The 72,089-nt window shown below is 41.3% G+C and overlaps 1 protein-coding gene and 1 long non-coding RNA gene across 5 annotated transcripts; one reads left to right on the top strand and one right to left on the bottom strand.

Annotated features, from left to right (window-relative positions):
- Positions 1-17,805: 17,805 nt before the first annotated feature.
- On the bottom strand, positions 17,806-46,873 carry LOC111969138 (kinesin-like protein KIF18A). Of its 4 annotated transcripts, none has more exons than XM_024141287.2 (18): positions 46,726-46,873; positions 45,523-45,855; positions 45,043-45,200; positions 44,764-44,868; positions 44,509-44,619; positions 44,187-44,384; positions 41,560-41,736; positions 41,247-41,321; positions 41,028-41,137; positions 40,024-40,186; positions 39,704-39,868; positions 37,429-37,550; positions 34,404-34,672; positions 31,757-31,816; positions 22,013-22,418; positions 20,091-20,180; positions 19,872-19,972; positions 17,806-19,289 (listed from the first exon to the last, which is right to left on the bottom strand). In XM_024141287.2, exons 2-18 carry the CDS (start codon positions 45,830-45,832, stop codon positions 19,153-19,155), a joined length of 2,757 nt encoding a protein of 918 aa, XP_023997055.1. In that variant the 5' UTR covers positions 45,833-45,855; positions 46,726-46,873; the 3' UTR covers positions 17,806-19,152. The 4 variants fall into 4 exon arrangements, with proteins under 4 accessions (XP_023997055.1, XP_023997056.1, XP_023997053.1 ...); XM_024141288.2 differs by having other exon boundaries at positions 19,872-19,966; positions 41,560-41,739; positions 46,726-46,872; XM_024141285.2 differs by having other exon boundaries at positions 41,560-41,739; positions 46,726-46,871.
- A 51-nt stretch (positions 46,874-46,924) lies between these two features.
- Positions 46,925-49,379, top strand: LOC139025298 (uncharacterized). The gene is made up of 2 exons (XR_011476857.1): positions 46,925-47,018; positions 47,536-49,379. It is a non-coding gene; the product is annotated as an uncharacterized lncRNA (long non-coding RNA).
- Positions 49,380-72,089: the final 22,710 nt, after the last annotated feature.

Raw genomic sequence — 72,089 nt, forward strand, 5'->3', positions numbered from 1 at the left:
AGTAGCCATGCCTATTCTAACATTAACAATTCAAAATATAAAATTTGAAAAATAGCCAAATTCCCACTTGAACCAACAAATGAATTATACAGAGCAGATACTAGTGATGCGATTGCTTCGAGTCCAAATGCAGCTAGCTTCATTGGCCCATGAGATGTGTATCTATATATGAGGTACGTCGTACATTATTTATTTTGATTAATAACACACTACTTCCGGTCCTTCTATCGATTCAGTAATTACTTTTCCTTTAAGCCCATTTCAGTTAGCACCATAATTACCATTAATTATATTCTTACACTATTGCACAAGACCTGTCCACAATCGTGATACCTTGCCAGGCACTACGTAAAACCAAAGTTGTTCCCTCCAGGCCCTACCTGTATCATTCCCTATGTCAATTTATTATCTATGTAAATACACATAAGAGTCCATAGTACTATACAACTATTCCCCGCGGCACTCAGTAGATCTTTCTCCTACCATCCCCGCTTTCCATAAGTGTATTTGTATAAGTGTATTTTATTCTATTATCCTATTTTATTTAAACACCCAATTAACTACTACATTCAATATACTACCTGAATAGGAAATAAGCACACATATAGTCCCGTATCTACCTACGGTGTGGAAAGAACTTGGTCAATTCTTGGTATGCACTGCTAAGCCATCCTGCCCAATAGAGTGACATTAGTACTCTAAACACATCCACCTCCGATTAATTTCACCATCAACACTTCTTACAAAATACCAACAAAAGTAAATGAAATCAATTCTCTACCTACCACTTTGACCCACAACATGGCCCAAAATGTATCTATGGACCCATTCAGTAATAGCTGACCGCATCGTGTCTTAAGCCAAGTCAATAGCCTCCATGCCTATGAAACTCTTGCCTGGCCCAAACCATTAAGCCCGTCCCTCATAGACCCAAGAACATCTAACTAACTCAGTCCTCCAAGTGCGACAAACTAGACACCCATATGGGAACCTGACACTTATTGCGATTAGAGAATTGAAATCGGAAAAGAGCCACCGATTAGTTCAGAATCAAACCTCTCCATCCTCACTTCTCGTGTAGTCCAAACAATGATCTAATATTCTGTATTACCCTAAAAACCAAACCATTCCTGCTCATACGCTACCTCCAGCATTCATAATGTCATCAAACTCTTAACACACTTTCTCACACTCTCCAATTCTTACTGGGCAGTAAAGACCGTTTAAGCTGACGATAAGTTGTAAGCATTATACGTGACTTTTAGTCTGTCCACAAATGCTATCCAAAAACCCTTAGTTTCTTAAATATGCTTTTTAACACCAAACGTATTCCCCTCACTTGATCGGTCCACTCCGGCATTCTGAATCACTAACTGCAGCTTTGGTTAATTGTTGCAGTATTCCAACTCGCTGTAGTAACTGACGTGTATATTGTATGCATCATTACACGCTTACTTGTTCAACAGCATAGAACAACGAGCCTGCACGTCTTATTCCCAACACTTATGCGAGTAAGAAAGAATGCAAACCCAATAACTTCTTTCATTATCCTAGACCCTGAAAGCCCGTGATACCCACCCTGATTATGTTGCAGCTTCCAATTAAGTCTAGACAGAACCACCTCCAGAGACTAGCCTCTTCATATACAATAAAACTCTTTACCCATCAACAAATAGTACAACGCCAGGGCTATCAAAGCCAATTCATACCATATGAGTTTTTGGTCCCTGCCGGGCCTTGTGCTATACAGAATCTACAACCACATTACTCCTACAGTGCATACCAAGACCCAGCAGAAGATCTAACAAACACTCCATAAATACTTTTTAGCACTCAATAGCTCTTCTTCTCAAAAACCAATCAGCTGTGTCATTGTGTATATATTGCCATAGTCTTAAGCTTATGTCCTTCCCCTATAAAGCTGCTGAAACTGTGCCCAATTTACAGAAAATAACAGTATCGGTCAAAAACATTTATTTTCAAAAGTTACTCTCTAAAGAAGATTGGTAAACAAGAGCTACTTGGGATCTACTATTTCAACCAGCTGAAATGACACCCTATTACATTGCCCAGCTGGCTCCGGTTTTAATTCTGCTCTACCTCCCACTATGCGAGACTGCTTGTATACAAATTATCTATAAAAAAGCTTATCTTCTGACTAGCAATAATATCTCCGTTACTCATATTTCTCGTAGTTATACTCTTAGTCCTAATGTCAGACCCCAGTTCGAACCCGTCTCTTATTGTCGTAGACACCATCATTTTTCAATTTATCATTATACCTGAGTAGTAGAGCATTGTGCGCATTCATGCTAAATTGTAATCTTGCCCCAATTGGTGAAATTGTTGTGTTACCATGAATGGAGAACATCCTAAAATGAAACAATTGTCAACTTCATTCTTTAACCTCACAACAAAGTGGGAAAAAATGTCTAGAAAGTGTATAAATTGAGGAAGTGATAGAAACTTTTGACTACGCATCTCATAATAAGCGTTTGAAAAACCAACCTATTTACCCAATAATCTACTAATAACTAACCTCAAGTTCTCAAACGATGAAAATAACTTAAAAAAGCTGATTAAAAATTGTTCCTTATATATTTATTTCCTACAAGTATATACTATTATTTTTAGACGTAATTATAAGCAATACAAAGCACAACCAATGGTATGTACATTGTGACTTCTCCATTGTTTCGATTTTGTCACCTTCCCTATCCAAATGCGTTCACCCACTCCTGAAACAAGGGTATTGAGCCTGGCGCGATAGCTCAATAACTAAGGTTTGTAAACCCTCCCCCCCACTCTATCTCCCTCCCTAACCTTTCCCTCTACCTATCCTTCTCTTTGTCCTCTATGACCTCCCATATCCAGTTGGCTGGATCTGTCCCAATGCTATGCCCTCGAAACACTATCCATCCATGTGTTGTTAGTGGGGTGTGTTAACTGGGTGGTCTTAATAAAGGTCCAGATGCTATTGACTGAGCTGAGGGGATGATCTCCAACAGCATCATAGGACAAACAGAGTTCAACGATCTCTCTCCACACACAAATGAACCGCTCCAAACCGAGTTGATCTACCTCCTGCACAGAAAACAGCATCGCAATTACAAGTTAGGTCATCATAGAGTTCATTGAAATAGCTATTCAATATGAGCTTGTTAAACATTTGTCACAAGAAGTCAAACATAGACATTTTCTATACATATAGAGAATCTAAACACACATTTCATTACAATATACATGTCGTAAAATCTAGTTGCGCGCTAGGAAGCCAGACTTATGGATTATCAGATAGCTCTTAAGTATGATAGAGTACTTACCCCAGGAATGTGCAAACTACAGCAGGGAAACGAACTTTCTCCATTCATTCGCATTAAATTAGAACCACACGGCCACGATCCACAAAGTTTACTAGAGGATCCAGTATAAAGATACAACAACCAATTAGTATTTCTACCTTCTTATTTATCTAACATGGTCAACAGAGAAACATGTACCACCACCCTTGTACCGTTTTACCAATCAAACCCCAATCATAAAAAACCCAAATAGCCCATACCATTACAGAGTCTAAAAAACAAAATACCACCGCCAAAACACATAACACGTCCTTTCCGGAAAACCGTGATTCACACCCCTTGACTTTTCCCATTATAGCGTATAAGCGTGACCCCCTTCTTAACTTTTACGATACATCCAATCATCTCTATTCCAATTCTCACCACAATCCAATTTTTCAGGACACAAAGCACACAATAACCCATACTGAGCCCAAACCCAAATAACAATTATGTAAACTCATGTATTCTCAAGCCAAAAAAACCGGAAATCAATATTCACCCCTTCTTAACTCCACACTATGTTCAAATCACCCTTATGACCACCTTACTTACATCTAAGAGTTTCTCGATCGTGTGCACTTTTGTGTGCGACTCCAACCAAGCTTGCACCACCTGCCCATTCTGGATTCTACTGTACTCTTACCTGCTACCAAATCGACTCCAATACTTATATGATTCAAATCACGTAGCCATTTCACGAAGTCCTTTCTCGCGCACAGCCATTTTCCAATGCTCCCCACACATAATTACTGACCGTAGTTTCAAAGACGCCACACACCCATTTTATCTACACGGACTTGTTTTCTCAACCATCCACCATTCCATAGAGACCTTGTATTGCACCCCACATGTAAGCCCTCAGACCAGGGTGTCTTTTGCCTTGGCTTAGGCTTATCTTTGGAAATAAAACTTTACTCTCACACACTTGCGAACCACCCCAGGCCATCAAAGAGCTTGTCCCTTCAGAGAGCATCTCTCAATAACTTTGCTACACAGCTGTTCATCTAGTCTCTCTCAGATTGCCCCCGTTTACCTGCCAGATTTAGCGACAGCTAACGTATTCAGCCAAAATTCCAACTCTCTACCTCAGACCAAGAATCTTGTCTAGGGCTGAGAGTCCTGTAGGTGCCTTTTGGGCCCAACTCCAAGGCTTCATAATCCTTTTACGAGGAGTAGCTCTGTCTGCCACTCTAAACACAAAGGGCCGAATTGTGGAATGCTGGAAATGGTTTCCTTCTGGAAGGTGCCCCATCTCACAGAAGAACTCTGAGCTGTCAGACTGACATTGAGTTCTTGTCACTCTCTGAGCCAAGCCCTCCCCCGATGCTCAGTTTGCTGGGCGCTCTAGCAGAGTCTTGTAGTACCAATCGTTTCCATTTAAATGATGGAGGTCACTTTTCTTGAACCAATGCCCTGCAAAATGGTTGTTCCCTTCCCCAGACTCTCCTCGACACAATCCTGTCTCTTAGCTTAACGGACAATTCCTTCACCTCACGCTTGGTTTTGCTCTACACACTTCAACTGACCTTATATTCTTAGACAAGTGGTGTTTCTTCCCAAATCCATGTCCCAATCGATGAATACCACAGGTATCAATCAAGTTGAAATCAGCTCCAAGATGATCACCAAACAGGGGATGCACCAGCTCAATTTCAAGTCCTCCATAGCAAACCTCGAAATACCAATCTTACGAAATCTCTGAGTCCAGTACTTGATTACATATTATTTAAAATATTCACATTCCAAAAACTATAGTGTGCAGCTAGTCAGTATGTGTAGAAGGTTGAGAAGCTCGAAGTCCTCTTTTTTGTTAACCGACAAATAATGGTAGCCAAATAATATGCTCTTGAAAAACTCAAATCCCACCTGGTAAAAGCCAACTCGCATATCGCGTAAATCGACATCAAAGCGCGATCCACAATGCGTCAAATCCCATCTTATAAAATCCGGCTCGGCGCACCGAATAGAATAGCCACCGACAATTCGCCTGAGTATTTTCCAACAAATACCAGTGAGAGTTTATCTAATTCATCAACAAATATACAATAACCACACACCAATTTGCATATGGTTCCCTACTTCTCCAAATAGTCCTATATTCCAGAGGTCCTGTAATATTTTATCCATCAGTCACCACTTATAACATCGATAACATACATCAAAGAACACTAAAAAATCACCACTGTAGAGTATTGTTATCTAAGTCCATGACACATAGATTATTTATTGCAGCATAAGTATTTGACACCCTAACTCCAAACACATCAATTCACATTCTCTAAACTATATCAACAGACTGTGTCTAGTTATGTCATTTAAGAAACTCTCCTTTTCACCTCTGCACCAGTCAATGATAACTTACTTGTGTTAACCTCCTCGATTTAGTTACCCTGAATTATAAACTTATCTTCTTCTCTACAGAACAACACTACAAAATGAACATACTTTTATATCGATCGAAACTGATATAACAACAGGAATTTTACATTACTTTACTATTTTAAAGAATACATACTGTAGAACTGTTAACATGTAATTATGCTGTTAGAGCCAGTGTTTTGCCATTGGTAATGCCCATTTCCCCACCTAAAGTATGAGCCATGTCACTCAAAGTATTATGACACAAGACCTATGAATAAATTTACAAAGCTGATATGACCATGTTTGTGAGGAAATGACTCCATTATTTATGCAGGCTTTAATTGATTTCACTTGCTATAAACCATGACTGATATGTTGTTTCCCACTAGAACATGAGGGAGTTTCTAGGGATCTTACTTGGAGGGCATTTTGACGAAATAACCATGCCCCATGGTTGCCTGTTCACAGAAACTAATTTAACACCATTCTTCTTTCTCAAGGGCCTCTTGGAATGAAAGGATTTTTAATGTGCTTTAAAAAAAGTCTTTAAGCAAATGGTATGAGTCATCGTTAAGGTCATTTGCCTATCGCTGTAAATGAGTGTGGGTGTCTCACTAACTTGCAGATATAAGCTGGATATTGTTTTTATTATTTGAGAGCTATATTTGTCCAAACAAGAAGGGAAAATGAAACTTAGAAGAATATTTTCACCCCCCTCCTCCCTCTGCAGTAACACCTTGTAAATTAAGTTAAATGTCAACCATTACAAATGTCTGCTTCTCCTGATGAAGACATGAGCTACCCAGATGTCTACGTAACAAAGTAACTCCAACTGACATCTTCTCCCTTCACAATTCTAAGTATTCTACCATTCTAAGTATTCTACAATTCTAAGTACACATAAAAAGCCTTGCCAATGCAAGGACAAAAAGTAATGGATAAAAGATTCTTCTCTTGTTGTTTTGTCAAACATAAGGACCTTTTCACACCAATAATACTAGTGCAGCCATGATTTAATAAGGCTGCCATGGCAACACAATAGGTAACTCTACCTTCATCACCCAACATCTACAAGACTTAAAGAGATAGTTCACTCAAATTTGTAATTGCATGAAGCATTTTCTTACCCTAGAAATTGTCTTTAGGAGGGATGAGACCATAAGTTTCAATAACGAAAGTCCAAGATGGCTAACATTAGCTTCATTACTAAAATCGTACAGATAGGCTACCTCAATCCAACTTCTATAATGACAAATTATCACTCCTTAGATTTGTGTCTCTACTAATGGGAATGTTAGGAACAGTTGCTTTTTTCAATGTGTGATAGGTCTCAATAAACAGGAAAGTATAAAAGGAAGTATAACACTAAGGGCATAATTGGAGCACAGAAGAACATGCTGTGTATGTCATGGAATGATTGATAGGACTGGAAGCGTTGTTCTCGGATCAGCTTTATCTACTCCAATCATGACCTTAACACGAAGAGTTAATACACAGTGTTGGCACTGCGCCATGTCTTTGAGAGAAACCTTTGGCCTGTGCTGGCCAACATCAAGGTTAACCTGTTTTGATAGACTATGTTCATGCACAACAGCAGTTCATCTTTACAAATGTGCATGCTTTACGAATAAATGTTGATTAAATATAAATACATATTGCTCTGTTACAATACAATTTACTTATATCAGCCTATTTGGTTCCTTTTGGATATCTAGGTTCTTGGTAACACTTCATATTAAGTTACACTTATTCTTGTGTAGTAAAGCAGTAATTAATAGCAACAACATTGTATTACCATGTTGTTACATGTTCATTTAGTAAATGCTGTGCAATTGGATAGAGAAGGCCAGGTGTTTTGTTTTTACACTATTTGAATAAGGAAAGGTTGAAGGTTGGGGTTGAGAAACCGGGCTCTGAACAGTAACCAGTTCGTAATCTCTGCGTCAAACACCCCTTGAGGTAGAAACCATACAATATACTGTGTTTGTGGCCCATCTACCATCGTTACAGCTTCAAATTCTGTTTTCCTTTCACAAAGAGCCTTTTTACCAGGTGAATTAGTTTATTTTCCAATAAAAATGGCTGAATATAGACATCAGCTACATAGCCTTCAGTCTATTTTGTCTAGCATGTCTTCTTGAAGACCCCTTACTCAAAACCTAATCGCTTATCAATCTGAAAATCATACTCAGAAGGCACGATTCAGATGGAGAACAACACAGTGGCAAAGCCGGGGTAAAGCTGTAGTGCTGAAATGCAAGGCTACATGCACAATACAACACATTCCCCTGAGGGTGAGTCATCACAAGCTCTATACATTTTGGGTGTGTTTTGGCTGAGTTCTTGAGTAGAGGTAGCAGGGCTGAGCACACAGCTGAGCCATCACAGCTATATAGTGATTTTATATCACTTTATTTCATAACAGCAGACATTACCTGGTAAAGAGATTATTTGTAACCCCCCCTACCACCTATGCACACTCCACTATCGCCATCACACAGTGCTAATCAGTACATTGATGAAGGAATTCCATTATTCAATCGCTGTTTATTAAACATACCAATTCTCAAAAGTGTATGCTCTCATTATGACAAAACACTGGCTTGGTTAAACAGACACAAAAAAACAAGTGTCCCTTGTTTAGTGGTTTTACACATCGCAACAACTTGCTTTTCTATCAACAGTGGACTAATGAAAAAAATATAGAATTTTGAGTGGATTATTCCTTTAAGCAATGGTCCAGGACCAGGATATATGGGCAAAACATTGAATATATGCATTAGGAATATCGTTCTTATAACCATTCTAACAAACCAACCAATCAGTCAATATATTCTATTTGAATACTGGTATAGTCAATCTCCTAGCTAGACACCCTGCTAAGATCTCTCTGCAAATTAACCACCAATAAATCAAGGCAGGTACCTGATGATACCAAATAGGAGTTTCAAATCAAAATCAAAATTAAATGAATTCAATCTAATGAAATTGATCCATTCTAATGAAATCATGCACCACAATATAAATATATAGAGTAGAAATTGACATCAACTGTCACGCCCTGACCTTAAAGATCCTTTTTATGTCTCTATTTTGGTTTGGTCAGGGCGTGAGTTGGGGTGGGTATTCTATGTTCTATGTTGTGTATTTCTTTGTGTTTGGCCGGGTGTGGTTCTCATTCAGAGACAGCTGTCTATCGTTGTCTCTGATTGAGAACCATATTTAGGTAGCCCTTTTTTCCACCTGTCTTTGTGGGAAGTTGACTTTTGTTTAGGGCACATAGCCTTTAGCCTCACGGTTTGTTTTTGTAGTGTTTGTTGTTTTGTTCGGCGTCATTTTTCAAATAAAGAGAAAATGTACGCTCACCACGCGGCACCTTGGTCCTCTCTTTTCAACAGCCGTGACATCAACTAACAAGCTAATGTACAGCTGTCTATACATTTGTGGAATATCGTATATGACCTATCAGAACAATAATGTTACTGATAGCTACAGGAAACTGCAAAAATAATGGAAACACTTCACTTGAGTAAATGAGGGATAGTATATTGAAAGCAGGTGCTTTAACCTGGCCAAGGCTTTCGACTCTGTCAATCACCGCATTCTTATCGGTAGACTCAACAGCCTTGGTTTCTCAAATGACTGCCTCGCCTGGTTCACCAACTACTTCTCAGACAGAGTTCGGTGTGTCAAATCGGAGGGCCTGTTGTCCAGACTTCTGGCAGTCTCTATGGGGGTGCCACAGGGTTAAATTGTCGGGCCGACTCTTTTCTCTGTATACATCAATTAAGTCGCTCTTGCTGCTGGTGATTCTCTGATCCACCTCTAGGCAGACAACACCATTTTGTATACTTCTGGCCCTTCTTTGGACACTGTGTTAACTAACCTTCAGACGAGCTTCAATGCCATACAACACTCCTTCCGTGGCCTCCAACTGCTCTTAAATGCAAGTAAAACTAAATGCATGCTCTTCAACCGATTGCTGACCGCACCTGCCCGCCCGTCTAGCATCACTACTCTGGACGGTTCTGACTTAGAATATGTGGACAACTACAAATACCTAGGTGTCTGGTTAGACTGTAAACTCTCCTTCCAGACTCAAATTAAGTATTGCCAATCCAAAATTAAATCTAGAATCGGCTTCCTATTTCACAACAAAGCATCCTTCACTCATGCTGCCAAACATACCCTCGTAAAACTGACTATCATACTGATCCTTGACTTCGGTTATGTCATTTACAAAATAGCCTCCAACAATCTACTCAGCAAATTGGATGCAGTCTATCACAGTGCCATCCGTTTTGTCACCAAAGCCCCATATACTACCCACCACTGCGACCTGTATGCTCTCGTTGGCTGGTCCTCGCTTCATATTCGTTGCCAAACCCACTGGCTCCAGGTCATCTATAAGTCTTTGCTAGGTAAAGCCCCACCGTACCTCAGCTCACTGGTCACCATAGCAGCACCCAACTGTAGCACGCGCTCCAGCAGGCATATTTCACTGGTCACCCCCAAAGCCAATTCCTCCTTTGGCTGCCTTTCCTTACAGTTCTCTGCTGCCAATGACTGGAACGAACTGCAAAAATCACTGAAGCTGGAGATTCATATTTCCCTCACTAACTTTAAGCATCAGCTGTCAGAGCAGCTTACAGATCATTGCACCCCATCTGTAAATAGTCCACCCAACTAACTCATCCCCATATTGTTATTTTTTTATTTTTGCTCCTTTGTACCTCAGTATCTCTACTTGCACATTCATCTTCTGCACATCTAGTGTTTAATTGCTAAATTGTAATTATTTCGCCACTATGGCCTATTTATTGCCTTACCTCCCTAATCTTACTTCATTTGCACACACTGTATATAGAATGGTCTATTGTGTTATTATTAACTGTACATTTGTTTATTCCATGTGTAACTCTGTGTTGTTGTTTGTGTCGCACTGCTTTGCTTTACCTTGGCCAGGTCGCAGTGGTAAATGAGAACTTGTTCTCAACTGGCCTACCAGGTTAAATAAAGGTGAAACATATATATATTTAAAAACACAGGTGTGGTTCCTGAGTTAATTAAGCAATTAACATTAAGCAATGCTTAGGGTCATGTATAAAAATGCTGGGCAGGCCATTATTTTAGCTACCATGACTATGCCCCAATAGGATGGCAATCCCTCCATCCACAGGGCATGAGTGGTCACTGAATGGTTTGATTAGCATGAAAATGATGTAAACCATATGCCATGTCCATCTCAGTCACCAGATCTATACCCAATTGAACACTTATGGGAGATTCTGGAGCGACGCCTGAGACAGTGTTTTCCACCACCATCAACAAAACACAAAATTATGGAATTTCTTGTCAAAGAATGGTATCGCATCCCTCCAATAGAGTTCTGGACACTTGTAGAATCCATGCCAAGGTGCATTGAAGCTGTTCTGGCTCATGGTGGCCCAACGCCCTATAGTACACTTTATGTTGGTATTTACTTTATCTTGGCAGTTACCTGTATAGCTTACTTTAGATCACTCACCTTGTTTGATAAAGTAGATCTAAGTTCATCCACATGTACTGTACTTATGAGGCCAGTTGAAAATTAGACACTAACATCTCCATTGAGGTTATCTAGTTTGACAGGAAACCATGGAAAGATTTGATTCATACAATTTGGTGAAACAAGATCCTGTGGTGCTATTCTACCTGTGCAATCCAAGCATAAAGGAATCTGTGCAGCAAAGCTTACCTTATTCTGTAGCTAAAGTAGGTGTCACTTGTCAGGCAACTGCCTATGGACTGCAGTATCTCCTAGCGCAGGCCCAGATCCAGAAAATAATATATCAGAACCCCAAATCAAAGTAATGCCAGAGTTCTGTCCTGTTCTGTTGGTAGGGAGTGGGTCCCAGCAACCATCTTTTACTGCCCTGCTTTACATTTCAAATCCAGGTTGCATGACAGAAATTTCCATAAACCCTTTTTAAATATTTAAATTAAGCAACATGGGACAGAGACCAAAGGTACCCTTTATAAAAAGCCAGTTTCACTGGATTGATAATGATAATTAAAACATGGTAATAAAACATCATCATACTGTATTACTCACCTCCAACTTACTTCCTCCAACGTTTGACTTCGGGTTACACCTGCAGCTTCCGCATCATCCTTTCAAATGCATTTCTTTATGTCATACAGTTTCCAATGTTGCAAAAATGCAACATTGAGCTTCAATGGTAGCAACAATGTGATCAGAAATTATATTAAAATCACATCAAAATGGATTAAAAGCATTTACATGTGATGAAAAATATTGTCTAATGGTATATATATTTAAAATGAATGTACCTACCTGGGGCGGCAGGTAGCCTAGTGGTTAGCGCATTGGGCCGGAAACCGAAAGAATCGCTGGATTGAATCCCCGAGTTGAAAAGGTAAAAAAAATTGTTCTGCCCCTGAACAAGGCAGTTAACTCACTGTTCCCCAGTAGGCTGTCATTGTAAATAAGAATTTGTTCTTAACCGACTTGCCTAGTTAAATAAAGGTTACCGTAACCATTTGGAATGAATGCCTAACCTTAAGAATTTTGAGTTAATGCCTGAACTCAACCCTAACCTTAAAAATGTGGAGTTAATCCTTAAACAAACTTGTCGTTTGGAACAACTTTGACATTTGACGTTTGAGGAACATGGATGAATATCTAATTCTGACGTGAGAGCTGGTAGCAGCATACAATGTTTTCTAAATTGCATCCTGCAATCATGTCAAACACTGTATAGTGCATCTCCTTAGAACCAGATGTATCTTTTAATAATATTTGTTCAGTGTCAGTATGATTACTGTAGCATCAGTAGCCTCTGGAAAATTTGAAAACTGTCCACTCATCTAACACCACACTGGCCACCACACAATACACAGGCATATGTTGTAGGCCATCCATGCAAGTACATGACATGAAATATGTTTTCCTGTCTTTTCTAAGATGTAGTGATTATGTACAAAAAATGAAAATCTAGAAACAAACATTCTGAGTCAGAGCTAGAGGTAGTTTTGTAAGTGTTGCAAAAAGGCAAAATTGGGTTTAAAGGCTTGACACACTGATAGATACACTCTTAGAAAAAAGGTGTTATCTAGAGTTTAAAGGGGTTATTCGGCTGATCCATAAGAGAACCCTTTGAAGAACCCTTTTTGGTTTCAGGTAGAACCCTTTTGGGTTCCATGTAGAACCCTCTGTGGAAAGGGTTCTACATGGAACCCAAAAGGGTTCTACCAAAAGGGCTCTACCTGGAATTAAAAAAGGGTTCTACATGGAACCAAAATGAGTTCTCCTATGGGGACAGCTGAAGAACCCTTTTGGAACCCTTTTTTCTAAGAGTGTAGGGCCACAATCATATTTTGATAGACAAGTTTCCTTTCCATATTCTGCAAATATGGACAACCAAATACTTCAAGAGTAACTTTGATGCCGTCTCTACACATCAAAATAACAAAACTGTATATACAATTTAAGATAGAAAGGACAATCAGATATTACTTCTCCATACACAGAAAACTCACAAAATAGTTTGTACTTTCAAAAATATAAACATTCGGATTGTTCAAGTTGATCAATTTAGCTATTTCAGACACCTTTTTTAAATGAACCTTCATTTAACTAGGCAAGTAAGTTAAGAACAAATTCTTATTTACAATGACGGCCTACCCCGGCCAAACCCAGACGACACTGGGCCAATTCTGCACCGCCCTATGGGACTCCCAATCACAGCCAGATGTGATGCAGCCTGGATTCAAACCAAGGACTGCAGTGACACCTCTTGCACTGAGATGCAGTGCCTTAGACAGCTGCGCCACTCGGGAGGGTTAAGGTAAGGGTTAAGGTTTGGGAGGTAAGGGTTAAGGTTTGGGACAGGCTTAAAACAAAAAAATAAAGAACTACTTTCTATTTCTGGATTCAAACTTGCAACCTTTGGAATCAGAGGCAGTTGCTTACACCCATCCACCATCCCAGTCCCCAATGCCCTAGCAAAATCAAAACCTTCTTGAAGGTAACAGCGCTCCCTGTTGCCCCTAGTGTCCGGTTTCCACGTCATCTCCCGACATCCTCAGAGATGGATGGACGTCGAATACTGACTTGTATCACGGGTGACCTGGCTGGTATTTGTACAATGTTGGGTCTCACAGGGTTAATGAGCAACAGAGCCCAAATGCCAACTCAGTAGGCTATAGAGGAGCCAGAGTTAAGTGCAGGCAATTGAATTTCAAATGTGAACAGTTCCAATCTCTCTACAGTTGAAGAGATTTACAAAAACCCTGCATCACAGTTGTGTGGGGTTGTTGAGATCGTAAGGGAGGATGGTAGGCCCCCTACTTGGCAGGGATGGCTCAAAGCTGTTTGCTTGGTGCTGATGCTGGGATAGAGCTAATGCCAGCAGAGAGGATCCAGTGTAAAACATTTATTTAGGCTCAGGAGAAAATAAGTTTACTGATAAAAAATCCTGGATTAAAATAGATTTTAAGCTTGCAAGAGAAAAGCTTGATACTATTTTGTCTGTTTTCCATCCCTGATTATCAAGGACAGAATTCATTCCTACCTTCACAATCACTTTAGAAAAATAGCATTGTTAATTTCTATACTGCCGATAGAATGCTATTCTGCAGAGTGGTTTACAGCAGCTGGAAAGGTAACCAAAGTCTTAATGTATTTAAGTGTATGCAAGCAAAGAGTAATTTAGTATTATGTAGTAAAATATATGACTAGATTATGTTTCCAAAAGGTGCATTGAAGAACTTGACTTCAATTTGTCTGTAGGTGAATTTGTGTTCTGTTGACATGCTCTTGTTTTGTGGTTTATAATGATTGTCATTACTGTGATATTACTTGTGTAAGAAGATTTTTTAACACTTGTACTGGACCCTCCTGAGGATGAAGTGGTGAATCTCAAATGGTTTTCTCCACCTTTCTTTTTTGGTAATATTTTTGGGTGATGTCTCTCATACACATAGTATGTCACCTTGTCTGATCTCTACATTTAATATATCTTTTTTTTTTTGGACATGGGTTGAGAAACAGACTTACAGAAACACAGCCACCTACAAAGATAAACCGAACCAAGACACTCCACAGAGAAAAGTGTAATTAAGTAAAAGTAAAAGCTGAAAAACTACTGGAGAAAGAAGGGGGGTGACTGAAACAATAAAAAGCAACTCTCCACTCAAGAAGAACTCTTAAGACTTAATTTTCTCTAATTAGTCAGGAGACAAAAGGATCACAGCTGTGACGCACTGCCTCGTGGGAGACGGCAGCATTGTAGGAGGGGAGTGCGTATGTTTGTGTGGGAGTCTGTGCTTGTTTTCCTACTTACCAGTCATGGAAATAGCAAGCTGCAATCTGTCTTAAACTTCAGCATCTACCGCCCAAACCATGTTCTCTCTCGCACTCAGCTTTATCAATAGTAGCCTCCCTTAAAAGCCCAGCCAAACTCCCCTCAGCTGGAACATCATACAAATATACAAGACGCAACCTGACAATAAAGAACATAGGATCTAGGAAAGTATGGGAATAAATGTTTCATTTTGTCATATTGATGTTTTTTAATAGCACAACTATAACTATAGCAGTTAGCAGTATTAATTTGATAATAGTAGGCCTGCCCCATTATTCTGCAGTAGAAAATCTGGCCATTGATAAAGTACTATAACAAATTTACCTCTCAATTAAGGAAGGCATTTTCCAATGGGTTGGCAGTATACACTGAGTATACCAAATATTAGGAACACCTTCTGCTCTCAGAACAGCCTCAATTCGTTGGGGCATGGACTACAAGGTTCCACAGGGATGCCGGCCCATGTTGACTCCAAGGCTTTCCACAGTTATGTCAAGTTGGCTTGATGTCCTTTGGCTAGAGGACCATTCTTGATGCACACGGGAAACTGTTGATCTTAAAAAACCCAGCAGCGACGCAGTTCTTGACACAAACCCGTGCGCCTGGCACCTACTACCATACCACAGGAGGTTGGTGGCACCTTAATTGGGGAGAACAGGCTCGTGGTAATGACTGGAGCGGAATCAGTGGAATGTAATCAAATACATCAAACACATTTCTATATTCACCCTTTGAATGGCACACATACACAACTAATGTCTCAATTGTCTCAAGGCTTAGAAATCCTTCTTTAATCTGACTCCTCCCCTTCATCTACAGTGATTGAAGTGAATATAACAGGTGACATCAATAAGGGATCATAGCTTTCACCTGGTCAGTTTATTTCATGGAAAGAGCAGGTGTTCATAATGTTTCGTAAACTCAGTATAGGCTTTGGGTATTTATCTTATTAAATTAAAAGTGGTCTGACTTAAAGGGACATTGCGCAGTGACATTATGAAAGGATTTTAAAAATGTAATTTAAGTATAAGAAAACAGACTTAATAACTTCAAATTCTTTGATGCATTTAAACAGATGTCATCTTCAAAAGTCACAACACATAACATGTATTGTCTCTCTGGGAGGTAAGATAAGACAATGATACCAACATGATCCTAGATTCTACCTGCAGTTGCTAAGCAACATCCACCTACAATCTCTCAATCTGTCCCATTGGTCAGTGGGTAAAACGCAGTAGTCACCTCATTGGCTCAGAGGAAGTTAATAAACTTTAGTCAAGACCTGCCTCTCTTGGAGAAAAAAACACAATGAAGAGTTTCTTGTGAATGAGAGGTGTCAGTACTTGCGCAGTAGAGTGCTGATATTTGCATTGAGCAGCACGGTGCACAGACCTTTCAGGGGTGCTCAAAATTAAACGTTTTAAAATAACAACTTTATAATATAATATTCATAATCTTCCAACTCATTATATATGGCTGGCTGGCTAGTGTGGATATTTGAGTGGTGGTTAGCTAGTCCAGAATACCTGTGTTGCTGCTGCCCTGACACACATGTGCAACTTCCGACTGAAGAAGGGATGGAGTTGAGTCGGAGGGTCGTTGATTCAGGCTCTCTTCTTTGTCTTTTTGCCTCCGTGCTGCGCGTATCAGCAAACCAGACCGAAATTGATGATGTAAATCCAGTGTTATCGTGTGTTAATTAAATGTTATGCTGCTGTGGTAGCTTGCTACACACACTTGACCGGTGACCGCATCTCAAGCAATGCACGTTTGGATACCGGCCGTGCGCAATCTCCATACAGGGCAGACTGGAAAACAGGCGCAACCCGGGCGCGCCGAACCCTGTACAGGTCAAACCTACAGGCTAACTTGACATAATGACTTATGTCATTGGGTCAGTGGGTTCAGAACAGCTATACCAAAAAAATATGTATACAGTGCCTTCAGAAAGGACTCTCATCCCTTGACTTTTTCCAAAACACATGTTATAATCACAGCTGCTTTGTACAATATTTGCCCATTGTTCTTAACAAAATTATTCAAACTCTGTCAAGTTGGTTGTTGACAATTGCTAGACAGACATTTTCAAGCCTTGCCATACATTTTTAAGCTAATTTAAGTCAAAACTAACTAGGCCACTCAGGAATATTCAATATTGTCTTGGTAAGCAACTCCTGTATATTTGGACTTCTGTTTAAGGTAATTGTCCTACTGAAAGCTTAATTCGTCTCCCAGTGTCTGTTGGAAATCAAACTGAACCAAGTTTTACTCAAAGATGTTGCCTGTGCTTAGCTCTATTCTATTTCTTATATTTGAAAAAACTCCCGTCCTTGCCGAAGACAAGCATACCCATAACATGATGCAGCCACCATTATGACTGAACATATGAAGTGGTTCTACTTCTATTCAGGACAAGTTAAATAATTTGCAGTATTATTTTATGGGCTTATTGCAAACAGACTGCATGTTTTGGAATATTTATATTCTGTTCATTCTAATTTATGTTAGTATTGTGGGGTAACTACAATGTTGTTGATCCATCCTCAGTCATCTCCTATCACATCCATTAAACTCTAACTGTTTTAAAATCACCATTGGCCTCATGGTGAAATCCCTCAGCTGTTTCCTTCCTTTCGGGCATCTGACTTAGGAAGGGTACCTGTATCTTTGTAGTGACTGGGTGCATTGATACACCATCCAAAGCGTAATTAATAACTGCACCATGCTCAAACGGATATTCATGTCAGTTTTATTTTTTTACCCATCTACCAATAGGTGCCCTTCTTTGCAAACCATTGTAAAACCTCCCTGATTTTTGTGGTTGAATCTGTGCTTGAAATTCACTGCTCAACTGAGGGATCGTACAGATAACTGCATGTGTGGGGTACAGAGATGGGGTAGTCATTAAAAAAATTCTAAAAACAATTATTGCAGAGTGAGTCCATGCAACTTATTAAGCACATTTTTACTCGTGAACTTATTTAGTTTTGCCATAACAATACATGAGCTTTTCATTAATTACATTTGTAAACATTTCCTTTTTGACATTATGGGGTATTGTGTGTAGACCAGTGACAGAAAATCTAAATTTATGCATAAAATTCAGGCTGTAACAAAACCAAATATTGGAAAAAGTCAAGGTGTGTGAATACTTCCTGAAGACACTGTATACCACCACCCAAAAGGGCACTCAGCATTTTGGAGGGCATGTGCTCAGCACAGTTAGACTCCCCATCTGTGCACCTGGTATTAACTTCCTGGCTAAAAATAAAGATCACATTGGATGCTGTGCAACTGAAAGACTGAATTTAAAGTGATGAGTTGGCTTTCCAGACATAATGTAGGTCAGATGTTTTCTTTGAAGCTGGTATCAAAGTGCATGTACAACACCTATTGTTAGAGCTGGTCGAAAACAAATGTATTTACTTAAGAGCGGCAACTAGATGGGGCTCAATACAGCTCTCAGTGAGTTGGAATTCTTAACACTGTTCAACATTCTGACCTAATATTTTATGAGCCCTACATTTCTGTTTATGATGTGTAGCCTGATATTGAACAGTGAAAAAAGTTCCACAGGTGAATGAGTTTCCCTATACAGATGGGTTACAAACGGAATGAACAAACATCACAAGTCTCCATGTCAACAGCATTCACATGACTTGACAGTAAAACTGCATGTCTGATAACTCAATCTACCCCTTCTGTTCAATATTACATTGAAAGCAAATGTATGTACACCTAACAGGGAAAAGCCCAGAAATGAACCATTCGAGAAAAAATTATTGGACGAGTTGAATTATTCATGTCAAAAACCAACCACATACATTACTAGTTAACTAAACATTTTATTACTAAATAACAATAGCAAATTATCTGTACAACAAATGTTAATGTAGGAAATAAAAATGTAAAAACATGAATTCTAAAACCAAAAATAAAACTAAGAACAAGTTCAGAATCATACACAATTCAAGCAAAAACTATCCAAGAAATCCATAGGACTTAATTTCTCTCTCCATAACTAAACACGATTCCCTAATTTCTACATGACATCAGCAACATCTGGTCAAAAGCAGGCCTTACATCCTCTTTGTCACACTCTTGAATTTCTGGGAGGTTTTATAGAATATGGACTTTTTCCTCTGAACATCCATGAGGTGAAGATTCCCCTCAGAAACACTCCTCATAACTCTTCTGGGCTCGTTCTCCTCTGACCCTAAGGAGAAACACAATGCTTAGATAGAGCCCCCATCTGTATGGAGAGCTTCAAATTGAATGTTTTTCCTTTGCAGTGTGAAAAATCTCATTATTTAAAATAAAATAGGTTATTTATAGATTACTGAACATACATAACGCGAACAATAAAACAAATTACTGTCTAATACACATCACACCAAAAGTATGCAATCGGATGAGAAACCAAATTCTGCAGTTTTGTCCAAAAGCCAAACAAAATCCTTAAAATTAAAATAATAAGTGCCATAAGTAACAGGCAGACAAGCTCCTTCATTGTAGATTAAAAACAGCTTGGTTTTCTAAAAGCAAGTGTCCTTCATAACAGGCATATAAAAAAAAAAAGAGCATATTCTGGCCTGGCCCTGCCCTGAACTTTGTGTTGCAGCTGACAGATGTAGGCATAAGCTCTGAGTGTAAGCACCACTAACTGAAATGAACATGGGGATTTTAGAGGGGGAAATAGCCACACATTTCATATATTTTTATAAATAGCGAATAAAAGCAAGCTACATTCTTTCCCTGGGTCACTTCAGGGGAGAAATACTGGTATTGTTGCACTCACCAGCAAAACGACGCACTCTTAGTGGTCTGCTTGCTACTACTGCGGGGTCCTGCTTTATGCGCTTGGGTGCTGAAAGGATTTCCTGCTCTCTGCTGCTGCTGCTACAGGGGGAAATGGAAACAAGAGATGAAATGTGTTAATATCTGAGCAGCACAACACTTCCTTCCCTGATCCTTCACTAAGAAAAATTTATTTTGAGTACATCACAACCACACTTACCAATTAATTTTGCGTTTGCCCTGCACAGCCGAAGTCATGGCCATGTAGGTCTTGCCATGTCGGATGTCCAACAGAGACGATATCTCTAGTCTGCGGGAAACAACAAGTCAGGCAATTTCCTTCTCAATATTTGAACAGTCTCTGACGTGTGACCAAATCAAATAAACAGACTGGAATGAGTACAGCACTCTGTTACGTTAGACATTTCTGAGCTCTCTCACTGCCACTTGCTCGTACCTAAAACTTAAGAGACAAGGCAGCTCAACGTTTAGAAATAAGTACTTGGAGGGGCTCGAACCCGAATACAATTTCTGCCAGTCTGTCACCTGGGACAAAATGTGTAAAATAAAAATGTGAATCGTTGCAATAATAAGAAAGGCAAAAAAAACAACAACATATACTGAGAATGTCTTAACTTCTCTTGGGTAGGGGACAGCATTCGGAATTTTGGACGAAAAGCATTCCCAAATTAAAACTGCCAGCTACTCATCCCCAGAAGATAAGATATGCATATTATTAGTAGATTTGGATAGAAATCACTCTGAAGTTTCTAAAACTGTTTGAATCATGTCTGAGTATAACAGAACTTATTTAGCTTATTCAGATTTTTTTTGTTTTGAGGTCACTCTCTTTTCAATGAGTTTTCATTGGGAAACCAGATTTCTAAGGGACCTTCTTGCAGTTCCTACCGCTTCCACTGGATGTYAACAGTCTTTAGAAATTGGTTGAGGTTATTCCTTTGTGTAATGAAGAAGTACGGCCATCTTGAAGGAGGGTCACTCGAAGTGTCCTGTTTGTTAGAAGCGCATGACCAGAAAGCTAGCTACAGTTGGCTTTAATCCTGTATTGAACACAGATCATCCCGTCTTCAATTTGATCGATTATTTACGTAAAAAAATACCTAAAGTTGTATTACAAAAGTAGTTTGAAATTTTTTGGCAAAGTTTACAGGTAACCTTTGAGATATTTTGTAGTCACATTTCACAATTTGGAACCGGTGTTTTTCTGGATCAAATGCGCCAAATAAATGGACATTTTGGATATATATCGACAGAATTAATTGAACAAAAGGACCATTTGTGATGTTTATGGGACATATTGGAGTGCCAACAACAGAAGTTCGTCAAAGGTAAGGCATGAATTATATTTTTATTTCTGCGTTGTGTCGCGCCTGCAGGGTTGAAATGTTTGTTTACAATAGTGCTATACTCAGATAATAGCATCGTTTGCTTTCGCCGAAAAGCCTATGAATTCTGACATGTTGGCTGGATTCACAACCAGTGTAGCTTTAATTTGGTATCTTTCATGTGTGATTTAATGAAAGTTAGATTTTTATAGTAATTCATTTGAATTTGGTGCTCTGTATTTTCTCTCTCTTTTTGCCAAGTGAGACAGTAGCGTCCCGCCTAAACTCAGATTTTTGGATATAAAGATGAACTTTACCGAACAAAACATACATGTATTGTGTAACATGAAGTCCTATGAGTGTCATCTGATGAAGATCATCAAAGGTTAGTGATTAATTTTATCTCTATGCTTTTTGTTACTCGTCTCTTTGGCTGGAAAAATGTCTGTCTTTTTCTGTGACTTGGCTCTAACCTAACATAATCGTTTGGTGTGCTTTCGTCGTAAAACCTTTTTGAAATCAGACACTGTGGCTGGATTTACAACAAGTGTATCTTTAAAATGGTGTAAAATACTTGTATGTTTGAGGAATTTAAATTATGGGATTTCTGTCGTTTTGAATTTGGCGCCCTGCAGTTTCACTGGCTGTTGTTGAGGTGGGACGCTACCGTCCCACATACCCTAGTGAGGTTAATCTATGAATGTATGCACTGTTTTACATTGTTCAGCAGCTAATATTAAACTGGACTGTTGAAATGACGGAGTATGATGACCATCTTCGACAATACCACACCAACCTTTGGGGGGGTTTGCTCATGTCATTGGTTCGGGGAGCCTGCTGTTGGCTTGGACTCAAGTGGCACGAAGACTCCGCTTGATGATTGGGGCCACATTGGTAAAGGACGATGGTAGCGTTGGCAAGAGCTGCTTCATTGTCTTCATCTTCAATGTCAAATGTCATGTTGGGGTCATTGACTGCAGAGTGCTGGAGAGGCAGGAGTGAAGGCCTGTTGAGTGTACCACTGGCCTCTGGAGTGTAGAGCAGTGGAAACATCCCCTCCTGTCTCAACACATCCTGAAGGACCATGGGAACCTGCGCTGAGGCGGAGACAACACTCCCAGGATTTGGTGGAGACACTGCCAGCTTCCTCCTGGTAGGTTTCTTGGGAATGGGTTCCATCACTGTCACCTGGGCTGCTGGGCCTAGAAAACAACATCAATATGATTTCTTTTTTTATGAAGAAGCCTCAATACAGTCCAATCCATGCACTGTGAATTGACAATTAGAGGATTTTTCAATTTAGGCCTATCTCTACAAATAACTTATTGAATTGAGAGAGGTCAAATGGAATTGACCTCAAACCTGACTTCTATAAAAATAAAAATAAATTCTGTAAAGTAATTTAGAAACATCCTCCACCAAGCACTTACATGGAAGTGTATACACCTTGAATGTATTCACTGTGTTAAGACCTTTGGAATGTTGCGGATATAAAACGTAAAGAGATCCATATTTTACTTGACAAACAGTCACATCTGTTCTACACACATTTATATGGGAGCGTTCTATAAACTTGCTTCTCCCTGAACAGGGTCCAGGGTTCATCCTGTTCAGCCAGAACACTTTTTCTGTTAGTGGTTGGTGAGGCCTTGCTACTTGGTTTACTAGTTTGAGCTCAAGTGCAAGATAAGAATGCATTAATCAGTCTAAATCACAGTAGGCTGTCAGCTTCAGCATGTGGGTATTCACTAACAACATGCCAGTAGTTTGTCATAGCAATGTCATACATGGCCCAGGGATTAAAGTTACTTACATTTTTTTTTATTATTATTTTTTTAATCCCATGACTGAAACGTTTTGGCTCGAGGTCCACATCGGGATTTCAAAATTCAACAGAGGGCAGCACAGATTTTTTTAATGACCGATTTGTTTATCTAAATCGATTTAGTCATGAAAAATAGCAGTTATTTGAAAATAGATACAGTTGAAATCGGAAGATTACATACACTTAGGTTGGAGTCATTAAAACTTGTTTTTCAACCACTCCACAAACTTCAACCACTCCACAACTCACCCCCTCTGGACTTGCCTCAGACAAGAGAGCTAGTTTTATTTCCAGCTCTGTATTACAAAGCACTACAATTGTTCCATATGCCTACCCAAACCTCTGTGACCTGTGTATCCACTATACACAGGCCCCATTACTTATGAATGCATTTATTGGGTCGATACATTGTTAGCTGCCCCCCACGACTGTTAAAATAAACACAAAACCGCTAGGGGGATCCATGGTGGCATGAGCATAACTGCAACAAGAAATAAATAAATAGAGGTACATACAGTTGAAGTTGGGAATTTACATACATTTAGGTTGGAGTCATTAAAACTCATTTTTCAACCACTCCACAAATTTCTTGTTAACAAACTATAGTTTTGGCAAGTCGGTTAGGACATCTACTTTGTGCATGACACAAGTAATTTTTCCAACAATTGTTTACAGACAGATTATTTCACTGTCACAATTCCAGTGGGTCAGAAGTTTACATACACTATGTTGACTGTGCCTTTAAACAGCTTGGGAAATTCCAGAAAATGATGTCATGGCTTTAGAAGCTTCTGGTAGGCTAATTGACATMATTTGAGTCAATTGGAGGTGTACCTGTGGATGTTTTTCAAGGCCTACCTTCAAACTCAGTGCCTCTTTGCTTGACATCATGGGAAAATCAAAAGAAATCAGCCAAGACCTCAGGAAAAAAATTGTAGACCTCCACAAGTCTGGTTCATCCTTGGGAGCAATTTCCAAACGCCTGAAGGTACCACGTTCATCTGTACAAACAACAGTACGCAAGTATAAACACCATAGGACCACGCAGCCATCATACCGCTCAGGAAGGAGTCGTGTTCTGTCTCCTAGAGATGAACGTACTTTGTTGCGAAAAGTGCAAATCAATCCCAGAACAACAGCAAAGGACCTTGTGAAGCTGATGGAGGAAACAGGTACAAAAGTATCTATATCCACAGTAAAACGAGTCCTATATCGACATAACCTGAAAGGATGCTCAGCAAGGAAGAAGCCACTGCTCCAAAACCGCCATACCACAGTTTGCAACTGCACATGGGGACAAAGATCATACTTTTTGGAGAAATGTCCTCTGGTCTGATGAAACAAAAATAGAACTGTTTGGCCATAATGACCATCGTTATGTTTGGAGGAAAAAAGGGGAGGCTTGCAAGCCCGAAGAACACCATCCCAACCGTGAAGCACGGGGCAGCATCATGTTGTGGGGGTGCTTTGCTGCACGAGGGACTGGTGCACTTCACAAAATAGATGGCATCATGAGGGAGGAAGATTAGGTGGATATATTGAAGCAACATCTCAAGACATCCGTCAGAAAGTTAAAGCTTGGTCGCAAATGAGTCTTCCAAATGGACAATGACCAGGGCATACTTCCAAAGTTGTGGCAAAATGGCTTAACTTCTTATGGCTAGGGGCAGTATTGAGTAGCTTGGATGAATAAGGTGCCCAGAGTAAACTGCCTGCTACTCAGGCCCAGAAGCTAAGAGATGCATAGTATTAGTAGATTTGGATAGAAAACACTCTGAAGTTTCTAAAACTGTTTGAATGATGTCTGTGAGTATAACAGAACTCATATGGCGGGCAAAAACATGAGAAAAAATCCAACCAGGAAGTGGGAAATCTGAGGTTTGTAGGTTTTCAAGTCTTTGCCTATCCAATATACAGTGTCTATGTGGTCATATTGCACTTCCTAAGGCTTCCACTAGATGTCAACAGTCTTTAGAACCTTGTTTCAGGCTTCTACTGTGAAGGGGGGGGGGCGAATAAGAGCTGATTGACTAAGAGGTCTGGCAGAATGCCATGAGCTCAGTCAGGCGTGTGCCCATGAGGTAGCTGCGTTCCCTTTCATTTCTGAAGACAAAGGAATTCCCCGATTGAAACATTATTGAAGATTTATGATAAAAACATCCTAAAGATTGATTCTATACATCGTTTGACATGTTTCTACGAACTGTAATGGAACTTTTTGACTTTTCGTCTGGCCTGCGCCTCGTGAATTTGGATTTGTGAACTAAACGTGCAAACAAAAAGGAGGTATTTGGACATAAATGATGGACTTTATCGAACAAAACTAACATTTATTGTGGAACTGGGATTCCTGGGAGTGCATTCTGATGAAGATCATCAAAGGTAAGTGAATATTTATAATGCTATTTCTGACTTCTGTTGACTCCACAACATGGCGGGTATCTGTATGGCTTGTTTTGGTCTGAGCGCTGTACTCAGATTATTGCATGGTGTGCTTTTTCCGTAAAGCTTTTTTGAAATCTGACAGCGGTTGCATTAAAGAGAAGTGCATCTATAATTCCATGCATAACACTTGTATCTTTTATCAATGTTTATTATGAGTATTTCTGCCACTGATGTGGCTCTCTGCAAAAATCACTGGATGTTTTGGAAGCAAAACATTACTGAACATAACGCGCCAATGTAAACTGAGATTTTTGGATATAAATATGAACTTTATCGAACAAAACACACATGTATTGTGTAACATGAAGTCCTATGAGTGTCATCTGATGAAGATCAAAGGTTAGTGATAAATCTTTATCTGTATTTCTGCTTTTTGTGACTCCTTTGGCTGGAAAAATGGCTGTGTTTTTCTGTGACTAGGTGCTGACCTAACATAATCGCATGGCATGCTTTTGTCGTGAAGCCTTTTTGAAATCGGACACTGTGGTGGGATTAACAACAAGTTTATCTTTAAAATGGTGTATAATACTTGTATGTTCGAGGAATTTTATTATGAAATTTGTTTGAATTTGGCGCACTGCACTTTCACTGGCTGTTGTTAAGTCGGTCCCTTTAACGGGATTTCAGCCTTAAGAAGTTTTTAAGGACAACAAAGTCATGGTATTGAAGTGGCCATCACAAAGCCCTGACCTCAATCCTATAGAAAACGTGGGCAGAACTGAAAAAGCGTGTGCGAGCAAGGAGGCCTACAAACCTGACTCAGTTACACCAGCTCTGTCAGGAGAAATGGGCCAAAATTCACCCAACTTATTGTGGGAAGCTTGTGGAAGGCTACCCGAAACATTTGACCCAAGTTAAACAATTTAAAGGAAATGCTACCAAATACCAATTGAGTGTATGTAAACTTCTGACCCACTGGGAATGTGATGAAAGAAATAAAGCTGAAATAAATCATTCGCTCTACTATTATTTTGACATTTCACATTCTTAAAATAAAGTGGTGATCCTAACTGACCAAAACCAGGGAATTTTTACTACGATTAAATGTCAGGAATTGTGAAAAACTGAGTTTAAATTTATTTGGCGAAGGTGTGTGTAAACTTCCAACTTCAACTATATGTCCATTACAATTTCTACATACATTCTATCTAGTCTTAGACATTCGTGTGCTCTGGAGTGTTATTTTATATCCCAAATAATCACCCTCCTGAGAACTTTGACCCCTGCATGGCCTTACCATCTGTGTTAGAGCACCATAATCATATTTTAAGAAAATCAATCACATCTGAATAGATCTTAGTTGGCACCGGTATAAAAATAAGACAGAGTATCACTACCATTGAAAGATGAAGGAATAACCTTTCTGTAAAATACTGAAAGGAGAAGTCCATGTCTGCAGTAGGCCTAATATGGATTCTCATCTTTTGGCAGTTGGAGAAGTGTAGAGGTAGCCAAAGAAAATGAACCTGGTGACCTTTACACAGTGCAGACATTAATCAGAGGTGTAAGGGAGTAAGGGCCGGGACACATTCATGCCCACAAATTGAGTTTCACCAGTCCCGACAAGCCCAGCTACTGTGACATGGAAGATGGCTAAGTAGGGGAAAGAAGAAAATKAATCAAATCGAGTAAGGCAAAAGAAAAATATAATTTGATGTTTCAAAGAAACCAAGACTTAAAGGCCCAGTGCAGTCAAAAACACAATTTTCAGGGCCTCCCGGGTGGCGCAGTGGTCTAGGGCACTGCATCGCAGCGCTAGCTGCGCCACCAGAGTCTCTAGGTTCGCGCTCTGTCGCAGCCGGCCGCGACCGGGAGGTCCGTGGGGCGACGCACAATTGGCCCAGCGTCGTCCGGGTTAGGGAGGGTTTGGCCGGTAGGGATATCCTTGTCTCATCGCGCTCCAGCGACTCCTATGGCGGGCCGGGCGCAGTGCGCGCTAACCAAGGGGGCCAGGTGCACGGTGTTTCCTCCGACACATTGGTGCGGCTGGCTTCCGGGTTGGAGGCGCGCTGTGTTAAGAAGCAGTGYGGCTTGGTTGGGTTGTGCTTCGGAGGACGCATGGCTTTCGACCTTCGTCTCTCCCGAGCCCGTACGGGAGTTGTAGCGATGAGACAAGATAGTAATTACTAACAATTGGATACCAAGAAAATTGGGGAGAAAAGGGGGCAAAATCTTTATTTATAAAAAATAAAAAAATAAACGATTTTCAGCGTGTACTTCGCCTGGCCCGCCACAGGAGTCGCTAGTGCGCGATGGGACAAGGACTTCCCTGCCGACCAAACCCTCCCCTAACCCGGACAACGCTGGGCCAATTGTGCGCCGCCCCATGAGTCTCCTGGTCGTGGCCGGCTGCGACAGAGCCTGGACCCAAACCCATAATCTCTAGTGGCACAGCTAGCACTGCTATGTAGTGCCTTAGACCACTGCCACTTCAAATATCTTTTATCTTGCCTATTCACCACCAATGGCACACATACACAAGCCATGTCTCAATTGTCTCATAAATCCTTCTTTAACCGGTCTCCTCCCATTCATCTACAGTGATTGAAGTGGATTCAATAAGGGACTATATCTTTCACCTGGTCAGTGTTCATACAGTTTTGTAAACTCAGTGTATATTTCCACACTATGAGGTTGGAATAACTGTTTAATGAGCTGTTTGAAAAGACTGAAATTGAAATCTGTTTTGGTGGGATGGAGTTTTCGCCTGCCCTGTGACATTGCCAGGCGGTAAACTAGTTAATAGACCAATAAGAGAGTTCCAAACCATTCTGCCAATAACAGCTAGTTTTCCGTTTTCCCCTCCCCACTCAGTCCATTCCCAGACAGTCTTAGAACAATTCTTGCTTGAGAAATTGCTCTTCGCTAAGAAGCTATTTTTGCTTCTTTTTGACAATTTTTATGGAATACAATCACGGTAAGATTACTTAATTGTTATCCAGAAATGAATTGATATGGAGATAAAATCTGCTGCATTGGACCTTTAACCAATCAAGCAAACATAACAAGGCCACATAAAATCCTTATGGAACACAAAGCAAGTAATGAGGGAAAACAACTTATGGCCGACAAAGCAGGAGTGGACATATCCTATGATTAGTCCTAAGTTATTTCATGGTATAAGTGGTTCACAATCACTAGCCATAATGGATGACTCACACGCTTAGCAACCTGTCGTATAAAGGATACAGCTACACTGAATGGATCACCATATTAGTCATCAGTGAGGATGAGTCATACACACTACATACATACTGTTAATTATTGGTCATTTGATCAAGACTAACTTATATACAACTAACTTTACATACAACTGATTAAATGGGAATAATTGATATAGGCTACACAATTAATTTGTAATATACACCAAAGTCGTTTTAATATATATGCGTCTTCCATTAACCGGCCTAAATGTTATGAATAGAACTTTGGGATTTAATGATGTAATAAGAGCTTAAACGTAATAACATGAATAAATATGTCTTACGAGAATAGGTAGACTATGATAAAACCTGGCTGAGATTGAGGATTATGTCACCAAAAGAATGTAAGCAGGGTTGTTCGAGGTTAATGGCTGGTGTGTAAGAGTAAAGTGGAGAGCACGTTGCATCAGAGCACAAGGAGGCAGACTCACTTGTTGCAGTGAGACACTGCGGCTRCATCATTTACATGCTGCTGACCACAGCCCTGTGACGCCGCTTCATACCTAATACATTTTACTGAGGATGAGGCAATTCCCAGAAATGTGARCTGTGTGGTRGTGGATTTGACATATCAATTTGCCTACCCACCCCCGCACAGACAAAATAGAACAACCAACTAAATTGTTTAAAGTAGAAGCTTTTAAGTGACAATGCTCACATTTTTTAACAACATACTTGTGTATCATAAAACGGAGGGGGGATATGGAAGATTAATGGACCTATTTATTCATGTGAAGAGCAGAATGCAATATTTAGGAAATTTGAGTCACAGCTCAGATAGCAAGGCAGGATGAGGGGACAGTGATAAATGGTACTGCTTCTCTGACGGAGATCTGGCCAGGCAATAAATGGCAGCCAAGTTCTTTCAATCACATATTTTTGGCTTGTAGGATTAATACATGCATGAGGTGCTATTTCTGGTAGAGACAGCGCCGTATTAGGGTCGCTTGGCTGCTGCCTCCCTCTTTATAGCGCTGCTGCTGTTCTTGCTGACGGGGCAGGGGCGTTTACGCTTGCCTTGCCTACCTTCTTTTCACTGCAGTGAATTTGCATTTTCATGAATGAGGTTTGAGCAGCCTGGGTTGGGAGGGCTGGATGCTGGATTGACTGAGTACAAGATATGGATGAAAGGGGGAGGGGGGCAAGGAGGGAGAGAGTGATCGAGCAGGAAAAAGTAAGACTGGCACAGAACGAGGTTGCAGGAGAGAGAAGAGTGATTGAAATTGTGTGGGCCATCCTGTGCTGAAGGGAGATAAAGGGATGGGTACATGGCATTGGACTGGCAGGGTGCAGAACCCTATTGAGAGGGTCATGTGTGGTGACCTGCACTCGTATCCACTTCGAGATGGTGCGGTAATAAAAAGGTTGGAGAGGGAGGATCTCCATACTCAATCGTTATCAAGCTCTGATGCTAGTTACACAAACACAGAATAAAACAAAGATTTCACACGAACAGGTAACATGATTTGGACAAGATCTTATTTCATATCAAAAGCATAAATCATAGTCCACAGAAGCGATAGTCCAGTGTCCCATTGTGACATAGCTACCTGGCTCTGAGACCACCATCTGCAGGGGACACAAAGCCCGAACACACACCTTCCTACAATTCCCAATCAACACGTCTCCGGTAGGCATCCTCTATTCATTTGAATGTGTTGACAATTGGAGAAACTGCTTGAGCTGCACTCAGAATGAGAAAAGTATGAAAGCTAACGGTCCAATATTCTAGAAAACGGCAGTGTATATGTGTGCCGGTTTTGAACTATGATAAACCCTTAAGTTAAGGACATTCATGTAATTCACAATCACAAAAAGCCATTCTGAAGTAGATAAGACATGCAGAAAGTAGGGTTGTGACGGTCATGGAATTTTGGATGACGGATATTGGTCAGCCAAATGACCGTGGTCACCGTTATTACAGCTCAAATAGCAAAATAAAATACACACATCTTCTCCTCTGCTCTGCTCCTGACTGCCTGTGCTGCTGCCTGTTTGCTACAACACCTTGCTTCTTTCAGCAAGGAGCAACAAAGTTATCACATTGTTATTAACAGTCTATGTTACCGCAGAAATAGACTCAACAGCACAAATGCCTGGCCGTCCCCAGAAACAGACTCAGCCGCACAAATGCCCAGCTGTCCAGTCTTCAGTCAGCTGTTCCACAAAAAACACATTTTAAAACTGTTATAAGGGTTATTTTACTTTCATGACGGTTAAACGGTAATTGTGGCAGCCCTAGTGAAAAGTGTTTTTTAAGCCATTTCCTGTTGCGCTGTGGTCATCTGGTGTTGTTTTCTTTAAAAATGTAGCTGACGTTTCCCACAATGTGTTTCAATCAAATGTAGACCACCTGTTCAGCAGAAAATATCATTACAGACAATTTGGATGGCCATATTTCACATACTTCCTTATTGTACTTCCCTAAAGGTTTTCCCAGTCCTTTTCTTTCTCTAAAAGGGGTCTCGAGTGTTATTTCATTTTCACAAAATATCTTTAGTTCCAGACCAGAAAGTCCGCAGTGCTGCACAACTGGAAATTACATTCTATTTCATGTCGGAATACTTTGTAGTTTATTTACAGATTGTCTATTTTATTTTTCCTCGTTTAAGAATCAGTTGAAGTGCCAATTGATGTCCCATCATCTCTTGAGGTTGGCAGAAGGGAAACTAAGTTGTTACACTAAACACCAGTGATCAGTGGGAATAAAACAATAAACACTTAATCCACAGATCAATATTACTCATGGTCGCACTTTGACCACTACAGTGGGGGTGTTTAATATTGCCAGTTCATTATTTTAACCATTCCAGTCTTTGTGGTCTTCTGAAACAAGCATCTCTGTTAACACCCCTAGTTTATACTAGTGAATCCTGAAACCAGTTTTATCACAACTGAAATTGCTGATGAACAATTAACAGCTGAAACAGAGCTTTTACCACAGGAGTGATGACTTTGATGGACATATTTGATCCCCTCTGACTGTCACTATGAAGGATTCCATGTGGCAAGCTGTTAGATTAATGACCAGGTTAGCAGGCCTGAGGGAGAGTAAAGACAGGTTTACCTTTCGATGATGGATTGGGTTGAAGGCGCAGCGAGACTCTCCTCTTATGTTTCTCAGCACCTGAGTGACAGACAACAGTATGTTCAACAACACAGCCTCCTTCATGAATACCATGCCACCACCCCAGTTATCAGCACAACACACAGCATGACTAGCATCACAGCTCAGCCTGCACAGTTATCAATAGAACAGACACAATCGTGCCTCAGCATTTGGCTGTGGTAAATGTGAATAGTCATCATGAACTGCGCAGCAGTTCTGAACTTGAGCACCGCACACGACAAGAGGTTGCCCCCATCCCTCCCGCTAATTGGGCAACTTTAGAAAATGTTCTGTATGAGTGAGGGAAATGCTGTAAATTGCAAGGACTCTATGTATTTTGAAAGATGAGATGCTAAGGATTATAATAAATACTGCTTTGATGTCATACAAGCAAGCCTAACACCCATGAGTCCCAATGTGCACTTCACATTTCCATATCATAAAACTCATGTAATATACATTGTCAACATTTATGATTACTATGTTTGATGTACAGTTACAAAATAACATGGCGTTATACCCTGGGTTGTCCTGAACAGAATGAGCCGGTTTGTTGTATTGTGGAAAAATTTGCAGCGGACCACGCATTTTAATTTACTCATGAATCCATTCCATGCACACAAAATTACAATCTGTTTCTCTGAATTGCTTTGTGAAAGCCTAACACTAAGATCCTATTTTATAATTTTGCTAGTCATGTTGGCAATAGAACAAGCGCTCAAATTTCACCAACCTGCCCCAGATTGTGATTTATAAAAATTGACTGTTTTTGGATTGTGTAAGCAACAATAATTGTGTAAAGGCGAGGATGCAGGGCTGTATTCCAGATAAAACAACTACAAGTGTACTTGCTCTAATTCCTAAACGGCACAGCTATGAGAGCTCAAAAAAGCAATGTATAGTTGAGGACTTCTGAGTCATAAAACTGCATTGAAATTAATTTGGAACTGTGCAGGTGTGTGGCCACTTGGAAACATCAGTTAGACCCCCCACTCAAACCTTTGTAATGCTTTTGTCTTTTGTTGCACCTATCTCAAATTTCCCAAGAATATTCTTATCATGTTACTGCGGGGAGAATGTTTGGATTTTGTTAAAAAACAAATGCGGCAAAAAATTACAGTAAATGTAAAAATGCACATAAAATCAACCGTCTAATGTTTGGATTCAGTCTTGTGTCAGCTGAACGGTTGGCCTCACCTTTAGTCTAATAATTTTGCCCTAATCTCCACTGTTCCCTTTAAATTTCTACCATGGTTATGCATTTCCATATTTTTTTATTTTTCTGTAAGAAACATTTACATTTAGCTCTATCCCTATCCAATTCCCACAAGTGTTAGGGGTTAAAAGTTCAATGCAGCCATTTTTATCAAAATATGAAATCATTTCTGGGTAACAAGTTCTTTACTGTGATTTTAACCATTTTAATTGAAAACAAGGAAACAAAAATAGCTTCTTAGCAAAGAGCAATTTCTCAAGCAAGAAGTTTTCTGGGACTGTCTGGGGGTGGCCTGAATGAGGAAGGGAAAACTAGCTGTTATTGGCAGAGAGGTTTGGAACTCATTCTTATTAACTAATTTACCACTTGGTGATGCTGTCTCTTATACACATCTAGATGTGTATAAGAGACAGGTCTGGGGGTGGCCTGAATGAGGAAGGGAAAACTAGCTGTTATTGGCAGAGAGGTTTGGAACTCATTCTTATTAACTAATTTACCACTTGGTGATGTCACCAGGCAGGCCAAAATACCATCCCGCCAAAAGAGGCAGACATTTAAGCAGTCTTTTCTTAAACTAAAAGGGAATTATCATAATTTTACACAATTTCATAGTGTGGAAATATATATAAAATGCAGGAAATCACATTTTTGACTGCACTGGGCCTTTCAATAAATGTAGCTTTAAATAAATAATAACAGTAGTCTTCAGGATAGTCATTGCAAGGTGAAAAAGGAGGGAATAGAACAAACAGACGGGACCTATTGAGATCTGGTATCATACATTTGTGCTCATGGCTTGTGAAAGGAGGGTCAAATTACAGGATATCACTCAACTACAAGCACAAGTGGACAGGGCCAAAAATAMWAAATAAAAGACACAGGGAAACAAGCATGTGACGGGTRCAGGGGGACAGGTGCGGGGTGCACCTGCTGACATATGATGGACAGCAACATGGTAATTAAGTATTGCTGGCCAGCTTTGGTTCACGCTCCATTGTCTCCTAGGGGCTGAATGTCATGAAAGGAGGCCTGATGGCGCACTGGTGCTGGGTTATACAGGACCTGGAGAATGGTGGCTCCAGTGTGTGTAGGCTCCCATGATCAACAGTAAATAGAGCCCAATAGCCCAGGGCCACCAGATATTGCTGTATGGCCACTGGTGGCCTGAAAATAAAGCACCACAACAGATGATTAAACAGTCAACCAGGGGGGTATACCACAAAGCAAGATCAATGGCCAGCTAACTTGCCAAAATATATTTAGATTTTCTAGAAAGACTGGGCATGGTAGTATACCCCTCAGGGGGAATTACATGTCATCGTTGTCACTGGGAGTTGAAGCTAATTCTGCGTTTTTTAAGACAACATAAGGTATGAAGTCATGACTTACTACTGCAGGGACTGTTTTGATGGGGACAGATGAGGTGTGAAAATGACAGGATGGGTGCGAGCTCTGGCCTAAGCCTGGAAACCTCAGCCTGGGTCTCCTCATCCTTCTGCTCCCCTGCCTTCTCCTGATCAGCCCACACCACACCCCTCTCCCTGAGGACCAGGTGCTCCAGGTCCTGGTTCTCAGCCTCGTCGGTAGCTGTGACCAGGCCCGACCCCCTCAGCATCCAGTACTGTCTGCTGTAGGCAGGCAGCAGCATGTGCACTATTCTGAACAGAAGAAAGCATGAAACGCAGGCTTAAAAGATGTTCTGTTGAGTCAGTATCACAATTTATAGTGTAAAAGGTGCCAAAGTGAATTTTGTTGCATATGTATGCAACATCTAGTAGAGTATAATTTAAAAGACTAATACTCCCTATTCACTAATTCATATAAGTAACCAACAACAACATTCGAAAAACATAATGTTAACTTTCACTGCTATGCAGATGACACACAGCTGTACATTTCAATGAAACATGGTGAAGCCCCAAAATTGCCCTCGCTAGAAGCCTGTGTTTCAGACATAAGGAAGTGGATGGCTGCAAACTTTCTACTTTTAAACTCGGCCAAAACAGAGATGCTTGTTCTAGGTCCCAAGAAACAAAGAGATCTTCTGTTGAATCTGACAATTAATCTTGATGGTTGTAAAGTCGTCTCAAATAAAACTGAAGGACCTCGGCGTTGCTCTGGACCCTGATCTCTCTTTTGACGAACATATCAAGACTGTTTCAAGGACAGCTTTATTCCATCTACGTAACATTGCAAAAATCAGAAACTTTGTCCAAAAATGATGCAGAAAAATTAATCCATGCTTTTGTTACTTCTAGGTTAGACTACTGCAATGCTCTACTTTCCGGCTACCCGGATAAAGCACTAAATAAACTTCAGTTAGTGCTAAATATGGCTGCTAGAATCCTGACTAGAACTAATTTAAAAAAATCATATTACTCCAGTGCTAACCTCCCTACACTGGCTTCCTGTTAAAGCAAGGGCTGATTTCAAGATTTTACTGCTAACCTACAAAGCATTACATGGGCTTGCTCCTACCTATCTTTCCGATTTGGTCCTGCCGTACATACCTACACGTACGCTACAGTCACAAGACGCAGGCCTCCTAATTGTCCCTAGAATTTCTAAGCAAACAGCTGGAGGCAGGGCTTTCTCCTATAGAGCTCAATTTTTATGGAATGGTCTGCCTACCCATGTGAGAGACGCAGACTCGGTCTCAACCTTTAAGTCTTTATTGAAGACTCATCTCTTCAGTGGGTCATATGATTGATTGTGAAGGTGAACGGAAAGGCTCTGGAGCAACGAACCGCCCTTGCTGTCTCTGCCTGGCCGGTTCCCCTCTCTCCACTGGGATTCTCTGCCTCTAACCCTATTACAGGGGCTGAGTCACTGGCTTACTGGTGCTCTTTCATGCCGTCCCTAGGAGGGGTGCGTCACTTGAGTGGGATGAGTCACTGAGTCACTTTGTGGGCTATACTCGGCCTTGTCTCAGGATGGTAAGTTGGTGGTTGAAGATATCCCTCTAGTGGTGTGGGGGCTGTGCTTTGGAAAAGTGAGTGGGGTTATATCCTTCCTGTTTGGCCCTGTCTGGGGGTATCATCGGATGGGGCCACAGTGTCTCTTGACCCCTCCTGTCTCAGCCTCCAGTATTTATGCTGCAGTAGTTTGTGTCGGGGGACTAGGGTCAGTTTGTTATATCTGGAGTACTTCTCCTGTCTTATTCGGTGTCCTGTGTGAATTTAAGTATGCTCTCTCTAATTCTCTCTCTCTGAGGACCTGAGCCCTAGGACCATGCCTCAGGACTACCTGGCATGATGACTCCTTGCTGTCCCCAGTCCACCTGGCCGTGCTGCTGCTCCAGTTTCAATTGTTCTGCCTGCGGCTATGGAACCCTGACCTGTTCACTGGACGTGCTACCTGTCCCAGACCTGCTGTTTTCAACTCTCTAGAGACAGCAGGAGCGGTAGAGATACTCTTAATGATCGGCTATGAAAAGCCAACTGACATTTACTCCTGAGGTGCTGACTTGCTGCACCCTCGACAACTACTGTGATTATTATTATTTGACCATGCTGGTCATTCATCAACATTTGAACATCTTGGCCATGTTCTGTTATAATCTCCACCCGGCACAACCAGAAGAGGACTGGCCACCCATCATAGCCTGGTTCCTCTCTAGGTTTTGGCCTTTCTAGGGAGTTTTTCCTAGCCACCGTGCTTCTAAACCTGCATTGCTTGCTGTTTGGGGTTTTAGGCTGGGTTTCTGTACAGCACTTGAGATATCAGCTGATGAAAGAAGGGCTATATAAATACATTTGATTTGTACATTCTCTGGAGGTAATGTATGACACAGGTATGGATGGCACACAGCCATTCATACTCACATAGTACAATGTGAGTCACTACTCATACTCAATTATTCATAAATATTATTTAATATCATTCCCATTTTAATATGCCTGTGTCTACCTGACCATATTTTCCCATTCATGTAGGATTCGGCCTGAAGATACCTTCTAAAACATGTAGCAATATCTGTACAACAGATGTTGTGGAATACTGGCTCGGATTGACTTAAGTCTACTTTACAGGTCTGAAAAGTCTAACAAACCCCTTTAAGACTGAAGGCCATCTTATGGTAATATCACTGCATTTCCACTCTCTGTCTTCAGTGGATACAGGTGGATGATTCAACTCTGATATGTAATTCCAGGCTTTTGTTCCAGCCCTGCTGTAGCATATCAGACTCCAGCAATCAGCTGCTCAACAGGAACAAAAGCCTGCACACCCAGTAGCTCTCCAGCTGGAGCATTGGCTTGGCCACATGTTTTACACAGGAAGTGAGGTATTTTTCCACTGTCGTATTGCTGGGGTAAAGAGTATCAAATACTACAATGAATATCGGTATCGAAGTCCAAATGTTGGTATGGTGACAACATTATGTGTTTAACCCTGTAAAAGAAAAATGACCTACTTTTTATTCTGTTTGTTCTCCTGGTCCTGGATGCCGATGAGGTGGGTAATTTGCTCAATGTGCTGCTTGAGGTCCTCTACCTGTAGCTGGAGCCTGTGGCAGCGAAGGTCCTTCTGGAGTACCTGAGGGGGAAAGGGAAAAGTGGAAGAGCTGGGGAAATGACCATGAGGGAACATATTGAGTAAACCTGACCACAGCTAGAGAACAAGCTGGCAGGGAGTCATCAGTGACGCATAAGACAATGAGTCTTGAGGGGTTTATTTTGTGCCATGCTTCATCTCTGAGAACCTGTCTTCTGGGTAAAAAAAAAAAAGCTGTCATCCACCTCTGACGTAAAAGAGTATACGAAACGACAGCAGAGAGAACATTTGACAAGCGGATGAATCATTGTTCTGTGCCACTTCCTAGAAGAGGGATGAGAAAGAGGAAAAAAACATCTACATGGTTTTAGGTAACTGGCTGTGTGAGGGATGCGTAAAGATCATTGATCCACTCACCTCAATCATCCACCAGTGAACAAGAGCAATAAAATAAGCACAGTTCTAATTACCAGGAGAACAGATGGAAGAAAATAAACTGTATTTGCAAAAACAAACAAATCATAAGTAAAAAATAAAAAGTTTGCATAGAGTAAAATTCCTGTGACGCGTTCCCATCCCTTCTAAAATGTACTCTGGGAGATGGAAAATAACATTTAAAAGGGATAGGTCACCTTAACTATAAGTAGAACCATTTCAACGTATAATTAGCAATTCGTTTATTATATGGATCTGATCCAGCAACCAAAAATATGGCTTAGTTTAGGTAACTTACAATTAGCAGCATTGTCAATAAATCTTCCCAATCCCTCCAGGATTTTGTGAGGATTTTGTGTGATATTTGCAGGGCAACAATGCACCGTTGAGGGACAAAAAGTGTGTGTTGACGTGTGGCTTGATCCTCAACACGGGGACCCCTCAGGGGTGCATGCTTAGTCCCCTCCTGTACTCCCTGTTCACCCACGACTGCGTGGCCAAGCCCGACTCCAATACCATCATGAAGTTTCCCGACGACACAACAGTGGTAGGCCTGATCACGACAACAATGGCCAGCCTATAGGGAGAAGGTTAGAGACATGGCAGTGTGGTGCCAGGACAACAACCTCTCCCTCAACGTGAGCAAGATAAAGGAACTGATCGTGGACATACCCAACAAACTATCATGGTCCAAACACACCAAGAAACTTGTGAAGAGGGCACAACAATGCCTTTTCCCCCTCAGGAGACTGAAAAGAAGTGGCATGGGTCCCCAGATCTTCAAAAAGTTCTATAGCTGCACCATCGAGAGCATCCTGACCGGTTGCATCACCGCCTGGTATGGCAACTGCTCGGCATCCGACCGAAGGCGCTACAGAGGGTAGTGCGTATGGCCCAGTACATCACTGGGGCCAAGCTTCCTGTCGTCCAGGACCCATATACTAGGCAGTGTCAGAGGAAGGCCCCAAAAAATTGTCAAAGACTTCAGTCACCAAAGTCATAGACTGTTCTCTCTGCTACCGCACAGCAAGCAGTACCGGAGTGCCAGGTCTAGGTCCAAAAGGCCCCTTAACAACATCCACCCCCAAGCCATAAGACTGCTCAACATTTAATCAAATGGCCACCCGGATTATTTACATTGACCCCCTCCCTTTTGTATTTACACTACTGCTACTCACTGTTTATTATCTATGCATAGTCCCTTTACCCCTACCTATATGGTCAAATTACCTCGACTAACCTGTACCCCCGCACATCGACTCGGTACCGGTACCCCCTGTACATAGCCTAGTTATTGTTATTTACTGTGTAACTTTTTTAAAACTTTCGTTTATTTAGTAAATATTTTCTTAACTCTATTTCTTGAACTGCATTGTTGGTTAAGGGCTTGTAAGTAAGCACTTCATGGTAAGGGCTATACCTGTTGTATTCGGCGCATGTGACAAATACAATTTGATTTGAATTGCGAGCCCTCTTTTTGTACTGCGGTAATGGGTCAGCTTTATGCGATAATATAACAAATGTTTTTACAGTTTTATGCAGAAATAGTGCAGTGATTGGTGAAATGTGCAAGCCCTCACATAATATTCAGGGAATTGTTGATTTAGCAACAAAAAAAAAAATTTAAATCCTGGAGGGACCATCTTCCTCTACATCTCCCCGACCAGTGTATGAACAAAATAACCCATATACCACACCACTAACACCACCCCTGGGTCAAGCGCTACCATATCTCCTGACCTCTCCAGCAGTTGCCTCACCACTGGTGGCTGGGAGTCCTGTCCCAGTAGCTTCACGTCATTCTCCACGCGGTGCAGCCAGCCGTCGTTCTCAAGGAAGCGCAGTTCAGCCTCCTTCAGCCTCTTGCGGATGTGCTGCTGCTGTGTGAGCAGGGAAGCCAGCTTGCGCTCGTGCTTGCAGGTGGCCTATTCAACAACAGAGCCTATCAGATTGGGATATGACAAAGGAGTGTATGTACTTTCAACATCCATCTATCACTGGTACATCATAAAAGACAAGCTCCTTTTGGGACCATTTTCTGGCTAAAATGACATGGTAAAAAGCAGGGTCTTTAACAGACCTTCTCAGTCTTGTCTTTGGCACCGAAGAGCTGGGCCTGCTGGTTGCACTCCTCGCTGTGGCGCTGACGTAACTCGTTCTCCTTCAGCTGCCGCTCCAGAACAAGGTGCTCCCTCCTGATCTGAGTACGGCTGGAGAAAATGCTCTGTAGGGACTCTGACACCCTGTCCAGAAAAAGGGGCAACCAGCCAGTTATTGTTAAATGGAGTCTTTGCTTAATAATGTAGGGCAAAGGTTTATAAAAATAAAACTTTTCAGTGTTTGCCCTTCCTCAAGTAAAAATCCTATGTCATGTTATTGTACAACTCAACAGGTTGAACAGTGTTAAAATCAGGCAGCTGCCCTGGATCACCCTCAGCAGCTTTCACCCAATAAGGCAGAGGCCTTGCAACAATGTCTCATTCTGGTAAAGGAAGAGGGATATGTAGGTAAATAAATAAACAGACAGTGGAGAGCAGCCGCTGAGATGTGACTGCAATCTCCAATGTAACCCCTGTGACGTAGGAGCCGCCGTGGCCTTGCCAGACTGATGAATTTTTAATTGTGTGAGAAGCATGCTGCCTCTCTTCAGAGCCTCACATTGTGCGAGTTGTGAATTCTGATGCCGGTGAATGAAATGCGTGGGAATGAGACTCATTCAGCTCCACCCCCCCTTCTCCTCTCTCCCTTTTTAAACAGACACCACTGCAGCCCTTGGAGGGGAGTGAAGGAAGGACTTTTTTAACGAATATCGATATATTATATGTGTAGTTTTATTTTTTATGTGGCTCACAGCTTCCCCTATCAAAAATGCAGAGCAAACTCTCCACCCAAAGCCCAGGTCCTTGGGCTTTGTACTTTCCCTCAACATTATAAATTATCTATGGATTTCAATTAAAGTGTACAAGTTTAAAGGACACTCAAGTGTGGTGCATATTATGCATAACAGAACTTGTATTACTGTATAAATACAAGTTTTGCCTTTTGGTTGTTGCATGCACATTGGTACAACAAATAAGTACCTACTTGTGAATCTCTGTTTGGTTCTGACTGGAGATGGTATTAGAGCCTCCAGGAACAAGAGGGCCCATCTTCCTCTCCTCATACTCTTTCAACTTCTTCTTCAACTGAACGATCTGAAATGGCATAAACTGTTGATAAATTGTGAAATGTATGTCCACACATTTTCAGAACCTAAGGGCCTCCAGTCTGCGTAGTAGAGATCGGTGCTGCATCTTATATTACCTCTTCTCGCTGCCTCTCGCATATCACTGCATACTGGCCGATGTGACTGTCCAAGCTGACAACATTCCTCTTGAGCTAAAGGACAGGTAGATGCATGTAATAATGTATGGAGGGAGAAAGAGAGGCATTACAAACAKAAATATTGTAAGAAATGCCATGTAGTACAAGTTTCACTATCAAAACYACCTCTGAAMTYATGTTTGGCTTTTAAAAACAGAGTTTATTACAAATGAAGGTACACTAAGGAGAGCACAGCCAAAGAGGCCTAAGTAAATCCTATAACATTGTTGGGATGGGTGAGTAGTTTACTGACCGATGATTTGATCTCTTTGGCCCTGTTGGCGTATTTCAGTGTGTTGTGGGTGTCGTCATAAGATTTGGAGGTGGGGCTAATGTTGGCGATCATGACCGTCCTGCAGTTCCCGCCAAGAGAATCTTTAAGGAGTCGTGTTAGCTTGCTGTCCCTGTATGGTATGTGGGCTTTCTTACTCTGCTAAAATAAAGAAAGCAAAAACAACAGCCTGAGAAAGAGTAAAAGTGCAAAACAGGAAAAGGTTAGGCCTACACATTCAGGTTTGAGGTGGGGAAAGGTCTGAAAAACCTCACTGGACATTAATGCTTTTTTATTTATATCAATTAATTCCAACTTGCTTGCGTTAAAATGGAATTGACCACAGTCCTATGACCCTTAGGGACTCAAAGCATACAGTAAATGCCCAGTGACAATGGAACACACAAATAAGGCTGTATAGGGGGGTGTTTTAGAATAGTCAAATACACTGAATGTACAAAACATTAACAACACCTGCTCTTTCCATGACATAGACTGACCAGGTGAATCTAGGTGAAAACTATGATCCCTTATTGATGTCACTTGTTAAATCTACTTCAATCAGAGTAGATGAAGGTGAGGAGACAGGTTAAATAATTATTTTAAAGCTTTGAGACAATTGAGAGATGGATTGTGTATGTGTGCCATTCAAAAGGGTGACTGGGCAAGGCAAAATATTTAGGTGCCTTTGAACGAGGTATGGTAGTAGGTGCCAGGCACACCAGTTTGTGTCAAGAACTGCAACACAGCTGGGTTTTACATGCTCAACAGTTTCCGGTGTGTTTCAAGAATGGTCCACCACCCAAAGAAAATACAGCAACTGTGGGAAGCATTGGAGTCAACATGGGCCAGCATCCCTGTGGAACGCTTTCGACACCTTGTAGAGTCCATGCCCTGACAAATTGAGGCTGTTCTGAGGGCAAAAGGGGGGGGGCAACTCAATATTAGGACGGTATTCTTAATGTTTTGTATATACACATTCTTATTGGCAGACGGTAACTATTTGTTTCCATAAACAGGTTTCTGGCAGACAGATACCTTTCATTTCTATAGAATATGAAAACACCCAAGCACATTATCTTCTGCTGGTGTGAATGTGCTAGGTCTGAATTCAGCCTGGCTTCACTAATGGCACAGATGYGTCTTGAGTACATTACATCTGTTYAGGTGAGTCACAGTCSCATGGAGATTCAAATGGCAGGAATTACCAGGAACTTGCMGAGGMAAAGTGATCTGCAATGGGCTGGGGGCTGCCCAGCTGTTCTCCCTGGCCAAAACCTACATCTGGAATCAGGAAACCCTTATATTTCCAGCTGATCCTATGGGAGCTCAAAGTTTGCAGCTAAAAGAAGGTTGTCCCAATTAAGCAGAGTGAGTCTTTCGTCAGAGCAGGATTTACAATGTACAGAGAAACAGCCCGAGAGAGAGAGAGGAAATGGGCCAATGGAGAAAACCACAAAGGCTAAATGTGCAACTGCACTTCATGGCCATGGGACCAGTCCTAGCTGGGACATCAAGGTATCATTCCCTGAAGCAAACAATGGTGCCATAATAAAAATACATTTTGGTACTGCGTGGCATGTTTGTGCAGCATTTCCTAAATGCATGTGGCCTGCTTGTGGAATCCCCAGGTTCAGTGGTAAACCAAGAAGACTCAGTGACAGGTTAATGTATGCAACTGGAATGAAATATTACCCAAATAATTGGCTTGCTAACAGACCAAGCAAGGCTCCTTGAGTCACAGGGAGCTGCTCACTTTTTTTTCTGGCAATGACAGAGCAGGGGAGTATTGCTGCCAGTGTGATGTAAAATTGCAATCAATTAAACAACATACAAACAAAATGAAGGCAGAATAAATTAGACTAGACCGACCTAAATATCCACAAGAACAAAATCATCTTAAAAAATGCAGTGACCACAGAAATCAACTGGCACAGTGAAAATGAACGACAGCAAAGGATAACCCTAACACCATTCACCGGTGAGATAAACATATGTATTCAGTTGTAACACTACGGTAGTGGGTTCAATTACCGGGACCACCCATAAATAAAATCTATGCACACATGACTAAGTCGCTTTGGATAAAAGTGTGTGGGGGGGGGATGAACTCAATAGTATAAAATTACTAAAACCAAATGGAAACTGTGTAGAAATGATAATGATCCTACATTCATACAGTTTCTTGACTGTGTCCAGCGCGCTAATAATCCCAGAAATGAAAGCCAGACAATCCGGGAGCATTGAAAATTCCAAAAATTGTGGATAGAGGACTATCTTTAGCAAATTTTGATGGCAAGGAAATATACGTTTCAGTGCGTCCCTCTGGACTTTGAACACCGAAAGCGGCCCCTAGGGCAAAATTAGTTTGACACACCTGTCTTAGTATTAAATCTAGACATAAGTTTGTGTATTCTCAGTGGTGAGGTAGCAGCACCAAGGCCTGCTCAACATTGCTTACGAGTCTCACAGAAATGCCTGTGGGTGTTATTGTCAAAAGATCAACCACCTTTTTGAATTATATTGAATTCTGTGAGCAGAAACATTTCCTTTTAATAATTTAAGGTCCTATTCAATCAGAAACATGAATCAAGATGCTTTACACATACCTTAGGGTCAGCCAGAGCGTTGATGACATTTCCCAGGGCAAGGAGTGAACGGTTGATGTTAGCGCCTTCCCGTTGACGYGCTCCCTTTGCGTTAGTGGCACTTGCTCGCTCTGAGCCAGCGAGGTCAATCAGGCTCATTTTGGCCACACGGACATTTGGATTAAGGCTGGCCGTCCTGTCCTGTTGCTTCAAGTAAATCTAGTGGGTTACAAGAACACCAACAATTTCATCTTCACCTGTCCAGTGACTGCAGTGGGTAAACCTGCTTGCCGTCTGGTAAAGGAGGAAAGGTAGATGACGCCACTCCATTGAAATAGCCTACCTGAAATACAGCATGGGACCGTGACGAGGTGGCATTCATGTCAGTGGGGTGCTGCGTTCTATTCCGATTGCCATAATCCAAAGCTTCAAGGATGTGCTCAGCAGACTTAGGCTACAGAATAGGTCACATGAATACTTTTTAAACAAATAAAATCAGTACACGTCCATTAAAAATAGATGTAAATTCATTCAACTAAGGAAAAAAGGACAACAAACACACCTGACAGACACAACAAATAACCTGTCAATCACTAACCTGGTGCAGAGTAAGGCCTTGGACAACCACTCCATTCGAGGGGTCCTCCCTCACTGCAAGTGGGCCCACATTAGCCAAGAGGTCCCGGATCTGCTCATTATAGACCTGCAAACCAGTTATGACAAAAACTTGGCTGGTTTCTATTGACAATATAAATTCTAATTGTTCATTAATAAAATGTGTTTCTTTAATTCCCAGGTATGATGGAGGAATATTATTCATTGATTTCTGTGTAAATGTATTACTTGTAAAATCAGACAGACAAAACCAAAGAGTCACCTCAAGATAAGAAAATGCTACATCRAATATTTTCTCTTCCTTGACTTGATCCATACGGTTGAAGAGCTCTGTCATGGTGCGATACATCACACCCGGGTCATTGCTTGAGCCCAACATGGTGTGTGTCTTGCCTGCTCCTGTTGCGCCATAAGCGAAGACTGCAACGTTTCAGAGAAGGATTAGTAATTAAACATGATCAAAACTTCCACTTCAAATTAAAATAAATCTGATTTTGGTAGGTTTAAATGTGACACCAAATCTATTGGAATTTAACTGCTAAATGGGGTACAAAGATGTAGGCTACTGTAGTATACTAATGACTATTTCTATAATGGTCCTCTGTACTATGACATTCATTTAAATTAAGCTATTTGCAACACTGTTTTCACAACGTCTGTCTCAATGTGCACATAGCCATAAGCCTACTAATCAGACGGTGTAGTCCTGTAAAGATTAGTAGGTTCAGGCCTATTTTATTACCTGTACAGTTAAAGCCATTCAACACTCCATCAAGTATCCTTTTAGTGGTGTTCTCAAAGATATCCAYCTGAGAAGAATCCTCCCCAAAAACATTATCAAAGACAAATTTCAGGTCCTTATTGGCTCTCTTGTTGACATCTCTGTTTCGAACTCTTGGTCCCCCGAAAGATGTMATTTGCTGTTCCTTGGGGTCAAATATTAGCATGTGGTTGTCCACAACTTGGACCACATTTCTGAAGTTCTCGCACTTCTCATTGTCATTAGTTGGCCGCACACGAACAACCACTTTGACATGGCTGCACACGTCCATGACTCTTCTTATTGTGTATTGATCTAGTTGAGAGATCACAAGGAAGATGCTTTAGCTGACTAAACTCCACGGTGAAGGATGTTTCTGATATACTCCAATGGAGTGGAGCAGAGACCAGGCTTTGTGGAATTGGGCGTGGCCAGACGTAATTTTTTTAATTTTTATTTATTTAACCTTTATTTAACCAGGTAGGCTAGTTGAGAACAAGTTCTCATTTGCAACTGCGACCTGGCCAAGATAAAGCAAAGCAGTTCGACACACAACAACACAGAGCTACACATGGAATAAACAAACATACAATCAATAATACAGTAGAAAAATATATATACAGCATGTGCAAATGAGTTAGGATAAGAGAGGTGAGGCAATAAATAGGCCATTAGTGGCAAAGTAATTACAATATAGCAATTAAACACTGGAATGGTAGGATGTGCAGAAGATGAATGTGCAAGTTGAGATACTGGGGTGCAAAGGAGCAAGATCAATAAATAAATAAAGTATGGGGGATGAGGTAGATTGGATGGGCTATTTACAGATGAGCTATGTACAGGTGCAGTGATCTGTGAGCTGCTCTGACAGCTGGTGCTTAAAGCTAGTGAGGGAGGTAAGAGTCTCCAGCTTAATAAGTAATAACATAGCTAACTACTTGCATTCGACGTTACATTTTAAGCAGTGAATATATACAAATATGTTGTTACATAACGAACAGGGCGACTTGAATGTCTCGTGTAGTCGTCGCCCGTAGTGCCTTCTTGTGGCTAGCTAACATTAGCAGTCAACAAAGAGTCATAGAAGCTCACCTCCGAGCGAAAACAGCAAGTGCTGCGAGTTGTAAAATACATCATAAACATGACTTCTGTCCTGGAGCGAAGTATAATACAGCCACAGCTTACCTTTGACTATAATTGTTTCACATTTGCAATTGTGGCTCGCTAGCAAGTACTGCCACTGCTACTTTTTCTCCCAAGACCAGCGCGTCTTTTCAAAAACAAGCCCCCTCTTCCTTCGCAACAGCTGATTGGCTATGCACCTTGAGTGACGTCGGTGAGCTTGGTGTTGCAGTCATTTTATTGCAATACTGGTGGAGGAAGTGGTTTTAAACTCTGTTCGTATGCCAGCTATTATCTAGCAAAAAATGTTTTATCATGTAATTGAAACCATTATGACACATAGCTAACATAACAAAGTAAGTATACTATTGCGTTAAGATCAATGTCCTAAGTACAATTTGCATCGTCCAGTTGCAAGTTATTCAAGGTGTTGTAACACTAGCTACTAACTATCTACTACAGCTGAACGGAACGCACATATCCGAACACTTTTCCCCGATAGTTTTTTATGAAGATGCACCTGAGAATAGCTAGCTAGTATCTGTCTAACGCTAGCTACACAAATCATTATTTCGCACTTCTCCACTTTGAAATTAGATGACTCTCTTCAACGTGGTCTTCTTCTACTGAGTACTGCACTCTAGTGTAAAAATGTGCCCTGGAGCCCACTTTGATTTGGTTTACTGTGTAGTTGGCTAAGTAGCTAGCTATTTACTGTAGCTGGATAACTAGATAGAAAAAACGGATCAATATTTTCTGATAAGCTAGCGAGCATTTATTGTATTAGCCACTAGCTAGAATAGCATCTTACAAAGTTGCTGTGTTTTTGTCATGTCACTCTCATCATGTCTATGCCCTTCCAATTCTCTTCAGACCATGGCATGCCAGCATGTGTCTGCTTGTCCCACTTTGAGATCATCATGGAGAGTGGCTCTTGATGCTGCTTGCAGAGTCAGCCAGCCATGGAAGGGGAGTAGGTTGTCCTACTCTGGCTTTGCTCCCATGGAGCCAGGTCACCAGGACAGACGTAAAGATGACTCCACCATCTTGGCTGAACAGACACTGCACACACCTGTCATGCTTAAAAAAGTGCTCCAATGTTTAGATATTCAACCTTGCCAGGTAAGTCTTTCTTCTCTAACACGCTGTGTGTGTGTGTGTGTGTGTGTGTCAACCCACCTTTTCTTAGTGAGCCCTTGATGGTTAAAAATTCTATGGAACAGCAGGTAAGGTTTGTTGTGCATTTTGCCTGTTTTTACCACATGATGAATTATAGGGAAATCTGCATTCTTTGAAAGGTTGTTTGTGGCCAAACTTCACTTCTCAGTTCATAAGATGGGCTACTTCTCTTGAGGGCACATTAAGTCACCAAGATCCCACTACCTTGGCTTTCCCATACATACTACAAGGACAGATGGGCATGAGTCAAAGGCCTTCTGTTTCTGGTGGGCAGTGCGGAGGGAGACTTGATGGGCCCCCTGGGTGGCCGAGAGATGCTGCACGGACAGGGCAGGTGGGGGCCATGGGTCAACAACTTAGTCAGGCATTGTGCCACCGTAAGGCTGTTGGCAGGACATAGAGTGCTGCCTGCAACACTCCTGCCTGAACTTTAGCACCTCTTACTGTAACTCCTTCACTCTCCGCCCATTGGCCAACTGTCCCAATAAAGCTAGCCAAGAGCTTGCCATTAAAAACAAGTGTTAGATGGATTTTTTAATTTAATTCTAGTCACTGCACATTGACAGGCTCTATCCAGGGTGTAGCCTAGTTGCATATATATTACGGTATTGCTTTATACAGTTTGTGCTTCACCCCCAAATGCTGAAAAAGAATTTATTAAAAGCTGAAGGACCGGCAATGTAGCACAGTAATTAAAAGCTGTAATACTTTACGTTAAAGCAGCAATCTGCTGTTTAAACAATAATAAAGGACACCCCGCCACTGTTTTGGTAAAATGCTGAGGGATGGGGCTTAAGAAATGTAACCACTCTCAAATTCATAGACAGAGCTATGTATGGACTGACTATTCATGATGCAACATTTGAGTTTTAGCCATGTTTTGAGGCCATACAGTGTTTATAATGACATTATTTACAAAAAAGTTTAGGCGATATTTTGGGTTCTGATGGGGTACGACAGTTAAACTAAGCTCTTGAGGAATTTATAAGATATATTCTTCAAGAATCAGTGGGTATACATCATTCATTTAAAAGGCCATGTGGGATGTAGTAGTCACAGATTGCCCCTTTAAGTTGTGCTTACTTGTGTATGATGCTGTAATTACACTCRTAGCAACATTGTCAAACCAGCCTTCCAGTATATACATATTGGCATACTCAGTCCCCTCCCCCATACTCAAATACATTAGCAGAATGTTTTGGGTACTGCACATCCATCTTACCTTCTTCAACTTTCAGACTGAGACACTTGTGTGTGCAGGAAGTAGGCTAGTTGTGTAAATAGAAACTACATAAACACTAAGCTACTTTGGCATGTTTGATTGAATCSAGCTCTTACTGTAATTTCTCTTTGATGGAGAATTAAAATGCGTCATGTTCAGACTGCTCGCTGGAACATTGCAACGACAATGGTAACTGTTTATAAACTGTAATGTAAGGTCTCACAAACATAAATAAAATGTTTATTCATTCATGTGGTCTATTAGGCTATATGTAATAGCAGCCTTGGTCAAGGTATACATGTTAATAAACAGCTACCAGCACATGTAAACACTTAAGCAGTCTTACAGTAGAAATTCTTATGGTAGAGATTCTCTATGTGAAATCCCCCCACCATTTCTGTTAATGAACCAGTAAGGCAATCAGGTGTCTGCACTCTGTTTYCATCAGCTGTCCTGTAGAGCAGCTAGGTAGTGTAATCACAGACCCTGTTTGTTTAAGTGGGGGTTTCACTGACAAGTCAATGACTGGGAGGAAACCCACGCTCCATGTTAGCCAAATACTCACTTAARTCACTGAACTGAGTCAGATTAATATTTTGATCYGCTATTGTAAAGCAATCAACCCTGCGTAGTTGCTCTTGTCAGGCTAAGCATAGTGTGTATGAATGGAGCACTTAGGGAGATGATGGGTATCTGAGAGCAAACGCTGCAATTACACCAAAGTGGGTAAATGGCAATGCAGCCTTTCACACCCCGCTGCCTCCCACGCATGAAGTCCAGCACAGATATCTACACAGGTGGACTGTGATATTTCCCAACATTTTTCTCACACTGTCAGGGCTAGTAGTGCTGCACATGCAAAGCCTTTAAAATAACAAGTGATTGTACTACTTACAAAAATGGTGATAAGGTTATGGGCTTAGGTCTTAATTGTGCTGATCAGTCTAGAGATAGTTGATAAGTCTAGAGATGGACCTTGTAAAACCTTTTTATACTCCAGAAATTAGCTTTATCTCAAGCAGCCACAGTGTTGCTCTCCTGCTGGCCTTCCTTCCCTTCCCATCAACCATAAATTACCCAAACTAGATTGGCCTCATTAACCACCAAATTAGCTCTTAAAAGATTACAGTTTGTACAATTKAATATTTTTCTATTCACCTTGAACGTGAATGCGCTTAGCCAGCCGGATAACCATTTTAACCTAATTATCTTCACCATCTTGATKCAATTGTAGCATTTGGCTAATTGAATAATGGKYAGTGTGAGGCCTAAAGGTGGTTATAAACCGTGATGTGGGAGACGGCGGTCGGGGGCTTGGAGAAGGATATCCTTTCTCAGGGCAGAATCAGGCTTTTCCTGACCTGGAGGTTATTACTTTACTCAAGACAGGAGGAGCTGGAGGATAGGGTATTTTCTTTACATGGAGGAACAGGATTTCTGGCTGCTTATTGCTATGAAAATGACTAAAATAAATCCAATTGAATCAAAGTAAGAAGGTGTCAGAAGATGACTAACACTAACAAAGTGCCACTAAGATTTTTAAATGGATGAATAGGATGGCCATATTTTAAAAGTCCACATGATGTACGGTATCCCCTACTCTGTCACTCCTTTTGATACTTGCAAGTCATTAGTTTAATGACTGATCATAATACACTWGAGAAGGTAGTGTCAGTCAGCATCACCACATAATGTTAGGGCTGCCCCGTCAGCTAGGAACATACAGAGAGTATCCATCAGTCAGTAATCATAAATCACTGTGGTACACCCTGGCTGATGATACAATTAGGCTTTATTACTCAGGCTAAGTTAATAGCCTTGATGAAACCCCCTGCATCATCCCTGACACTCCCTTTGTTGTAACCTAATTGTTTGAATGAAACAATGAAGAAAACTGTCTTGCACAAATGTTCTCTGCAAGTGTAGAACATAGCATTTATACAATGTTTAAAAATAAATAATACGTTTTAACTTTTCTCAGCAAGTTGAACCATTTATCCAGCCCCCATTCACAACCTCCCCAATCACTCTAAGGAAAAGAGACATCTTTTCAAAATGAATGGACTAAAAGCCTGTTGCCCAGCCCCGGAACTCAATATTGTTGAGTATTTTGTCTTTGTCAGGTCCACCCACAACCACTGCAATAGATTTTCTCCTCCAGCATCCCTCATTACCAGCCCACAGATGATAGTGGGTGAGTGTTTCTCTGTGTGTGTGTGTGTGTGTCCCCCTGCTTTCACACGCCCACTCACAGAGGACATCCCGGTGGCTCCACGGGCAGGAAGTGATTTCTTTGTTTTTATGCTGCCAGGAATCCCCCGTCTTGTTGTTGTGGTCCTCATCTCCTCCTCATTTCAGTGGTTGGCCCAGGCAGGTGGAATTGCGAGAGTGAGGACAAGGTGTGGGGAATCCTTTTCTCTGGTGCCAGATTTGGGGACCTCCGCCAGGGCAGATTAATGAGCCGTCAACTGAATGTCCAGGGAAAGATCCACTACTGCTTTAGCAGGGAAAAACTAGGTGGCCACTGCAGTCTCACCACACTCCCCCTTGTGGAATTAAAATGGCCTCCCGTGTTACACATTCTCCTTACCTGAATTTAAATACATAACAAATACAATGTCCTTTTACAAGAGTGTTTTAGTTCCAATGAAATTTGTTAGCCAAATAATGAAATAACTTTTAGAAAATCAAAGCACCTTATACTTTCGTCTGTCTGAAAAACAGTGAGACAGGAAAGTGTATGTGCTGAACTGCAGAGATTCAACTTACTCAGCATAAATAGTTTTTTAAATCTATAGTTCAATATGTTAATAAAAAAATAAGTGAACAAATGGATGACCTAACTGGCTCTTATCCAGAGACTTTTGCAACTGTTCGTGGTTGCCTATGCATTTACATAAATAGCTCCATTTACATAAAGGCTACCGCTGCTAAATCGTTGCCTACACTCCAAAAAATATGATGAAACCTATATTTTTTTTTTCTACACGTTTCACAGTGTTAACTTAAATGACTAAACCATCTACTCTGCGTCTCACAAAGACACGGCGGTTGGAACCAAAAATCGCACATTTGGACTCATAAGAACAAAGGACAGATTTCCACCGTGCTCTTATTGGTGTCATTTAGTAGTGGTTTCGTTGCAGCAATTTGACCATGAAGGCCTGATTCACACAGTCCCCTCTGAACAGTTGATTTTGAGATGTGTTTGTTACTTGAACTCTGTGAAGCATTTATTTGGTCTGGAATTTCTGAGGCTGGTACCTCTAATGAACTTATCCTCTGCAGCAGAGGTAACTCTGGGTCTTCCTTTCCTGTGGCGGTCCTCATGAGAGCCGGTTTCATCATAGCGTTTGATGGTTTTTGAGACTGCACTTGAAGAAACATTCAAAGTTCTTGAAATGTTCCGTATTGACTGACCTTCATGTCTTAACGTGATGATGGACTGTCGTTTCTGTTTGCTTATTTGAGCTGTTCTTGCCATAATATGGACTTGGTCTTTTACCAAATTGGGCTATCTTCGGTATACCACACCTACCTTGTCGCAACACAATGGATTGGCTCAAACACATTAAGAAGGAAAGAAATTCCACAAATTCACTTTTAACAAGGCACACCTGTTTAATTTAAATGCATTCCAGTTGACTACCTCATGAAGCTGATTGAGAGAACGCCAAGACTGTGCAAAGCTGTCATCAAGGCAAAGGGTGGCTACTTTCAAGAATCTCAAATATGCGAAGGTCGAGTCATGTGTCCTCCTGAAATATGACCCGCCAAACTGCACTCCTTAACACCCACCCACTTAAACCGCAAGCCAGCTGCACCAATGTGTCGGAGGAAACACCATTCAACTGACGACCGAAGTCAGCCTGCAGGTGCCCGGCCCGCCACAAGGAGTTGCTAAAGTGCGATGAACCAAGTAAACCCGTCCCGGCCAAACCATCCCCTATCCCGGACAAAGCTGGGCCAATTGTGCGCCGCCCTATGGGACTCACAGTCACAGTCGGTTGTGACACAGCCTGGGATCGATTCCGGGTCTATAGTGATACCTCAAGCACTGCGATGCATTGCCTTGGGATGGTGTTCTTCGACTTGCAGGCCTCCCCCTTTTTCCTGACCTCAACCCTACAGAAAATGTGTGGGCAGAACTGAAAAAGCGTGTGCGAGCAAGGAGGCCTACAAACCTGACTCAGTTACACCAGATCTGTCAGGAGGAAGGGGCCAAAATTCACCCAACTTATTGTGGGAAGCTTGTGGAAGTCTACCCGAAACGTTTGACCCAAGTAAAACAATTCAAAGGCAATGCTACCAAATACTAATTGAGTGTATGTGAACTTCTGACCCACTGGGAATGTGATGAAAGAAAGAAAAGCTGAAATAAATTATTCTCTCTACTATTATTCTGACATTTCACATTCTTAAAATAAAGCGGTAATCCTAACTGACCTAAAACAGGGACTTTTTTTAGGATTAAATGTCAGGAATTGTGAAAAACTGAGTTTAAATATATTTGGCTAAGGTGTATGTAAACGTCCGACTTCAACTGTATGTATGTGTATATATGTGTGTATATATATATAATATATATAAAAATATATATTTAGAGGCATGTACAGTGGGGCAAAAAAGTATTTTGTCAGCCACCAATTGTGCAAGTTCTCCCACTTAAAAAGATGAGAGAGGCCTGTAATTTTCATCATAGGTACACTTCAACTATGACAGACAAAATTAGGGGAAAAAATGCAGAAAATCACATTGTAGGATTTTTAATGAATTTATTTGCAAATTATGGTGGAAAATAAGTATTTGGTCAATAACAAAAGTTTATCTCAATACTTTGTTATATACCCTTTGTTGGCAATGACAGAGGTCAAACGTTTTCTGTAAGTCTTCACAAGTTTTCACACACTGTTGCTGTATTTTTGGCCCATTCCTCCATGCAGATCTCCCTCTAGAGCAGTTGATTTTTGGGGCTGTTGCTGGCAACACGGACTTTCAACTCCCTCCAAAAGATTTTCTATTGGGTTGAATCTGGAGGACTGGCTAGGCCACTCCAGGACATTGAAATGCTTCTTACGAAGCCACTCCTTCGTTGCCCGGGCGGTTGTTTGGGATCATTGTCTTGCTGAAAGACCCAGCCACGTTCATCTTCAATGCCCTTGCTGATGGAAGGAGGTTTCACTCAAAAATCTCATGATAATGGCCCCATTCATTCTTTCCTTTACACGGATCAGTCTCCTGGTCCCTTTGCAAGAAAAACGAGCCCCCAAAAGCATGATGTTTCCACCCCCATGCTTCACAGTAGGTATGGTTGTTCTTTGGATGCAACTCAGCATTCTTTTGTCCTCCAAACACGACTGAGTTTGAGTTTTACCAAAAAAGTTATATTTTGGTTTCATCTGACCATATGACATTCTCCCAATCTTCTTCTGATCATCCAAATGCTCTCTACAAACTTAAGACGGGCCTGGACATGTACTGGCTTAAGCAGGGGGACACGTCTGGCACTGCAGGATTTGAGTCCCTGGCTAGCAGCCGCGGTAGTGTTGTTACGATTGTAGGCTTTGTTACTTTGGTCCCAGCTCTCTGCAGGTCATTCACTAGTCCCCCGTTGTGTTCTGGGATTTTGCTCACCGTTCTTGTGTGATCATTTTGACCCCACGGGGGAGATCTTGGTCTTGGCCATAGTGAGTTTGGAGTGTGACTGTTTGAGGTGGACAGTGTGCTTTTATACTGATAACAAGTTCAAACAGGTGCCATTAATACAGGTAACGAGTGGAGGACAGAGGAGCCTCTTCTTGGAAATAGGGGGCGCTGTTTTCACTTCTGGATAAAATCGTGCCCAATTTAAACGGCCCGTACTCTGTCTAGATCATATGATATGCATATATTATTACTATTGGATAGAAAACACTCTGAAGTTTCTAAAACTGTTTGAATTATATCTGTGAGTAAAACAGAACTCATTTGCAGGCAAACTTCCAAACAGGAAGTGAAAATTCTGAAATGGGTCTCTGTGAAAGGCATTGCCTATTCAATTGTCTTTTATTTATGGATCTGTATGCACTTCATACGCCTTCCACTAGATGTCAACAGGCAGTAGAACGTGGAATGAAGTCTCTAGCCTTTTCTGGGACCGGATGGGACTCGTTGGAGTGAGAGGTCAGCCATATTAGTAGTACTTGGCTCTGCACTTCGGTTTGTCATATCGTTTTTTGCAATGCGTTAGGTAGACACGAAGAAATGCTCCGTCTGGGACGTTATTGGATTCATTTCTGAAAAACATCCTAAAGATGGATTATCAACTGAGTTTGACCAGTTTATTCGACTATTATTATGACTTTTTTAATTTTTCGTTCATGCGTAAAATCTTCATGGACACGTGAGTTCCACTATGCTAGCCAAAGTTGCTAATTCGACAGAAGAAATGGACATTCTAAAACAAAACAACGATTTATTATGGAACTAGGATTCCTGGCACTGCATTCTGATGAAAGATCATCAAAGGTAAGGGAATATTTATGATGTTATTTCGTATTTTTGTGGACTCTTTGGACTCCAACATGGCGGAGAATGGCTGAGCGCTGTGTCAGATTATTGCATGCTGTGCTTTGTACTAAAGTTATTAAAAAAAAAATCTAACACAGTGGTTGCATTAAGAACCAGTGTATCTTTAATTATATATGCAACWTGTATTTTTCAGCAAAGTTTATGATGAGTTTTTTTGTTAGATTACGTGGCTGTCTAAAATTTCTCTGGACATTTTGGGGCCATTTGTGACCATGGCTGCAATGTAAAACCCAGATTTGTAGCTATAAATATGCACATTTTCGAACAAAACATAAATGTATTGTATAACATAATGTCGTAAGACTGTCATCTGATGAAGTTGTTCAAAGGTTAGTGATTAATTTTATCTCTATTTGTGGGTTTTGTGAAAGCTATCTTTACGGTGAAAAAATGGYGTTTTGTTTTGAGCTATTGTGGTGAGCTAACATAAATATATGTTGTGTTTTCGCTGTGTTTTCGCTGTTTTCGCATTTTAAAAATCGGACATGTTGGCTGGATTCACAAGATGTTTATCTTTCATTTGCTGTATTGGACTTGTGATTTCATGAAATTATATTATATGATATTCCCTGTGGCGCTAGGCTAGGCTATGCTAGTCAGCGTTTCTGATGAGGAGGATCCCGGATCCGGGAGGGGGGGTCGGTAGAGGTTTTAAAGAAGAAGTTACAGGTCTGTGAGAGCCAGAAATCTTGCTTGTTTGTAGGTGACCAAATACTTATTTTCCACCATAATTTGCAAATAAATTCATTAAAAATCCTACAATGTGATTTTCTGCATTTTTTTCCCTCATTTTGTCTGTCATAGTTGGAGTGTACCTATGATGAAAATTACAGGCCTCTCTCATCTTTTTAAGTGGGAGAACTTGCACAATTGGTGGCTGACTAAATACTTTTTTGCCCCACTGTATATATATATATATATATATATATGTGTGTATATACAGTTGAAGTCTGAGGTTTACATACACCTTAGCCAAATACATTTAAACTCGTTTTTTCACAATTCCTGACATTTAATCCTAGTAAAATTCCCTGTTTTAGGTCAGTTAGGATCACCACTTTATTTAAAAAATGTGAAATGTGGAGGTCTACACATTTTTTTCTGAGGTCTTGGCTGATTTCTTTTTATTTTCCCATGATGTCAGGCAAAGAGGCACTGAGTTTGAAGGTAGGCCTTGATATACATCCACAGGTACACCTCCAATTGACTCAATTAGCCTATCAGAAGCTTCTAAAGCATGACATAATTTTCTGGAATTTTTTAAGCTGTTTAAAGGCGCTGTCGACTTAGTGTATGTAAACTTCTGACCCACTGGAATTGTGATACAGTGAATTATAAGTTAAGTAATCTGTCTGTAAACAATTTCTGGAAAACTTACTTGTGTCATGCAGAAAGTAGATGTTCTACTGACTTGCCAAAACTATAGTTTGTTAACAAGAAATTTGTGGAGTGGTTGAAAAACAAGTTTTAAGACTCCAACCTAAGTGTACGTTAACTTCCGACTTCAACTGTAGTATATATATATATATATATATATATACACTGCTCAAAAAAATAAAGGGAACACTTAAACAACACAATGTAACTCCAAGTCAATCACACTTCCAGAGTACTTCCGGCGCCGACCGAGATGGCCGCCTCGCTTCGCGTTCCTAGGAAACTATGCAGTATTTTGTTTTTTTTATGTGTTATTCCTTACATTGGTACCCCAGGTAATCTTAGGTTTCATTACATACAGTCGGGAGGAACTACTGAATATAAGAGCAACGTCAACTCACCATCGTTTCAACCAGGAATATGACTCTCCCGAAGCGACTCCTGTGTTTTGCCTTCCACCCAATACAATGGATCTGATCCCAGCCGGCGACCCTAAACAACGACGCCGTAAAAGGGGCAAACGAAGCGGTCTCCTGGTCAGGCTTCGGAGACGGGCACATCGCGCTCCACTCCCTAGCATACTACTCGCCAATGTCCAGTCTCTTGACAATAAGGTTGATGAAATCCGAGCAAGGGTAACATTCCAGAGAGACATCAGGGATTGTAACGTTCTTTGCTTCACGGAAACATGGCTCACTCGAGAGACGCTAACGGAGTCGGTGCAGCCAGCTGGTTTCTTCACGCATCGCGCCGACCAGAAACAAACATCTTTCTGGTAAGAAGAGGGGCGGGGTGTATGCCTTATGATTAACGAGACGTGGTGTGATCATAACAACATACAGGAACTCAAGTCATTCTGTTCACCTGATTTAGAATTCCTCACAATCAAATGTCGACCGACTTATCTACCAAGGAATTCTCTTCGATTATAATCACAGCCGTAATATTCCCCCCCAAGCAGACACATCGATGGCCCTGAACGAACTTTATCTGACTCTTTGTAAACTGGAAACCACGCACCCTGAGGCTGCCATTCATCGGCTGGGGATTTTAAACAAGGCTAATCTGAAAAAAACTCCCTAATCTATCAGCATATCGTAGTGCTACCGGCTGGAAACCTTGGATCATTGTTATACTAACTTCCGCGACGCATATAAGGCCCTCCCCGCCCTCCTTTCGGAAAAGCTGAACCACGACTCCATTTTGTTGCATCCAGCCTACAAACAGAAACTAAAAACAGCAATAGACGCTCCCCGCGCTCAGGTCTGTTCAACGCGGTCCGAAATCTGATTACGCTTCAAGACTGCTTCGATCAAGTGGATTGGGATATGTTCCGCATTGCGTCCAACAACAACATTGACGAATACGCTGATTCGGTGAGCGAGTTCATTAGAAAGTGCATTGACGATGTCGTACCAACAGCAACGATTAAAACATTCCCAAACCAGAAACCGTGGATTGATGGCAGCAATTCGCGTGAAACTGAAAGCACGAACACTGCTTTTAACCAGGGCAAGGTGACCCGGAAACATGACCGAATACAAACAGTGTAGCTATTCCCTCCGCAAGGCAATCAAAAGCTAAGTCCCAGTATAGAGACAAGTAGAGTCGCAATTCAACAGCTCAGACACAAGAGGTATGTGGCAGGGTCTACAGTCAATCACGGATTACAAATGAAAACCAGCCCGTCGCGGACCAGGATGTCTTGCTCCCAGACAGACTAAAATAACTTTTTTGCTCGCTTTGAGGACAATACAGTGCCACTGACACGGCCCGCTACCAAAACCTGCGGGCTCTCCTTCACTGCAGCCGAGGTGAGTAAAACATTTAAACGTGTTAACCCTCGCAAGGCTGCAGGCCCAGACGGCATCCCAGCCGCGTCCTCAGAGCATGCGAGACCAGCTGCTGGTGTGTTTAAGGACATATTCAATCAATCCTATCCCAGTCTGCTGTTCCCACATGCTTCAAAGGGCCACCATTGTTCCTGTTCCAAGAAAGCTAAGTAACTGAGCTTAAGCGACTACCGCCCCGTAAGCCTCACATTCCGTCATGCTGATATGCTTGAGAAACTAGTCAAGGACCATATCACCTCCACCCTACCTGACACCCTAGACCACTCCAATTTGCTTACCGACCCAAATAGGTCCACAGACGACGCAATCGCAACCACACTGCACACGCCCATACCCATCTGGACAAGAGGAATACTATGTAGAGAATGCTTGTTCATCGACTACAGAGCTCAGCATTTTAACACCATAGTACCCTCCAAACTCGTCATCAAGCTCGAGACCCTGGTCTCGACCCCGCCCTGTGTAACTGCGGTCTTGACTTCCTGACGGGCCCGCCCAGGTGGGAGGGTAGGTAAAACATCTCCACCCCGCTGATCCTCAACACTGGGGCCCCACAAGGTGCGTTCTGAGCCTCCTCCTGTACTCCCTGTTCACCCACGACTGCGTGGCCATGCACGCCTCCCAACTCAATCATCAACTTTGCGGACGACACTACAGTGGTAGGCTTGATTACCAACAACGACGAAGACGGCCTACAGGAGGAGGTGAGGGCCCTCGGATGTGGTGTCAGGAAAATAACCTCACACTCAAACGTCAGCAAACACAAGGAGATGATTGTGCACTTCAGGAAACAGCAGAGGAGAGCACCCCCATCCACATCGACGGACAGTAGTGAGAAGGTGGAAAGTTTAAGTTCCTCGGTGTAACCATCACGGACAAAATGAATTGGTCCACCCACACAAGACAGCGTTGTGAAGAAGGCGCAGCAGCGCCTTTAACCTCAGGAGGCTGAAGAAAGTCGGCTTGTCACCAAAAGCACTCACAAACTTCTACAGATGCACAATCGAAGAGCATCCTGTCGGGCTGTATCACCGCCTGGTACGGCAACTGCTCCGCCACACAACCGTAAGGCTCTCCAGAGGGTAAGTGAGGTCTGCAAACGCATCACCGGGGCAAACTCAGCCAGCACTCCAGGACACCTACACCACCCGATGTCACAGGAAGGCCATAAAGATCATCAAGGACAACAACCACCCGAGCCACTGCCTGTTCACCCCCGCTATCATCCAGAAGGCGAGGTCATACAGGATGCATCAAAGCAGGGACCGAGAGACTGAAAAACAGCTTCTATCTCAAGGCCATCAGACTGTTAAACAGCCACCACTAACATTTAGTGGCCGCTGCCAACATACTGACTCAACTCCAGCTACTTTAATAATGGGAATTGATGGAAATTATGTAAAAATGTATCACTAGCCACTTTAAACAATGCCACTTAATATAATGTTTACATACCCTACATTACTCATCTCATATGTATATGTATATACTGTACTGTATATCATCTACTGCATCTTGCCATCTTTATGTAATACATGTATCACTAGCCACTTTAAACTATGCCACTTTATGTTTACATACCCTAATTACTCATCTCATATGTATAGACTGTACACTATACATCTACTGCATCTTGTCTATGCCGTTTTGTACCATCACTCATTCATATATCTTTATGTAACATTCTTTTATCCCTTTACACTTGTGTGTATAAGGTAGTAGTTGTGGAATTGTTAGGTTAGATTACTTGTTGGTTATTACTGCATTGTCGGAACTAGAAGCACAAGCATTTCGCTACACTCGCATTAACATCTGCTACCATGTGTATGTGACAAATAAAATTTGATTTTTGATTTGACTTCTGTGAAATCAAACTGTCCACTTAGGAAGCAACACTGATTGACAATAAATTTCACATGCTGTTGTGCAAATGGAATAGACAAAATGTGAAATTATAGGCAATTAGCAAGACACCCCCAATAAAGGAGTGGTTCTGCAGGTGGTGACCACAGACCACTTCTCAGTTCCTATGCTTCCTGGCTGATGTTTTGGTCACTTTTGAATGCTGGCGGTGCTTTCACTCTAGTGGTAGCATGAGACGGAGTCTACAACCCACACAAGTGGCTCAGGTAGTGTAGCTCATCCAGGATTCAAATGCGAGCTGTGGCAAGAAGGTTTGCTGTGTCTGTCAGCGTAGTGTCCAGAGCATGGAGGCGCTACAGGAGACAGGCCAGTACATCAGGAGACGTGGAGGAGGCCGTAGGAGGGCAACAACCCAGCAGCAGGACTGCTACCTCCGCCTTTGTGCAAGGAGGAGCAGGTGGAGCACTGCCAGAGCCCTGCAAAATGACCTCCAGCAGGCCACAAATGTGCATGTGTCTGCTCAACGGTCAGAAACAGACTCCATGAGGGTGGTATGAGGGTCCGACGTCCACAGGTGGTGGTTGTGCTACAGCCCAACACCGTGCAGGACGTTTGGCATTTGCCAGAGAACACCAAGATTGCAAATTCGCCACTGGCGCCCTTTGCTCTTCACAGATGAAAGCAGGTTCACACGCACATGTGACAGACGTGACAGAGTCTGGAGACGCCGTGGAGAACGTTCTGCTGCCTGCAACATCCTCCAGCATGACCGGTTTGGCGGTGGGTCAGTCATGTTGTGGGGTGGCATTTCTTTGGGGGGCCGCACAGCCCTCCATGTGCTCGCCAGAGGTAGCCTGACTGCCATTAGGTACCAAGATGAGATCCTCAGACCCCTTGTGAGACCATATGCTGTGCGGTTGGCCCTGGGTTCCTCCTAATGCAAGACAATGCTAGACCTCATGTGGCTGGAGTGTGTCAGCAGTTCCTGCAAGAGGAAGGCATTGATGCTATGGACTGGACCCGCCTCCCGACCTGAATCCAATTGAGCACATCTGGGACATCATGTCTCGCTCCATCCACCAACGCCACGTTGCACCACAGACTGTCCAGGAGTTGGCGGATGCTTTAGTCCAGGTCTGGGAGGAGATCTCAGGAGACCATTGCCACCTCATCAGAGCAGCCCAGGCGCTTGTAGGGAAGGGTTTCCGAATACTCAGGCAACGTAGGAGCGACACACACTACTGAGCCTCATTTTGACTTGTTTTAAGGACATTACATCAAAGTTGGATCAGCCTGTAGTGTGGTTTTCCACTTTAATTTTGAGTGTGACTCCAAATCCAGACCTCCATGAGTTGATAAATTTGATTTACATTGATAATTTTTGTGTGATTTTGTTGTCAGCACATTCAACTATGTAAAGAAAAAAGTATTTAATAAGAATATTTCATTCATTCAGATCTAGGATGTGTTATTTTAGTGTTCCCTTTATTTTTTTGAGCAGTGTATATAAAATTATAAGATCATGATCAATCACTATATAAATACTAGACAGTCAGGGAGAATCAAAAAATGTCATGGCATGAGGCCCACATTGATTTTGTTATAATGTTTGAGTCACTCTGATGGCTTATGCTGTGTTCTTATGCTATTGCAAAATGTGTAAAATTGCAGGAAACTAGCTTCAAAACTGTAAAATGTTCTCTTCGTAGGATGTTCTCCCACAGTAAGTTTGAAAAAAGTCCTAGGGAAAAAACAAAACCATGCCAATGCCTGTATTTTGGAAGTGGGTCTTTTCATGACATGACACCTACCATCTCGGATTGCTCTGAAATAATTCCCGTATTTAGAAACAGATAAGATTAGCATTCCTGCAACGTTATTTTGTTGATTTGATCTCTGATAAATTAAGCTATTTGATTGCACACAACTTGGCAATTTTTAATTCATAGGATTCAAATATTATTCAATAAATACCTAATATCTGATTTGGACCAAACTTTTTTCTAACAGGGAGTAAGACATGAGGAATATAAATAAATAGTCAAAATCCACCCACGGACCCCCTGCACCCCACGCCAATCCCACCCTAACAACCAGTATACAGAATCTTATCAGTTTCTAACAACAAACAATTTCAAAACAATCTGAGATGGTGGGAGTCGAAATCTTCTTTGTTGTGCTTTTTGAAGTAAAACAACTTCAATATTAGGAACACCTTCCTTTTGCCCTCAGAACAGCTTCAATTTGTCGAGGCATGGACTCTACAGGGTGTCAAAGCGTTCCACAGGGATGCTGGCCCATGCTAACGCCAGTGCTTCCCACAGACATAGGATGTCCTTTGGGTGGTAGACCATTCTTGACACACATGGGAAACTGTTGAGCGTGAAAGATCCAGCAACGTTGCAGTTCTTGACATAAACCGGTGCGCCTGGCATCTACTACCATAGCCTGTTCAAAAGCACTTCAATATTTTGTCTTGCCCATTCACCCTCTGAATGGCACACATACCAAATCCATGTCTCAATTGTCTCAAGGCTTAAAAACCCTTATTTAACCTGTCTCCTCCCCTTCATCTACACTGGTTGAAGTGGATTTAACAGGGGACATCAATAAGGGATCATAGCTTTCAGCTGGGTTCCCCTGGTCAGTTAGTCAATGTCATGGAAAGAGCAGGTGTTCATAATGTTCTGTACACTCTGTGTATGTACAAGAGCAGGGGGTTAACTGTCCCCCAAGGGTAAAATTGGGCCCCCCTGTGGGCCACGGCCACTGTTTTTTTTTCTCACTCCTCCATTGTTTTTCGGCGCACAGTGTAGTGAAAGAGGAGGCTGGTGAATAATTGATCCTTGTAATTAAACACTCCAGCTAGGGACGCCGGGGCTGATTGACGGCCAGATATTAAGCCCTTGTCTCGTAAGGTTGCAAGTTTAGTCTGAGGTTATCAGTGGCCAGCAGAGTCTCTCTCCCTCCCTGGCTCATTACTTTCATGAGTAGACCATTTCATAGTGGTGATGGGGGCGTGGTGTGAAAGAGAGTCTGGGACTTCATTAGTGAAATGGGGTGCCTGAGTCTATAGAGCAGCAGGTGGTTCAGCATTGCTGAGCAGACAACCCCCTCGTGGGTGCTCCACCGGACTGTCATGTTGAGCTACTTTAACCCTTTCATCTTACACAGTCTGGGGCTCTAGTTTCTTTTAAATACATGTACATCAATGTACTGTACATGCAAACTATTAGTGGCATAAGTCCAAAATGTGTGAATATAGCCGTTTTTATCATATCACACCCAAACGTATCCTTGTGCCAGTTTGTTTAGTTGCTTACATTACACATGAGAACATTACTGTGTGCAGAATTTGCCTGTTTTGTCAACAGGTTCCATGAATTTGACTTCAGTTATTGATATCTTGAGATCAAAATGTACAGTTGAATATCTGCCTTGATGGTTACTCATGTTGTCAATAATGAGGATGATATTTATACTAATGACGAAAATGGTAGGAGAGAGAGCATAAGGCACAGAATAGAGAGGAGGCTGCCTGTAGAAGGATCTCAGAAATCTGCACCTGAAATCCAGTTTTAATAACTGTTATTTGCGTACTTGCTCACAGTCATACAATATTGCTGAAAGTTGGAAAAATAAACAAAGCAAAGCCTTTCCAAGACACGGGAGCAATGTTATTACGGAGGGTTTTATTACAATATTTACATTTGCGCCTGGTGTGTGAGCGTGGGTATGCTAATCAGATGTATGCCCCGTGGACAGCTGGATTGAGATGATGACTCATCCCTGCAACATGTCCTTGATTGGGGTTTGAATGAGGGCTCAAAAACTGCATTATTTGAATGAGGATTTCGCTTAAATTTATTGCAGTAGATCTCCATAATGAAACCTTTTCCTGAAAAAGTACATCTCCAGCTATGTTTGTGAATTTAATGTTATCATTATGTCCACTAATATTTCCTTTATTGTCAGATTAGGTTTATCTTTGGGGTGAGGGGGGGTATGGGGTTCAGTGTTTCCCCTATATTTATTTAGCAGCGGCGCACCACCGCTGCTAAATCATTGCCGCCACTGCACATTAGAACATATATAAATTTATTTATTATAATAAAATAATTATACCGAGACGTGCTTTTAAGATCAGATGACAAGTTACAACAAGTTACAGATCTTCCTCATATTCTCATCAGATCGTCTGAGAAACCTCCAAGGTTTCTAGCTAGCTTGTAATCCTGGAAGTGTAGGCAACCCATAGAGATGGATAGAGGACTCTAGTACCCAAAAGTATGTTTTAGATTAGGCAGTGCCATTGAGGACTTTCACCATATTAAAGTAGTCAATTGGTTGGGACTTCCTATGGGTTAAGGAAGGATCACATAATTCCATCCAGGTCACCAGAAGGGATCAGCCAATGAATTACACACGTGAGCAAACATTCCATAACTGCAGATGGCAATAAATCGCCAATTTTGGCTTCATACCTGTTCAAACAACACAATGCAGGTGGCCGTTTGCACCCTTTCAATTTGTTTACCAACTCATAAAGTAGTAGAAGAAGAAAATGTACTACTTCAAAATGGTGATGGCCTCAATTCATCTGCCCATGCTCTCACAGACGGCATAATGGGACAGATACAATGTTGCGTCCTCTATCCATCTCTGAGCCAACCCTATGAATAGATGTATGTAATAATTGTTAGCTAGGATGCATTAAAGTTACGCCAGATAAATATTTTTGGGGGTTAATATTAGGGATGTAGCGATTTACCGATACGCATCAGTCCCCATTTCAAATGTTTAAGATAGAAGTGCATCGGTCTGCAGACCCCAAACCGATTCAAATGTAGCATCAGTCAGAACATCTATATAAACGTTACGAATTGCCGGTTCACAAAAATGGTTTCTCTCTACCTACCAAAAATACCTAAATCTTTTGTGATAACTGATGCGTCTACTTCAGTGGCGAACTGCATGTAACTGTGTTGACAGTCATTGATCTAAAAGTATTTTTGCCTGCCAAACAACCCCAGGCCATATCAGTAGCCGAGTCAAACTGTGCAGCTTTATTAGTTGACAATCTATGTCATTTGCTGGTTTATTGCTATCTATGCGCTGTTGAAAATGGTTTTACCTGAATAAAAGTAATCTACCGGAGACAGAACTTAAATCTGGCTATACCTGCTGAACGTGGCTTACAATAGATTTTATTTTGATTGTTCCGTTTTTTTTTTTTTTTACAATCAGTGTATATATTCATTTGAACTAATGGGAAACAGCCTCAGATTTAATTGAAGTGCAGTTGTTAGCCCCTCACCTGATTTGACAAGTCCTCAAAGTATGTACCCCTATTTATTTATTTATTGTTGTAGGTATGCTCATGCCACCATGGATCCCCCTAGCGGTTTTCTGTTTATTTTAACAGTCGTGGGGGGCAGCTAACAATGCATCGACCCAATAAATGCATTCATAAGTAATGGGGCCTGTGTATAGTGGATACACAGGTCACAGAGGTTTGGGTAGGCATATGGAACAATTGTAGTGCTTTGTAATACAGAGCTGGAAATAAAACTAGCTCTCTTGTCTGAGGCATAGAGGGGCGAGTTTGAGAAGCCTATCATTTTGTCTTGTTTCATTTTGTGACCCTCCCTAACACTGCTGTCATTTTCATATCATACAGGCATGTCAAACATAGTGGCCTGTAATAAATCATTGGTTTTTTGATGTACAATTCAACATTTAAACTCATCACTGATGTAAAACATTTCATGAATTTGCCAGCAAACCCAGATTAACGATTGTTGACATAATGTAGTCATTTTGGTATGACCTTCAGTCTACAGTGTTATGACTAGCCTACTTTATACCAGACTGACTTTGTCTCATTACACAGGTAGCCCAATTCAAATATTTTATTTTGTTCCTTTGACCAATCACATCAGATTCTTTCACATCAGATCCTTTTCAGAGCTGATTGATTGGTTAAAGACCAATTTAGTGAAACAAAATATCGACATTGAGCTACCTGTCTAAACGCAGCCATGTCGTCTAATCAGTGTTGCGAACTCCGGTCCTCAAGTTACCCAACCAGTACATATTTTTTGTTTAGCCCCGGACAAACAACCTCATTCAACTCATCTGGGGCTTTCATGATTAGTTGACAAGTTGTATCGGGTGTGCTTGTTCCTGCTGTTAGCGGGGTACTGGAGTTTGGGAAACACTGCTCCCTAATGTGACGTGTCTATTGAGTTTATGGTATGTACTGAATGATGTTGAGTGTTGATAAACGTTCATTCACTTTTGCCTATTTATCAGAATTTTCCTGTACTTGTGTCTCGTTAGTTCTCTAAAGCATCAGCCATCAGCAAGCCATACAAGCTAAACTTATCACATGGGAATGAACTAACTGATTAAATTAAATACATGACTAATTTATTTATGTAAAATATAGATAAAAATAGGGAAAAATAAGGAATCAACTTCACTGTTAGTGTAAAGAAAAAAATTGTAACTTTCATAATGATCAGGGAGATATATCTGAGAGAAAATACTTTCACTTAGCAATGTTAAAAAGTACTCCTGTAGGTGAATTTTTAATAAACATGAATGTTTCACATTCATTAAAACCCCTGAAAGATTATAGCAGGGATTTGGTCAATCTGCATTGGCTTTAATATACCAATATGTTAACAATATTTATCTACAATACAAACACAATGCTTCTGATACACATTCAATATCCAATAGGAGCTCAATCCAAGGCTTGTAAACCTCATAGCCACACGACGATACGATACAGTATCGATACTAACGAACAATACCATATGTTGGTTTATCTACTAACTCATACGATATATGCATTCACTATGCACATGATTGTACAAAGTTAAATAATGGTTTTCTAGTGCTTTAAATGTTCTACATGAGCCCATTGAAAGTAGGATTTACTGCGTGTTGGCCTTGTTCCTGCTCAGGCTGCTTAGTGGCCAGGGTTCAGGTGGGGTAGGATGCATTACTCCTTGTGGTGCTGAAATTACACCTGCAACTAGTCAGCTGTGGGAAAAATAAAATAATATATATATTCTCACTCTGGCAAAATCGAAAATGAAAGGATATGTGGTTAGCAGTCTTCCACCAGCAGAAGTTAGTCCTCATAAATGAATGTCTCACAAACCCAAATGGTGCATCATGAAAGACGTGAGATTCGATATGCAGATTAAGCTGCAAGGCCACAAAACAAAAGCTCTTGACTGCCAAGCCAAAGTAGAACATTTTGGGTTTCCAACATTGTAAATGTTCAAGGCTCAAAGTGACAATCAAACAATCTCTCGGTTAGCATATATTGTTGTCTAACGGAAATTGGAGCAACCGGACTAGTACCAGTTATGAATGGTCTACTCTACACCACATTGCCTTAGCTTGTACGAAACAGGCTCATAGAGCCTCCTGTATGCACTGTGATCATTGCTTATTGTTAGTTGGGTAGGTCATCTGTTTGCATTGTATCTGTGTCATAGTACAAGCACACTCAATGCAGCTCAAACAGCCCAGAATAAACACTCTGCTAGTGAGGGAAGTGAAGTGCCCCGTATTTGGTTGTAGGTAGGTAGAGTTGGCTCTGTCATTCCAGGAGGATGCTGTTATTATTGGGGAAACATCAGTATGGGGTAGTAAGGGCAGGTGCAGCAGTGCTTTTAACACAATGTCAACAAGCAGTCTCCAGTCTGATTTCATGCATAGTCAGTTTACCCCTACCTACATGTACAATTACTCGACTAACCTGTACCCCCGCACATTGACTCGGTACAGTACCCTTGTATATAGCGTCATTATTGCTATTTTATTGATACTTTTTATATATTTTTTTACTTGAGTTTATTTAGTAAATATTTTAACTCTGTTTCTTGAACTGCATTATTGGTTAAGGGCTTGTAAGTAAGCATTTCACGGTAAAGGTCAACACCTGTTGTATTCGGGAGCATGTGACAAATAACATTTGATTTGATGTGCCTGCCAGCTAAGTATTAGAAATCTACATTTGTACTATAATTGTAATATGGTTTGATATGTTTTGACAACTTCAAACATCTGTTTCAAAGGAAGTTCATATTCAAACATGCCTGTAATCTGGCATACCCAGAATCTGTCACAATAATATTTTCTGAGACGTTTTAGTATTTTATTTTAGTCCAATACCCCCTTAGAGCACTAGCCTTGAAGGGCGGCAGGTAGCCTAGAGGTTAAGGCCAGTAACCAATTGCTCCCCGGGCGCCAATGATGTGGATGTTGATTAAGGCAGCTCCCCGCACCTCTCTGATTCAAAGGGGTTGGGTTAAATGTGAACGACACATTTCGGTTGAATGCATTCAGTTGTGCAACTGACTAGGTATCCCCCTTTCCGTTTCCCTAATTGGAGCTAGACCAATCCACTGCTCCCACACAAACAAATAAGAGCCTTGGAGGGGAAGACCAGGAATCTGAACACACTTGATTGGGTCTTGAACAGTTTCTCCCTTAATAATACTGATACTTAGTAGCATACTGTTGATAATAAGTAGCCTACTCTTTTTTAAATTTATTTTTCAAAATTTCATTCATACCTTTACACCATGTCTTCTATTTTTATGGCAGCATAGGCATATATTTTGTTTGTAATTTATCAAATTCAGATATAAACAGCCTCATTAATATTTGTTTACTCATTAGATTACTTAGCTTTTCCGATGGTTTTCTTTGGTACTACTTTAGAAAACATATTTAGTACAACACCTAGACTACAGCTTGTTTGCCTTGCAAACTAATTATACTACAGTTGTAAGGTTATATTGGGGATAGTGCTTGCTCCAGAAACTATACTGACAAAAATATAAACGCAACATGTAACTGTTGGTCCCATGTTTCATGAGCTGAAATAAAAGATCCCAGACATTTTTCAGATGCACAAAAAGCTTATTTCAAATCAAAGTTTATTTGTCATGTGCGCTGAAGACAACAGACCATACAGTGAAATGCTTACTTACAAGCCCTAACCAACAGTGCAATTTTTAAGTAAAAAATAGGTATTAGGTAAACAACAGATAAGTAAAGAAATTCAAAATAAAAATAAAACAGTAAAATGACAGTAGAGAGGCTATATACAGCTGGTATCGGTACAAAGTCAATGTGCGGGGGCATCGGTTAGTCGGGCTAATTGAGGTAATATGTATGTGATTGTATAGTTAAAGTGACTATGCATAGATTATAAACAGAGAGTAGCAGCAGCATAACATTTTGTGCACAAATTGGTTTACATCCCTGTTAGTGAGCATTTCTCCTTTGCCAAAATAATCCATTCACCTGACAGGTGTAGCATATCAATAAGCTGATTAAACAGCATGGTCATTACACAGGTGCACCTTGTGCTGGGGTGCACCTGTTGTTTATATTATATTGTTTATGTTGCGTTTATATTTTTGTCAGTATAGTTGTGGAGTTTTGTCACACAACACGATGCCACAGATGTCTCAGGTTTTGAGGGAGCATGCAATTGGCATGCTGACTGCAGGACTGTCCCCTAGAGCTGTTGCCAGAGAATTGAATGTTAATTTCTCTACCATAAGCTGCCTCCAATGTCGGTTTAGAGAATTTGGTCAGTACGTCCTACCGGCCTCACAACCACAGACCGCTGGTATGGCATTGTGTGGGCAAGCGATTTTCTGATGTCAATGTTGTGAACAGAGTGCCCCGTGGTGGTGGGGTTATGGTATGGGCAGGCATAAACTACAGACAACGAACGCAATTGCATTTCATCGATGGCAATTTGAACGCACAGAGATACCACGACAAGATCCTGAGGCCCATTGCCGTGCCATTAATCCTCCGCCATCACCATGTTTCACCATGATAATGCACGACCCCATGTCACAAGGATCTGTACACAATTCCTGGAAGATGAAAATGTCCCAGTTCTTCCATGGCCTGCATACTCACCAGACATGTCACACATTGAGCATGTTTGGGGTGCTCTGGATTGACATGTAAGACAGTGCGTTCCAGTTCCTGCCAATATCCAGCAACTTCAAACAGTTGTTGAAGAGGAGTGGGACAACACAGGTATCTGTGAGCAACAGATGCGTATCTGTATTCCCAGTCATGTGAAATCCATAGATGAGGGCCTAATTTATTTATTTAAATTGAATGATTTCCTTATATAAACTGTAACTCAGTAAAATCTTTGAAGTTATTGCGTTTATATTTTTGTTCAGTATAAGTGTGCTGATGAAAATTGTCAAGCTCAATGGCCCATCTAGTGTTGAAAGGAGCTTCACTACGAAGGCTGTTTACTGTGGATCAATGNTGTTGAAAGGAGCTTCACTACGAAGGCTGTTTACTGTGGATCAATGTTTGCTTTGTGGCTTTAACAGATCAGGCCCACAACACTCTTTTCCGTCCTACTCCTCATCCTTGCTTATTCTGCCCAGTCCCATAGCACATCCAGGAATGCCAACCTCTGCATATTATTGCCAACATTGGATTATGTGTCATTTAGCATATTGCTAGACGATACAACATGATACAACTGTACCATACAAAACAAATAAAACACAAAACAAAGATAATAGATTAAAATCTGAGGAAGTTTTGGTGCCTTAATGACTTTCAGGGGTTTCTAAGGCTTAAAAAGTGAAAATTCTCTTGTGTTTCGATACTGTCTGAGTCTATTCTGAGAGGTTGAACTAGAAATGATGTGCACTTAGTAGGCTACACCCCCACCCCCTTTCTAACAGCTAGATGTATACAAAATAGCTAGCTTTGGACTGATGATAATTCCTGTCTTCAAACTGCCTGGGGCACCCACTTTATCAGGAAATCTTTAAATCGTTGCAGTACATGATGAAGGATGGCACAGTCTCTCAACTCATCCAACCCTCCCTCCCCCAATTCTATTTCTTTCATCGGTTATTGTGAAAACAGGCTTCAACTACCAGAAGCATCTCTTCATATGCCTCTAGATCTTTTTTTTCTATGAGACTCTTTCACTGGGAGGTCTTCATTTAGCTTGACGCCACACTTGACACATACTAATGGACATGACCCTGTTCTTCTTTTGTCTTCCTTTCGTAGCATGAAATTCACCTTCAGGAGGGAAGCCATTTCTCCCGCTGCTTCTTTACATTTTGTGAATATACAGTAGTTAGAGGATTCCAGCCCGAACCCCCTCCTTTCAATTTGGTTTCATTTGGGCTATAAATAGTTTGCGTTGTTTCCTTTGCACGCCGTGTTGACAATACTGTTACACTCTCATCCATTTGACAAAGTGGAGTCTTTTAAAATGGGCACCAACCGACCGCATAGTCATTTTGAAAGGATCCGCTGTATCATGT

This window comes from Salvelinus sp. IW2-2015, unplaced genomic scaffold (genome assembly GCF_002910315.2).
Source record: "Salvelinus sp. IW2-2015 unplaced genomic scaffold, ASM291031v2 Un_scaffold2480, whole genome shotgun sequence".
Classification (NCBI taxonomy): Eukaryota; Metazoa; Chordata; class Actinopteri; order Salmoniformes; family Salmonidae; genus Salvelinus; species Salvelinus sp. IW2-2015.